The sequence below is a fragment of the Adiantum capillus-veneris genome, chromosome 28 (assembly GCF_014529385.1).
Source record: "Adiantum capillus-veneris isolate H3 chromosome 28, ASM1452938v2, whole genome shotgun sequence".
Lineage (NCBI taxonomy): Eukaryota > Viridiplantae > Streptophyta > Polypodiopsida > Polypodiales > Pteridaceae > Adiantum > Adiantum capillus-veneris.
Window position 1 is genome coordinate 50756025 of NC_140958.1, and position 72089 is coordinate 50828113.

Here is a 72089-nt window from a genome sequence, read left to right on the forward strand (position 1 = left end):
CCCCAATCAATACTCCCGATGCGAGGTTTATTTGCATGGGCAAAATCTAACATTACACTATAGAGATGCAAATTGCAATACATTATGCCACTAGAGTGAGCGGGCGCAATGCCATCAATTAGAGCGTGTAAAATGGTTGTCATTTGTTCAGTCACTGCTGTGAGACGTGCGGTCTCTATCTCTAATAGTTTTTTACTTATAGGCAGCAAATTCTTTTAGTCGTACTGAAGCCGATGCATGCAACTCCAAAACACGCCTTGCAAGAAGGGCACTCGGCACATCAGGCCTCCCAATGAGCCCCCATTATAGTATGAAAAGAGTGTGATCCAGGGGGCCTTTGTAGTAAATCGATGCATCTAACAATAGAGGTGTGCAATTTTTACTTGTACTTCTCTGTTTGGAAGCTATCAAACTTTGCTTTTGTCCCTCCCTTGTAGCATTTTCCTATGTAAGTGAAAGGATATGCTTTTAATAGTATATAATTTGCAGACACCAAATGAGCTTGCTCCAATCCTGGCACCTTCTACCAAGGCTTCGTGGAGGAATTCCAATTAAATATATACACTTGGCATTAAATGATGTGCGCATGAATGTGTCAGTGCTGCTAGCATCTGTTCAACCATCGATGGCCCCCTGCACATCTTGTGCCATCTTGATCCTCTTTGGCAAAGTGGATTGATCTTGGACTTTTTTCTGCTTCATCTTCGCCTTCTGCTCCTCTCACTTTTTGTCCCATTGCTCTACTTTGGCCAGATTGCAAGTGGGGGGGGAGGTCGTCTTTCAAGTATCTGCAACACACCTTCATACTGTCAAGCACTGTTCTGATTTTATAGTGCGGGTCAAATTCTCTGATCCATGTTGTCACTAGTAACTTGTATTGGCATTCTCCAGGCAGCGTGTGCTCTATGTTCTCCCAAATAGTGCTAGTGAAATCTTTAATAACCATCTCACTCTTATTCATTTGCTAGATTTGGACATCTACACACAAGGAAATTTCATGTATGACTCCTTTCGAATAGCCCGCATTTCCTTTATTCAAGTGTCATTTTTGTAATGGGCAATAAAAAACAATTTAAATACAAATTCATAGCACATTGACGGTCTCATACATGTTAGACTATCAAAATTTCAGGTTAAAGACATATAACACTTCAAAGAATCATCTCAAATTATAAGACATTGATCCACACTAGTTACATAAACCATGACACTAACAAAAATGAATAAATGGACTCAATGACTTAGTTATTTGGACAATACGGGTTAAAAACCCTAAACACTTCAAAAAATTGTGTTAGATCATAAGACATGATTTCACATTTTGTGCGTTTACACTCAAAAACAAGGTTACAATAGAAGATATTTGTATCATATCTCAGTTATGAGCTGAAGAACACAACCAAAATGATATTTTGCCTGAACTAATACCAAATTATTATTATTATGAAGTTTTAAGATAGAAAAATCATAAAAAATTTAGTGCAGTTTTAACAAAATTGAATATAGCTTCTCATCAAAAGAAGATTTTGCGTAGGTATCAAGACAAAACTTAAGTTTTGTAATGCTTCTACTGTCAACACCCATTAACTAAGCAATTTTCAAGGTTTCAAACTTACAAGCATCTTGTAATTTAAACTATGTTTTTGAAAAAAATAGTGTATAATTTCTTGAAAAAAAAAACATTACCATGAAAATTAATGAAAGTTTGAATATGAATTTCATAATTGTGTCCATATGAGTATTTGTATACAAATAGGTGAGATGAATGGAGAAATTTAGAAGTGGATTAAAACCAATCTTTGATACATAAAAATACAACCTGCGTAGTTTGTGAGATATGGCATAAATCAATAAATATGGCTTGCTATCAAATAGTATCACCTTATGTAATAGAGTTGTAGATGTTGTATATATGCAACATAAGACATTGCAAATTTAGATGAATTAAATGTTTCATGTGGATGTTGATTGAGAGAATGACAAAAAATAATATAAGTAGTTATAATGAAATATTGCATGCACCTTCCTTGTTCTATTCTTAGACTAAAGTACAAATTGTAGTGAGACATCAACTACTATTTTGCGAAGGTGCTTTTCATAAGTGTAGTTACTATTGAGATTGTACAAAAGTGACATGTTTCAATTTTTAAGATTATGTGGATAATGTTTTATAAGTTGGCAAAAGTATTTCTTGATATGTTTTTTAGATTGCATGTACCATTTTATTTAAATTTGTGAAAAGATAGAACTAAAATTTTCTTTTTGGTACCAAACTAGTATTAATATAGCAAAGATGGTTGACAAAGAATTCAACAAATAGTTGTTACATAATTAAAATTTTCTTTTATTTTCTATAAATGTGTTATGATTTGATATAATATACCTTGACAAGAACACTCAACATTAACATTTATCAAAAAATTGTATACAAAATACTCTTTACAGCCACCTTACCAACCAAGTATTTTGTATACCTAATACTCAAACAAACACTATATATACATGCATACACAATTTATACATCACTCATAAAGCCGGCTCAACAACTTGAACACCGCATTTATGCAAAAACACATGCTTCTAATAAATGATACACATTAGCCACATTACCGAGAAAGTGCCGCTCGAATCTAAAGAGTAAAAACAGTTTAAATATAAACATCATATGGTCGTGTTAGCGACCGATGTCCATATGTTTCTTTTGCACGGGGAAGGGAATTTGACTCACCATAATGATATTAATATCATCACGTTGTCAACGTAGTACCCATACAATGAGCCAATACTTACCACAATGACATCATGTCCATGTGGTAAGCATTGTTCCATAGAATAGCTAACACACATACCCATATTGTGTGATGAAGTACCTTATTATTGTTGTGCAGTATGACACAAGGTACGCTACCACACAATGCACACACAACACAAACACGCAAGTCGTGTAGTAAGGTACTCTGCTACTGTCCTGCACTACAACGCAGAGCACGCTCCCACACGACCTGCTCATTCCCACTCACTCTCGCTCTCCTCTTGACGTACCTACAGATGTTGTTCTCTCTCTCTCTCTCTCTCTCTCTCTCTCTCTCTCTCTCTCTCTCTCTCTCTCTCTCTCTCTCTCTCTCTCTCTCTCTCTCTCTCTCTCTCTCTCTCTCTCTCTCCAAGGCTCAAAAAATGCTACCCCGAGCGGGTCCGCCCATTTATTAAGTTGCAGGCCCATCGAGCTTTTTGTGATTCCCAATGGGCCCGCTGATATTGTTCTATTTCCTAGTTGACCTACTAGGAATAACAAAAAGCCCAGCAAGCTTTTTGTGGGCTACCAACTCGCCCTTAACTGGCTTCATTGTGATCATGTTAACTATCATTATGTTAATATGATAATAACACTTAGTAACCACAAGCAATTTTACATGATTACGTAAACATTAAATCCATTACTGGTGAGGATCTTCCACTCTCATTTACATTGACAGCCAGTGCATATTTGTAGTTGCAAAGAACCCACATTTTCATGCTTGTAGAAAGCACATTGAGATGCATTATCACCATGTTAGGGAGAGAATCTCGGCAAGAGAGATCAAATTGGCTTATGTGCTAATACATGACAACCTTTTAGATTTGTTCACAAAGGCATTGCTTCATGAGAAGTTCAAAGCTTTCCACAAAACCTTGGGCTTGCTTCCCTTTGTGAATTGATCATGTACATAGGGCATGAAACTTCCCTATACATCTATGCTATCTATCTTTCATCGCATCACTCTCATGGAAGATTTGTTACCATGTATTTGGTAGTGATGTGCGTGAACACACTTAGGACCACTCAGGCACTTTTTTCCTCACTAGGAGGTTTTTTCCCCAATGCATTGTAAATATGCCCATCATTCTAGGGCAAGCTTACTTGCACATTAAGTAATACACTCTCTATTGTGTTCCTTGACCTACTTCTTCTTCTCCAAGTTATGTGTTGAGTAGCGTTAAATGGTAACCTTGCATTTGCACTACATTTCTACTCAAATGTATATATTTTTTATCAAAGTTTTAACCTAGTGTTCATTCTCTCTTTCCGTAATATCCTTTTTCCATACAAACACCTTACCCTTTTTAGATCTTTATGCATTTACATCATATTTCTCTCTTCATGCTAAATGTAAATAGTAAACTTAATTCTACTCTCCTAGTTTTTTTACTGTATATTCTTTTAACTAATTACCTTTACTAATTTAAATAGCTATCTACATCCCATAATTTGTAAATAAATAATTTATGGGCACTTATCTTACCCATCTTCTCTCAAGGGTAGGGTTAACCTTGTAGGCCTTCCCTTCCCCACCACTATGTGACCCAAGTCTTGGATCATTTACTTGTGTTGGTCAACAAATCTTAAATATAATGTATATCCCCAATAAATCAAACTTTATTGGAGCCTACCTCATTTGTTTAAGGTGGATTCCCTTTTGAAAAAAGCATGCTACACCTTGGATGCATGCTAAAGGGCCCCCTACAAGGAGACTTGGTTCAAAAGGTGTTTTGGATGCATCTTGAACGCCTTAGCTCGTGGGTATACTTGAGGAACACTCCAAAATCAGCTTAAACACTTTGAGAAGGTCAACTTTGCCTTTTACAGCACCCAATTCTGAGTTACAGGCTGAAAGTTATGGTGAAAACAAGGTGCTGCGGACACTGTTACTGCAGGTCAAAGTTACAATCAGGTAAACCACAAAGGTGAAAAGTTTTCTTGACTTCTCCAACATTCTAAAATACCAATGGGGAGTTAAAAACCACTTGCATGTGGAGGGGTCGACTCAAGATGCTTCCAGAGACACAACAAACAGGATGGGGACACTCTGCAGGAGCCACTGGAGGGACATCATGGTGGGGCCCACATACATTATCAACCCTTATAGAGCCTCCACGACCTAAAAGGCTATTTTTAATGAAAAAAAAAATTCCCTTATTTGCATAATTGAAGGAATGGTCAAAAGGGAGCCTAACTATGGTTAATTACCTACCCTAGTCAAGTTTAACCTAACCCAAGGTCTTGTACAGCTATAAAAAGGCCCTTTGGCAAGCACAAAAACACACACACCTACTCCATTGCTGCAAATAAGCTCCTCTAAGGTTAGGGAAGCCCTAATCTCTCTCTCCTCGTCTCCCTATCCATTTCCTAAGCTCGCTATCATAAGCGGCACCATAGAGAGAGCATCAATATGCTATTGCTACCATTCTCTTGCAAACATTTCTCTTATCATACTCATCCCTAAATAAGGATTGTAGATTCTATATGAGAGCAAGGATATCAAGTTCAATGATCTATCTCATGGTTTGATCAACACATTGTTGCAATTGGGGTGTCGTCGTCACACTTTTGCTCTAAACGCATGTAAAATTGGTAAGCCTATCTTGACAGCTTCTCATATTTTGTGCTCATTGGGTTGCTTGTTTGTTGAGAAAGTTTTTTGTGCACCATGGTGTCTATTTGCTTGGCTTCTCTCCTTATGTTGTGTGTAAGTAAGTCTTGGGGCTGCATAGATGGAGAAGAGCTCTCTATGCATGCCGCCTTATGTGTGTAAGTAGTCTCTTCTTTTGGGAAAGGAAAGGAGTTGTCAAGTATTTGTGCATTATGGTGTTTTGAGTTTTGAGGTTTTGTGCTTGCTTTTCTTAGAAGTATATGAGCACTAATATGGTGAAGGTCAATCTTTGCATGTGAGTTTGTGCAGTGTTCAAAGGGATTGCTTAAGGAGTGTGTGTTGAATGGTTGAAGGGCATTTTGTGTTGAAGCATATAAGAAAGGTGTGTGTGTGTGTGTGTGTGTGTGTGTGTGTGTGTGTGTGTGTGTGTGTGTGTGTGTGTATGGTTTGTTTTGGTTTCCTTCTTTCTCCATAAAAGAGGGTGGTGCCCCTAAGAAATATGCGTGTGTAGGGTCTTACGGAGTGGTTGTCTGGTGGGAGCCTTGAGTTGAGCCCCATCTCAAAAAATCCGCTCTCGGTGTGCATTCTTGCAACCCTAATTTCAACACAATTTGAATTTGTTTCATTTATCTTTTTTCTAAAATGGTCCATCTAGGCGCTAACTTGACCTTAGGATACTTCTCTATATTCTTGAGTCTTATTTTTTCAACCCTTATCTATTGCTTGTCTTAGCCTGATCATTATTCTTAGGGTGAAAGGCTCACTTGAAGTTCCCATGTAGATCCTAAGTACTTTTCTAGAGCAACCCAAAAGTGATTGCAAAAAAGTGGCTTGGTTGGAGACTATGACTTTAGAAAAGCCATGATAGGGAAATACATTTATAATAAAGAGTTTGGTTGCTTGAGGGGTGGATAGAATCTTCAAGCAAGGTACAAAGTATGCTTCTTTGCTAAATTGGTAAACTATGGTCCAAATCATATCATTTTGAGATAAAGTCGTGGGTAAGCCAATGATTAAAGTGCCTAGAAATATGTTCCCAAGGACCACTAGGAATAGGGAGAGGCATAAAAATACCATGAGTCTTACCATGATGACGCTTAACGCTTTGACAAGTGAGGCATTTAGAGACAAAACACATAATGTCATAGAAATTGTTGATTGAATATCTCTATATCTCATCTATGTAGGAGCATGCATTTAACTAATTGCAAGTTCCCTAAATGAATTAGTCATGCATAGATTTTACTTACAGAATAGGAAACCACTTTTAGATCACCAAAAGGTAAATAATATTTTCATAAATATTATGCCATGCATGTGAGAAATTCATATTACCACCATAAAACTCAATCATAGCATCAAGAGATTGAAGTTGAGCAACTGAAATATGATTTAGATAGACATCTTTTGTTATCAAATGTATATGATCTAAGGTCAGGAGGCTGCTCATCAGCAAGCCTAAAATTCAAAGCATCAGCTATCACATTAGCATTCCCAGGTTGGTTTTTTATAATAAGTGAAAGTTGTGGATGAAACTTGCTCATTTAATATGGCCATCTGATATAGTGGATTGAGACAACAATTAGCGGATCACTTGCTAATCAACCTTGATGAGCCCTTTAATCCCATAAAGTAGTGCTTCCAAATATCTAAGCCAAGTACTATATCCAAAAGTTCTTTGTCGTATGTGCTATAGTTATCCTTACATGGTTTCACTTTTCTACTCAAAAATGTTGGTCTTTTTGCATTAGTACTCCTATCCATGATCCACTAGCATCAAACCCAACTCTAGAGAAGAATTCAGAGAAGTTAGAAAGTTGTCAAGCAAAAGCATGTTTGAGCAAGTATTTCAATGTCTCAAAGGCTTCAGTTTTGCCTTTTTCCCTAGCAAAAGGTAGTTCTCTTATGAAGTAGGATGTTCTCTTATAAAGAAGGAGTGCAATCCTAGAGACATTATGTGTCATAAAATCTAATATCTACCTTTCCCAAATGATTTTCTCATATTGAACTGATCATTTAATGTGGGAAAATGAATGGGAACAAGAGTTAGAATATAGATATGTGTTTTTAGTCCTATCTCATATTGAACTGGTCATTTAATGTAGGAAAATGAATGGGAACAAGAGTTAGAATATAGATATGTGCTTTTAGTCCTATCTCAGCACGGAATAAAAGGAAGAGAAGGCTACATCTCATTGAGGGTCCAAAAAGGAGATGGTCTACCAAAGAGCAATGAGCAGTTAATGGAGCTTAAAATACCATAGGGTTAGCTTCATCAAATACCTCCAAAGGTTAGTGCTAAAAGTCCTTAGACCTAGGAACTTTAGGTACTTTAGACCTTAGGCAAGCTAGGCATGTGCTTGAGGTGCTTGAGCTGACTAAAGTGCTTGAGTTGACTAAGGTGCTTCAGGTGCTTGTGTTGACTAAGATGCTTGAGGTGCTTAATGAATAAGGTTCTTGAGGTGCTTTATGACCAAGGTGCTTGAGGTGTTCAAGTCAAACATGATTCCTACATAAGAGGGAGCAAGCCCTAAACGTAGGGGATGAGAGAACACACACACATACTCACTCAAGGCAAGCCCAAGACTCAAGAGGCATAAAGGACACATCTCAATCCCCTAGCCATGTTTCCCTTATAGTGTGCCTAAATCCTATTGGATGGCCTTTATGGAGGTTCAATGAGAATTTAGATGCATTTAAATAAATAATTAAGCTCTCTCTCTCAAAGGGGAAAGAAGGACACTTGTCCAAATGCTACCTCTATTGCTAGTTATAACCAAAGCCTTTGATTGGCTAGGCCCTGGTATGGACCAATGGGTTGCAAGCTAGGGTAAGGAGAGAGGGACACATTCTCTCATGTGTTGAGCAAGAACTCCATCTCCTTCTCCAAGCTTGAGAAAAGAGCCTACACCAACACCTCTTGGCTATGGAATGCAAATCCAACCAAGATTCAAGCTTCAATGGCATGCTCATCTTCTATATCATCTATATTACTATGCTAATCTAAGCTCTAAGAGTAATCTATGTTGAGGAAAATACTTCTTTCTCGTATGCTACATCTTCTTCCTCTTCCCTTCCCTCACTCCCTGCTAGCTCTCTCCACCTTTGAAGGTGTTTGAGGTCTTGGGATTGAGGTCTGGGGACAAGTTTATGTTATTTGCAAGATAATTAGGGGGATAATATTGATGCATGAAGCTTACCATATTCATAGCATCAACAAGGTCTCAAGGAGCACAAAGAATGTATTGTACCAAGTCTCTCTTTATGGGAGAACCTATAATACAAAATCCTTTTGGAGGGGGGACCGACTCCAAGTAAATCCGGTCCTCAATTGTTGTCAATTTCTCTAATTCTCTCGCTCTTTTGCAAGTATTGTTCATGCCAAGATAACTAGATTTAATGTTTATTTTGCTACCTTCAATCAAATACTCTCCTTATGTTCATTGAATTCTCTTAAGGAAATGCTCACTATTGTTACTTTAATTATGCTACAATCAATGTTATTAGCCATATTCCTTTACATTGGTATCAGGGCTATTGGTTTCTCTTTTCTTGCGTAAGCAGAGAGGTCCATAAGGTGTCCATGAAAGGTTGGAGTTGTTCATTGCAAGAGGGTAAGTGGGATAGGGATTTATTATCCCGATTGGAATGAACTAAGTTCGAGGTACACCGTTGGGAACTATAGACTTAATAATGAAGTCTTTTGGGGCTTGCCTTTGGCTTAACCATTATTGAGATATTGGCAAGCTCAACAGGTACCATAATCAATTGAGCACTCTTAGACCCTCTCCACTACTCTTTGCAATTAACAGTCTCTAAACCATGGGTGTGACTGCTTAAGTGCTAATTTTCAAAAGTTAAGAGGAGTAGGAACTAAAGTTTTGAGGTTGCCAAAGAACAAAGTAGCATATATATAAATTTAGTTAGCATGGCTGGCAATAATAAAGAGAGTAGAATGAATATTGACGACTTTGATTTTTCACATGAAGGTGCTACTAATGATGCCCCCATGTTTGTGAATTATCTTGTGACTAGGTTGAAACAATCCATGGGCAACCCCGCTTTACAAGCCGAAGTTGCCCAACAATTTCGTACCCATGGGATTCTCTAAACTCCCCAAGAAGAGAGAGATCTTAGGAGGCCTCTTGTTGAGACTCCCAAAAGAAGACTCTCTTCGGTGAGAGAGTCTTGTCCAAACTCCCCAAGAAGAGAGATATGTTAGGAGGCCTCTTGTTGAAACTCCAAAAAGAAGACTCTCTCTGGTGAGAGAAGAGGAGGAATCATATGGACGATAAAGAAGTGAATCTCCAAACCCTTTTGAAGATATGGCTCCGCAAAGACGAGGGTTCCGACAATCTCCAATTCCTCCCAAGAGGAAAAGGTCATCATATAGTCCTTACCCTCGCAATTTCGAGAAGGAAGAGAAGAATCAAAAGAAGAAAAGGGAGAGAAAGAGGTCACCCTCTTCTCCATCTTCATCATCTTCCTCCTCTTCCAATGAAAGTAGCAGCTTATCTCCTAAAGAGTACAAGAGGAAAAGGTCATCATATAGTCCTTACCCTCGCAATTTCGAGAAGGAAGAGAAGAATCAAAAGAAGAAAAGGGAGAGAAAGAGGTCACCCTCTTCTCCATCTTCATCATCTTCCTCCTCTTCCAATGAAAGTAGCAGCTTATCTCCTAAAGAGTACAAGAGGAGAGGAAATCGAACATCCCATGCTGCTTGTAAAAGGTCCTACAAGCTCAAGAAGTTCAAACAAGGAGGAAAGAGTATCTCTTTTCTCACCTATGATGGCACTTTTGATGCCATGGACAAAGTCTTGGCCTTTGTCCTATGATGCTTGAAAAAGGTCCTACATGCTCAAGAAGTTCAAAGAGGGAGGAAAGAGCATCTATTTTCTCACCTATGATGGCACTTTTGGCGCCACGAAAAAAGTCTTGGCCTTTATCCAGCAATTCGATGTGGCCTTTGGCAATGAGGTCTTCATAGAGTCCTCTAAGATACGCTATGTAGCTATGTATTTCCAAAGTCTGCCAGACACTGGTGGGCTAGTCTATGAGGTGATGGTGAAGCTCCAAAGACATGGAAAACTCTAAGAGTTTCCATAATGAAGTAGTTTCTTGCAAGCGATGCCAAAGACAAAGTTCTTACCAAATAGTGAAGCTTGAAGTTATCTCTCAATGAGTCTATCCACAAGTATGTGGACAAGTTTTGGGATTTACATCTCAAATCTACGGTCTACAAAAAGATAGACTTTGGAGAGTAAAAACAACAGTTTTGTGTTGGGATACCTAAAGACATGGCTGAGTATGTCAACTCTCAAAGGCCTAGGACCATAATTGAAGTCATCCACCATACTATGGTTACTTCATGAATTAATTTCCAACAAGGGGCTAGGAGGAATTCTAAGCCCATGGAAACTAGAGATTGAAATGAGCCTATAGGGAAGAACAATGCTTAAAACTCTTCCCAAGGCAACTCTAGCAAGAACAACAAAAAACCAAGGATAAAGGAGTCTACAAAGGTAAGAATAAACTCTCTCTTGAAGAGTTAGTGCATTTTCACAAAGACAACAAATGTTTCAAGTGCGGGGAGTAGGGACACGGCCATCGCACCTGCCCCAAAAGAAATGCAGGCAATGAGCCACCTAGGGCTTCTACGGTTGAAGCTCCAAAAGAGGATAATCATTGCAAAGGATCAATCGTTGCCTATGCTTTGGGAAAGGTAAGAAAAAATGATGCCTTTATCCTTTTTGACCCTAACTCTACTCACAACTTCATATCAACGAAGTTTGCCACTAAGCGACGCATACAAGCTTTTGAGATGGGAGACACTGTGGCCGATGGGGCTTTCAAGGGACAACACGCCTTTGTTTCTCCTTTGATTGGGAAATTGAGGCTTCGTGTCCAAATCTACGTCGACAAAGAGGACTTTTTCATCTTCCCTCTCCAACATGAAGATGTTATCTTAGGGGCACCATGGTTCAACCGCATGGCTGCCAACATAAAGTTCCATGAAAGGAGAATTTAATTCAATTAGGGGGGGGGGGGGGGGGGGGGGGGGGGGGGGGGATATGTACATATATGCTAATGAGTCGGGTCTTACTATACCACTTATAAATACGTCAACTTTGATAAGTCAATGAAAAGCTAAATTTTCGCGTACATGATTTTTGTTAGAGTCCAGAATGATCCTAATGTTTTAACAAATCAAAGTGGTCGGAATTCAGAGGAATTAGAGTTGTCTAATTTTCTAAATAGATTCCAAGATGTTTTTATCGATGACATCCCTAGAGAGTTACCTCCAAAATGAGGGAATGATGACCATAAAATAGAGCTTCTACTTGGGAGCTCACCGCCCAATAAGCCTCCCTATTGAGTTTCACGAGCTCAAAAAAAGGAGATCATGAGAGGCGAGTACATGAATCGGTTGAAAAGGGGATGGTGAAGCCTAGCTCCTTTCCTTTCTGTTCACCAATCCTTCTAGTCCAAAAGAAAGATGACACATAGCACGTGTGTGCTCATTATAGGGCACTAAACAAGATCACTATCAAGAAAACAATTCTAATATCTAGCTGTGCAAATGATTTTCTCATATTGAACTAATCATTAAATGTGGAAAAATGAATAGGAACAAGAGTTAGAATATAGATATGTGCTTTTAGTCCAATCTCAACACAGGACCAAAGGGAGAGAAGGCTACATCTCATTGAGGGTCCAAAAAGGAGATGGTCTACCAAAGAGCAATGAGCAGTTAATGGAGCTGAAAAGACCTTAGGGTTAGCTTCATTAAAGACCTCCAAACGTTAGTGCTAAAAGTCCTTAGACCTAGGACCTTTAGGTACTTTAGACCTTAAGCAAGCTAGGCATGTGCTTGAGGTGCTTGAGATTAGTGCTAAAAGTCCTTAGACATAGGACCTTTAGGTACTTTAGACCTTAGGCAAGCTAGGCTTGTTCTTGAGGTGTTTGAGCTGACTAAAGTGCTTGATCTGACTAAGATGCTTGAAGTGCTTGAGCTGACTAAGGTGCTTGAGGTGTTTAATGAATAAGGTGCTTGATGACCAAGTTGCTTGAGGTGTTCAATTCAAACATGATCCGTACATAAGAGGGGGCAAGCCCGAAAGGTAGGTAAAGAGAGAGAACACACACACTCACTCAAGGCAAGACCAAGACTCAAGAGGCATAAAGGACACATGTCAAGCCCCTAGCCATCTTTCCCTCATAGTGTGCATGAATCATTTTGAATGCCTTTAGGGAGGTCCAATGAGACTTTAGATGCATTTAAATAATTAATTAAGCTCTCTCTCTCAAAGGAGGAAAGAATGACACTTGTCCAAATGCTGCCTCTATTGCTAGTTATAACCAAAGCCTTTGATTAGTCAGGCCATGTGGCATGGACCAATGGAGTGCAAGCTAGAGTAAGGAGAGAGAGGGGTCAACCAAGCTCTCCTTTTTTGCACACACACACACACATCCTCTCATGTGTTGAGCAAGAACTCCATCTCCTTCTCCAAGCTTGAGAAGTAGAGAGCCTACACCAACACCTCTTGGCTATGGAATGCAAATCCAACCAAGAGTCAAGCTTCAATGGCATGCTCATCTTCTCTACCATCTATATTACTATGCTAAGCTAAGCTCTAAGAGTAATCTATGGTGAGGAAAATACTTCTTTCTTGTATGCTACATCTTCTTCCTCTTCCCTTCCCTCTCTTTGAAGGTGTTTGAGGTCTTGGGATTGAGGCGGCAATTGGGAACAAGTTCATACTATTTGCAAGATAATTAGGGGGATAATATTGGTGCATGAAGCTTGTTATTCAATTTCTTGTGCTGATGATTTGCTTGAAAAGTTAAGGCGTGCATCGTAAAATTGATCTCGAAATATGATTATCACCAGATATGAATGGATCTTAATGACATTTTAATAATTAATTTCCACACACATTATGAGTTTATTGTGTTTCCTTTTGGTCTCGCAAATGCTCCTACCACTTTTTCACGGTTTTTGAATGAATCTTATCCTCATTTTGTCACTGTTTTGTTTGATGAAATTCTAGTTTTTACCACCCTGAGGAAGAGCATAAAGAGAATTTGAACACAATGTGTGCACTACTACATGATAACGATTTTTGTGTAAATCTAAAAAAGAGTTTATTCTTTTGAAAGGAGATTGAATATCTAAAGGACACATTATCTTTGCTGAGAAAATCTGTGTAGATCCTAAGGAAGTGGAGACCATAAAAAAATTGGTCCAAACCTAAAAGATAAGCAAGAAGCTAGATTATTTAAGGGTCTCTTAGGATTTTGTAGAAATAGGTCCATAATATAATGGAATATGGCTAATAACATTGATTGTAGTGGAATTAAAGTAGCAGTAGTGAGCATTTCCTTGAGAGGATTCTTAATGAACATAAGGAGATTACTTGATTGAAGGTAGCAAAATAAACATTATACCTACCTAGCTTGGCATGAAAAATACTTGCAAAAGCAAGAGACAATTAGAGAAATTGACAACAATTGAGGATCGGACTTACTTGGAGCCAATCCCCCCTCCAAAAGGCTTTTGTATTATAAGTTCTCCCATAAAGAGAGACTTTGTACAATACATTATTTGTATTTCTTGAGACCTTGTTGATGCATGACCTTCTTATGTCAACGACATGGCATTATGATCTTGAAAGTCATGAAAGTGGTACGTTGAAAGCATGGCATTATGGCTTTGAATGTTGTTAAAATCGGTCTCTTCATATGTTGGCAGAATGCCGCTATTTCTGTGAAGGTTGGTACAATCGGCATCTTTTCTGTCGATGCCTTTGAATCATGATCCTCATATGTGGGTGGCCCACTGCCTGCAAGTTATGGTATCTTTAATTTGTTGTAATTGGTGAATAATGAGAGCCATGCGTGGGCGCAGGCGCCTTGGGCACACGCACACAGACCCTTTTGCTTCACAAACACCGGGGAAGGGTGCGGGGACATGCCATGTCAGGATCAATGTTATGGGATGGGGTGTCAATCGTCGCCGGCCGTGCACCACCAGAAAGCTTATTCGCACACACGTGAGAGATGTGAGCCGACGCAGTATGGCATTTCCTTTGGGAAAACCGTCGGCTTTTAAGGGCGGTAAGCAATAAACTATGTAGCAGAGGAAACTCCATAGGGAAGGCTTAAGGCAAGTCCCGCAGATACTGAATGTCTCACCTAAGGTACTTGGTCGTTGTCACGCCCATAACTTTCAGCAATGTGGGTCTCTCAAGGTCTTTGCTCTAAGAGATTAGATAAGCCTGGCCTCTTGGGGAGATGAGTCTTCACACAGTCCAGGTATTTGTCCTAGAAGTATGGATGCAATTGAAGTCTTTGTCATCTCTTTCTCTTTCGTTTGAATTTGTCTAAATCTTCGTCTGCTTTGTTTTGCATAGACAACAAAGGGTACCCATGCCCGACTCCTAAAACAAAACAAAACAAAAGATGATAGAGAAAGAGAGAGAGGGACAAGCTCTTAATGTCGAAAAACAATCCACTAGTCCCCATTGCACGCTACAAAATAACGAGTAATAGCTGCAAGGGATTAGCTCGTTATCTAATTATATGGTGGTCAGGTGCCACAATAGGGAACTAGTCGATGCTTGGTTGCCATTGTCATAATACTAGTTTTAAGTAGCATTTATATTTCTTGAAAAAAGAGAAAGGGCAATAACATGCTTTAATGTTGGCATATTACCATTCACCCAAAAGTAAGGAGACAAGTTTGAGGCCTTGTTACTTGGGAGATGTGTCAAAGACTAGAGCTTCCTCTCCAACTCATGAGACAAACGCCCTGCCACTCTCAGTCATGCCATGCTTCTTCAGGTCAATGCCAAGTGAGACCAAGGCTTAAGTACAACACCCCATCGCTAGAGCAACCAATGGTCTAACCAAGAGCAACCTGGCCATTGACATAAGATTTGTAGCATCTTGAGCTATGCTAATCTTTACCTTGTGTAAATGGGAGGGAATTGGAAATGGTGTCAAAAGTAGTATTGGCTCTCTACAAAACCCTTAGTTTTGACATTGGGATTATCAATTGTTTTTAAGTGCTGATATATAATTTAACTCATTTGATATGTTTTCTAAAACAAAACATATATCAAGATCGTAAATAACAATTTAGGTATACTGTACATTTGAGAACAATGAACTAATGATGAGGAAAGTGCTTGCTTTCAAGAATGTGTTATTCACTTGGAAAAACCCCAAGTGCATGAACTAATTGAACGCTTTACAAAAGGTCTCTCAGTCAAGGGTGTAACTCATCCTCCTAAAAGGTATGACTATATCATTCACTTTATTGTTGATACTCCTCTCCCTAAAGTTTTGGCATATTAATCTATAACCCAACAATGACGTGCCTAAGAGCTTACCCAAAATAGCATACCCTTGATTGAAAACAGCAATTAATATATTTTCGATCATAAAGAATACATTGGAAGCACTCGAAAGATTTGTAATGTACATACTAAAAAAGTGGCAGAGATATTATAAGAATGGAGTTATGCTGTGCCGCATATTTAAATGCACGAACCATCTTAGTACATAGCCATGGAGATCAAGAACGAGGTGACAGGCATGAATATTGAATTGGTATGACGATGAATTCGTATGACAATGTCATACAATTCAGCTTACTCGGTTTGTCGTTGACACTTTGTTTCGTCTCTAGTTTGCGAGGCATACATGGTCCAAGCTCATCGTGGACGATAATTACAGATAGAGCATGAATGGTTTAATATGACTTTTAAGAGGGCTAGCTATAAGGTGGTAGTAGTGGTCTTACATTGGTCTAGCCACCATTTTGAATATCAATTCGCAAAACTTCCTACAATCTGCCTATATCAAAGTTGCATGAACCTGCATTTAGTCTTGCTCAGTTTCTTTAGCCCTTACAACCACAGGGCTTATAATGAGCTCTCCAATCTTCAGCTCATAATATGTGACTTACTACTTTTAACACATTAAGAACCCATGCTTAATGCTATTACAAGAACACATCAGATATTGATTATAAGAATCAGACCATACAAAGTCCCCTATCTAGGTTACATCAAAGAATTAATAGGTCCACATCATAAGTTTCGATTGTTTGAATGAGGCCTTGAAAGGACAACCATGCTCACAAACCACACAAAAAGTAACATAAGCTATGTACATGGTGCATAGATGTCCTCCGTGATTTCCACAATCCATCAACTAAAGACCATAGAGGCGCATAACTATGCCTTCAAGGTATTTTGATAAGAAGCAAACATCCTTCTTGCTTAGTGATTTGATCACTGTATCTCCATCAAAAGGTTTCCTTATCTTGAAGGTTCTTCAAGCTTGCTGATAGGAACAACCATTTTATTCATCCTATTTGATGGGTATAACTCTCAAAAGCATTATTCTCTAGTTAGAACTCGTATAAACCTTCAAAAAATAGGAATGAATGGCATGTCCTTGTAGACGCCTACTTGACCATTCAACTTGGCTCTCTAGGCACAGGCCATGTCATCATCAACCATAATAATAATGGAACATGCTCTAAATTAGATGCAGTCACATCTAGCTTACTGTAATTAAGATGGACAATTCATGTGACGTTTGTTCCAAACTGCCATCACTCCAAATTTCAACATTTTAAAACATGACGGCAAACATTGGCAACCGTCAGCTTTGCAACCAGTGAGAATGGTAAACAAATTTATGGCTCAAGGCACGTCCTTAATACCAGTCATTACACGGTATAAAGTCTATCATTGTGAAAAATGAGAGAATTACAAAACTCACCCTCAGATTAGGAATAATGCTACAATTCACATTGAAAATCTCTTTATCCTCCCAACTTTTCGATTGGAAAGAAAGAAGCTCGCAGTTCGTGGAAGTTCCCCTAAAGTCCTCTCATAAGATACCACCGTCCCCAATGTAATCTGCAATTGCAGCCTCCAAAACAGAATTTCCCCCCCCTCATAGAAATAAAATGTCAATTGCGCACATGGCAAGTCAATTACGCATCCTTAGCAGATACAAACAGAGAGAGTATATTTTTCTTCAACGTCAACTCATCTGCTTTCAAAGGGCTGACATGCTGCAAAATTATATGAGAAGAAAAATGTTCATTTTTAGAAAGATGCGCATGTGTGTGTGTGTGTGTGTGTGTGTGTGTGTGTGTGTGTTATCAGATTGTTGTGAGTTGGTCTTACCCCTGAAAGTAGACGCTCCAGTCGTTCGACCTCCTTTTTGGCGTAGGTTTCTCCTTTCTCCAAAGCTTTTTGAGCGGCCTTAACATATAACTTTCCATAGCTGATGACAATTAAGTACTTTAGAAAGCTATGATGATATTGTAGGAAATCCAGAGACATTAGAGAATATATAATATAATAGTTGTTTTTGGGTTCATTACAAAAACATTCAATGGTCATCATATGCATTGCATTGAAGCCAACCACCCACAAAGCATTGGGGCTAAAAATTAAGTGGTCGGTTGCTCAGTGTGGACATACACACATACCCATCACATATACGCACACAGTGTATTCATTCTTTGAGTAGTCTAAAGAAAAAAACTGGAGGAGCTCACCATTGGAGCTCCGGCTAAACAGCTCTCTCTCTCTCTCTCTCTCTCTCTCTCTCACCCCCCCTGTCCTGCGCACACTGCACACACACACACACACACCCCTCTGCCCTGCTCGCCCTGCCCTGCATCCCGCGCTGCTCGCTGCCTTGACCTGAATCGCGCTCGCGTTTTACCCTGCGCATAACCTGCATTTTCCACGCCCGTCCCAAAGCCTAGCAATTTCCAACGTCGCCCCCCCCCCCCCCCCCCCCCCCGGGGCAAGTGCAGGTTCCCACGCCACGCAACTTTTTTCCAAACAGCCCTCTAAGCCCTGCAGGAAAACAGTGACGGCACGCAAATACAGAAATTTACAGAGTTTTCAAAATCTCAAGAATTTACAGAGCTTACAGAAATTGCAGAATCGGCAATGGCAGAAAGCGGGAATTTGTAGAAAATTTGTAAAAAATTGCAGGAAAGACAAAAATGTATGCCATGTATGCTTAAAGTGGGGAGAACATGTATGCATAGTGCAGGGCATGTAGGGCCGTCTCCTACTACCATCGCAAATTTCCCTCTCGTTTTTTGCGGCGTCCAAGCATGCGGAAACAAAATGACAAGCTTGACCCTTTAGAGGATGCAGTCAAAGAAGAAATGACCGAAACAATTAACAAGATCAACCGCAACTTACTACGCACAATAAAAATGCTCGACGAACGAGTGTTGGCCCAAGAAAGCAAGATAGCTACACTGGGAGATCGGTTGATGGCCCAAGACGAAGAGATTGCATCACTCAGGAGGGAGCTCGCAGAGGCACGATCACGAAATACACTAGAAGAGGGAGAATTGCAACCTTCAGTAATAGAAGAGCTAAACACGATCAAAGAGCAATTGCGAGCCATCAAAGAGGGGGAAGAGCAACACAAAGAAATGACGACCTCTTGGGTGGACGTTATTACAAAGACCCGGCAAAAGGCAGATGAGGCCGAGAAGTGGATTGAGGTTGCCAAGAAAGGGAAAAGCAAGGAAACAACCACGTCCACACCCACCATCATTAACTTGACACTTGAAGAGGAGCAAAGAAGGCGTGTGCGCTCTCTACATGTGAGGATTTGCGGTCTTAAAGACAAAGATAATGTGGACGAAGAGGTAAAAGAACTCATGGCTTTGATGGGGATTCATGAGCCGATGCACTCAAGAGCTTGGAGAGTGGGCACAAGAAAAATGGGAGCAAGGGGGAAACCTCGAAACAAAGAGCACTCATCCTTCGTTTCCCTCCATGGAAGCGAAGAAGGACTACTTTTTGAAGAAGAGACCAACTATTAAGAAAACGGGCATCTTCCTCGAGGATGACCTTACCCTCTCACAGATAGCTCATATGCAAGAGGTAATGCCAGAGATTAGAGCGGCAAGGGAAAAAGGTAAGATTGCTTTTTACCGAGATGGAAGAGTGGTGATATTGGAGCCACGCTCCACATGACGGTGTGAGACCTATGGGACCACACTCAAAGTTGCTACTTGGAATTGTAATGGATCTATGCGTCTAGATGTGGGTGCTTTTGAGGAAAGTTTTAGTGGGAGAGATATCATCTTCTACTCTGAGACACATCAAGCCCCTGGGCAGTCTATGCCTCACATTAGTGGGTACAGATGGGAGACCGCATGTAGACAAGAGACACGATCAGAGCACAGAGGGCGGGGCTCAGGTGGAGTGGCAGTGTTATTCAGGGAGGAGTTGCATCCATTGATACACATAGCTCGCAAGGATGAGCAAGCTAGGTACATGTGGGTGAGATTGAGAGCAGAGACAGGCAGATGCCTTTACATTGCTATTTGCTACTTTCCCCCGAGTACGTCAGTATATGCACCACCCAGAGGACAGTCCCCCTTTTCTATTTTGGATGATAACATCTGGGAGTTCTCTAGAGATGGTGACATCATCATTCTAGGGGATTTCAATGCTAGGACTGCTCATCATCAGACAATTTTTTATGATACTTCAGAAGAGATGCTGAGAGAGCTGGATGTTGCAGAGACAGGCCTATCCAGATTATCACATGATGGGGAGCATACCGAGTATGAACGACACTTGATAGACATGGGGACTGCACATGGATTGGTCATCTTGAATGGCCTACAGAGATTTCCCGTTGCAAGGGGTTTTACATGCTTTCCACACAGACATGGAGCTAGCACAGTGGATTATGTCATGGCACAGCCGAGTCTCATCTCTAGTATCCAGGACCTCACAGTTGGACCCGGACCTATTATGGACCATGCTCTTGTGTCGATGACCATATATTTCGAGTTTAGTGTAGCACACAGGCCACAAGTGGCAGCTCCTACTCGCTACACCTTCACGCAAGAGACGGACTCTGTATACATAGATGGGATCTACAGATCCTTGTGTACAGAAGAGCCAGGGCGACCTTTGGAGGAGCTTACTACTATACTGACGCAGACGTTACATGATGCAGCAGCAGAGGCATACCCACACACACAGCCTGAGCAAAGACGTCATTTTGAGAGCGTGCCCCAGAACAGTTGGTATGACGAGGAATACCGAGAGACCAGAGCTAGACTTCAGAGGGAGGTGCTTTTGGGGACATCACTCACAGACAGTCACAGATTGACTTCCGACGACTAGTGCGGCGGAAGAAGAGGGCATTTTTGGCTCGCCTAGAGCAGGATCTATACCAATTCTTGAGTCAGGACTCACGTGAGGCATGGCGGCTCTTTCATGAACACCCCCCCCCCCCCTTCTACCATTACCTCCACAGAGGCTTGGGGCCAGTACGCGTCATCTCTATACACAGTTCCTGGGCAGCCGCCCCTTCCCGACCCCCCCGATCCATGCCCCCACACATGTGCTTTTTTCACCGCTGAGATGGTGAGGAAGGCCATTGACAGGATGAGGACTGGAAGAGCATATGATCATGACAGTTTAGTGGTTGAGCACTTCATGCATGCCAGAGATCTACTAGCAAAGCTCCTAGCAGTTATGTTTAACCGTGCCATGTGTGAGGGCTTGCCTAATACTTGGAGCCTACCTATTATTGTACCTATCTTCAAGTCAGGAGACCCTATGGAGCCTGAGAATTATCGCACTATCATGATCGGACACACATTGGCACGGTTGTACGCATCCATTCTTGAGCAGCAGCAGCTGAGTAGATGGGCAGAGAGGAAAGGGATACGCGCAACCGGGCAGGCAAGATTCAAGAGAGGTTTTTCTACTCTTGACCATATCTTGACACTCAGAGCCATCATTGAGGAGGGCAGATCACATGGGAGACGGATCTATTGCAGCTTTGTGAACTTCCGCACAGCATTTGACACCGTACCCAGAGCTAGATTGATGCGCAGATTACAAGAGATGGGAGTACCCACAGAGCTCATTTGGGGAGTCATGGCACTGCACAGGTCAGTAGTGGGGCATGTACGCACCTCAGAGGGCCTATCTACAGCGGTTCACTTCACTATTGGGGTGAAGCAGGATTGCCCGCTCTCTCCTACTCTGTTTGGTATGTATGTGGATGAGGTTTCTGACTACATTGAGAGTGATGGTGATAAAGGTGCACAACTGGCAGGAACATGGATCCCACTATTGTTATATGCTGATGATATTGTGTCAATCTCCAACTCTCCAGAGGGGATGCAACGTCACTTGGATGATTTGCATAGCTTTGCCCATGAGAGTGGTTTGTCTGTCAACCTTGGTAAAACCAAGATCATGGTATTTAATACGACCCCGCAGTGGATTAGGAGGTCAGCACCCGCATTCACGTACAACCAGGAGACGGTGGAGTATACAGATGCTTACACCTACCTTGGAGTGGTTTTTAGTGGACCAGCATTTTCATTGAGAAGAGCAGCAGAGACTAGATTAACCAGAGCCCATGCAGCATTGGGTAGATTGGAGAGGATGTGTTCACATGTTCAGTTTCAGGAGCCTCGGACGAAGCTCTAGCTCTTTGACACCCTGGTGGCTTCTGCATTGCTCTATGGAGCTGAGATTTGGGGACCTTCATTGGACCATCATGGGAGGACAGGTCGCACTGATGGATGGGGGGACATGGAGAAGCCACTAGTCTCTATGATCTCACGGCTCATTAGAGCCAAGGCTTCAGTACCACGTGCCATTATACGAGCAGAGCTAGCTGCCCCCCCACTAGTGGTTGAGGCGCTCACCAGATCCATCTCCTTCATACACCGCATCTGGGAACTTCCCAGAAACAGATATGCCCGCCCTGCACTTGAGTCCTCTCGACAGTTAGTCATGCAGGGAGATACAGCATGCTGGTATGGGGAGATGACATCATGGTTACAAGTGCATGGGTTCAGCATAGACAGATTGCCACCCTTCCAGTACTCACTGGATGCACCCTCTCTGACTCTCACACAGTCCGAGATTACCATGCTCATCCGCCAGGACCTGACTCAGCTAGACATCAGGAGGACATGGATATAGCCAGCACAGGAGCTGGGCACGAAGATGGCTTTCTACAGAGAGCATCTTCTCCAGCTTACGGAGGACGGTTTTGTGACGAGACCTAGATACATGGACACCCACTTGTCTCATGGGATACGATGTGCTATTGGCCAGATACGCACATCTTCACACCAGCTGCGGATCGAGACTGGGAGATACAGCAGAGTACCAACAGAGGCCAGGACATGTCTCCTATGTGACCTGGAGCCTGAGACAGAGTTGCACTACACATGCCGCTGCCCCGTCTACTACGAGATACGCGGCCGCTTCCACTGCTTGTTCAGAGAGGGCTTCGGACCATTCTCCAGAGTCATGCGGTACGAGGATCAGAGATGCTTGGGTTTGTTTTTGCTCGAGCTGCACAGACATTGAGAAAGCCTGATGAGAGGAGAGATCAACCAATCTCAGAGACGGATCACAGACTTCTTTAGAGCAGATACTGGACACCCGGAGGAGCTGCTACCACAGGAGAGCTCGCCGCCTCACACTGGAGGCACACTGATCGACCGAGCGACTGAGCTAGGAAGATCTGGACGCCCACGACTACGGAGGACCACACAGCATCGACGGAGGTTGCATCAGAGGATTCGGATCACTTTGGCCTAGCATGCACAACGCCCGGTCAAACCATGGAGGAGATTGATGAGATCCGCCAGCGACCGATGCTGGATCTTTTGTGATCTGTGATTTAGCTATCCCACCTAGCTGGATCTTTTGTGATCTGTGATTTAGCTATCCCACCTATCTGCTTAGATCACACATAGCTGTTTCAGATTCCATAGCATTTTATTCTGACATTTTATTTTGTCATTTTTGTTACTCTGACTTTGTATCAGATCCACCACATTGTAACTTTCTGGTCTGGTCTCATAGGTCATTCTGGCCTTCTGAAGACGTTAATATAACATTTCATTTCATTTCACACATCCAGTGCAGTGAGGAGCGCTGCCACCTTCACAGCAGCAGGAGGACAGGTTGATGTAGTCACCTCCTATGTCTACCTTGGCATCACATTCACCAACCTACCAGGACCCTTCACTATGAGGCAGGCTGCTGCTAACAGGCTCACCCGAGGATATGCAGCTCTGGCCATGCTAGAGCGGAGATGCCACCGGGCACACTTTCAGGAGCCCCGCACGAAGGGGTGGCTTTTCGACACCTTAGTCACCCCGGCCTTGATGTACTCGGCGGCAGTATGGGCACCAGGATTGACAACTGACCAGTGGACACAGCTTGAGAGGCCACAGGTATGTATGATCTCACGCTTGCTCCGCAACAAGAAGACAGTGCCACATGACATTATTAGAGTCGAGCTCGCCACACCACCTATGGTTGTAGAGGCACTATTCCAAACAGTTTGCTTCATCCAGAGGATGAGAGAGCTACCTCCTGACAGACTTACTCGTAGAGCATTTGAGACAGCTATACAGCTATCAGAGAGTGGGCATGAGAGAGCATGGTACTCACAGGTCAGAGCATGGTTTGAGGGACACGGTCTTGACATGGAGAGCCTACCACCATTCCAGTACGACCCCCACTCACCATATGTTCACCTCTCTCGCAGTGAGAGGAACTTGGTACTGAGACAGGATCTGTGGCAGCTATACACTAGGAGAGTCTGGGAGTCACCTGGCTTGGGGACGAGGATGTCAGATTACAGAGACCAGTTTCTCACCATATTGTCTGGGGGGTTCATACAGAGACTACGCTACATGGACACATATATGCCACATAGCTCACGGGTGGCGATTGGTCAGCTGAGAGTGGCTTCACACAGGTTAGAGATTGAGATCGGGAGACATACTGGTGTTCCCAGGGAGGAGCGAGTCTGCAGAGCCTGCACAGAGGAGGTGGAGAGTGAGGAGCACTTTGTATGTAGATGCAGAGCATACACTGAGATCAGAGGCAGGTATGAGGCCAGATTCAGAGGACAGCCCACTCTCCGAGAGATCATGGACTTTCGAGATCAGAGACAGCTCGGACGTTTCTTACTAGAGATACAGAGCCATCGAGACACACTACTACAGCCACACACAGCTACACAGACAGAGGGGAGACAGTTGCAGCTCACAGACTTCTTTCAGAGGATTGCCGCCCCTCCCTCACCAGACACTCAGAGGGGAGTGACACTCCCACAGGCGGAGGTGAGCCGAGCTAGACGACGACCACGAGTCACAGGCTACAGGGACGCGAGCTCCCACCACCGACAGATCGAGGAGATCCGAGCCCGGGAGCGCCGTGCCACTGAGGAGCGAGTGGCTCAGATGAGGGCCGACCCGACAGCTTTCATCCGGGTAGCCTTGGCACCAGACCCGCCCATGTACCACATCTTACATCCCCCCATTAGTACAAGATGGAGCTAGATAGCTTGATGCATTCTCATGATTGTACTGCCTTGAGGATATAGACATGCATATACCCCTAGAGATAGAGCTCCATCCCTCCTCAGATACTCCACTACCTACATTCAGTTCAGTTTTGTATCAGTTTTGTTTCATTTGTCTTTCCGATAGACGGATGACATACACGCCATGTACATTTGATTTGTCTCATAGGCCGATTTCGGCCTGACATAGACGTTAAAAATCTTTCTTTCTTTCTTTCTCTCTCTCTCTCTCTCTCTCTCTCTCTCTCTCTCTCTCTCTCTCTCTCTCTCTCTCTCTCTCTCTCTCTCTCTCTCTCTCTCTCTCTCTCCTTCTGGAGACGTTAATATAACATTTCATTTCATTTCATCTCTCTCTCTCTCTCTCTCTCTCTCTCTCTCTCTCTCTCTCTCTCTCTCTCTCTCTCTCTCTCTCTCTCTCTCTCGCCTTCTGAAGACGTTAATATAACATTTCATTTCATTTCATCTCTCTCTCTCTCTCTCTCTCTCTCTCTCTCTCTCTCTCTCTCTCTCTCTCTCTCTCTAAAAACGCAGTCGTTTTTTGACCTAATAGACAGCAGTCCACTCTTTTGATCATAACTTCTTCATCCGAACTCCGATTTGGGTGATCTATAGCCTCAATCGAAGAGCACGAAGTCCTCTACGTATTGATGTAAAGACAGAAATTTTCAGAGTTATGGAAGGCGTTTCTGTAGCAGCATTTCCGAAGTGAACAGGTTCAACAAAATTGATTCTGATCTCCTATTTTACATACAATGTCTTCCGGCACTCGCAAGGGTTCTTCTTCTTCAACAAGGTCCACAACCACCCAACCAACGACATCGGAAACCATGATCATGGCGTACTTGGTATCATTGCAAGAGACCGTAAACAAACAAGGCGAAGACTTACGAGCACTTGCAATGGAGAATGGCACACTAAGGGTACTTGTGGTTGAGAATGAGAATCTCAAGAGAACACTTGAGATGCAAACAACACGTTTGATGCAACTTAAAGAGGAAGTCAAGGAATGTAAACGCTCTCTTGTGGACTTGAATGCTTTGAAGGAGCGGATGAGCAAAGTCGAGCATAACCATGTATTGAAAGAGGAGAAATTTGACACTATGAGCCGGGATGTATGCGACATGAAAAATGTATGCACAAACAAGTCTCGGGCTCATGTATGTGGTAGCAATGTGGTCTCTAATTCCTCACTCATGCAAGCTATGGTTCAAACAAAGAATGTTGAGAATGTGGATGTGGAGGAGTTGAAGGAACGGAAGCGACGTTTCAAGAACATTGTTATTCGTGGAATTCCCAAACAGAAGTTAGAGACACCTCCTTCTCTTGCCATTGTTATTGAAGATTTCTTCAAAACCCACTTTGGCATGTCCGGAGTTATGGTCTATGGAGCACATAGAGTGGGGAAGCAAGGAGCTCCTCGCTCGGGAGAACGGCCAATTGTATACACCATGCCGGATGAGACCAAGCGAAAGATTATCCTTGATAATAGTTGGATCTATTTGAGGAATACAAAATGTTTTGTATGTGAAGATCGCACTATTAAGCAACAAAATATGCGTCGCAAGGCATATGAGGAAAAGAATAATAAAAACAAGGAGATCTCTCATGAAGAAAATATGCCCAAGGAGGAGGCAAGTCTCTCAAGCAAATAGGGATGTGTGACCTATGAGACCAAGTTACAATTGAAAATATGCTTTTGGAATTGTAATGGATACCCATGGAATGCGGGGGTTGGCATTGATGAACTAACAAGCAAAGCCGATGTTGTACTTCTTGTTGAAACTTGGGAGCATGATACACAAAGGATTAACGGCTTGGAGGATTACAATGTACATTCATTGATGTGGTCAAAGAATCTCAAGCACCGAAGAGGACAAGGAGGGTTAGCATGTATGGTTAAGAAAGGATTGGAAGATTTTGTATCAATTGTGAAAGATGACAAATACAAACATTATGTATGGCTGAAAATTATGACACCAAAAAGAGCACCCATTTTTGTAGCCGGTTGCTACATTCCTCATCATGATTCTCCTTTTTATGCTTGCATGGATAGAGATCAACCATTTTCTGATTTGGAAGAGGACATTGCTTATTTCAAAGGTGAAGGTGATGTTATTGTATTTGGGGATATGAATGCTCGCACAAAAACATTGCAACATGATACTCAACAATTTGATATGCCATACATTTCAAGGGAGTTGGAGAAAGTTCACTTGTATGATCGTACTTCAATGGATGAGAAAGAGCCGGATCACTATGGAAAGTTACTTTTACACATGTGTAATAGCACGGGTATGCTCATTGCCAATGGTGTATCTTTGTGGAGTGGAACCAATGGATTTACATGTAGGAGACATAATGGGGATAGTGTGATTGACTATATGCTACTCTCTGAAGCCATCATGTATCGCATAAAGAGTTTTATGTTTGGTCAATGGACCCCGGAATCCGACCATCGCACCTTATGTATTGACCTTTCATGTGGAGAAGCAACTAAGCATAATAATCTCAGCCAAAAGAAAGAGAAGTTATCACTATGTATGGATTTCAAACGGACACCAATGTACATTGAAATGGTTGAGCAAAAATTATGGATGACAAAGCTTCAATGTGATGCACCATTGGAAACTAAATGGGAAGCTTTCAAGAAAGCTATTTGTTCTTGTGCGGAAGAATGCTTTGCCATAAAGCATCTCCATGGTATCAACAAAGATAGATCACGCAAAAGGTGGTTTGATAAAGAATATCAAGATGCTCGAAAGTCCTTGATAAAGCTTGATGCAACTATGGACAAAGACAACTATCAAAGTCATTTGCATACATACAAGGCATTGATTCAAAAGAAGAGAAGAAGATGGGAAGTAAAGGAACAAGAATTTCAAGTCCAAGAAAAGGCACATGCATGTGGAAGATTTTGGAGAAACTTGAGAGGCAAGCGGGTTGAGAATTTTGGTAACTTGAGTCTAGTGGATATGTACACACATTGTAGGCAATTATATGAGCAAGCAAATACTGAAAAAATGCCATTTTATGGTTCACTCCCATGTATGCCGTCTTTTTTTACTATTGAGGATGTATGCGGTGGGCTTGAAAAGTTGGCCACTCGCAAAGCGGGAGATCTTCAAGGTATCAAGCCGGAGATGATCAAATGGACGGGAGATTTTACCCATGAGTGGATGTGTGATATGTTCAACCTTGCACTTCAACATAGTATGCCTTATGATTGGAGTACTAATTGGGTTAAGCCTTTGCATAAAGGAGGGGATGTAAAGAATGTAAGCAACTACCGGACTATAATGATTGGGTCTCTTATGGCAAAGTTGTTTGGGTGTATAATGGAGATGAAATTGAGTGATTGGGCTGAAAAGAATGACAAGCGTGCAAAGGGACAAGCGGGTTTTCGTCGATGCCATAGCACCATTGATCATCTTGTCACTCTTCGTGTTCTCATGGAGGAAAGTCGGTTGAAAGGCAAGCGATTGTATTGTTGTTTTGTGAACTTTTAAGAAAGCCTTTGATATGATTCCACGTAACAATTTGTGGAGAAGGATGGAAGAACTCCAAGTACCAAGTGAGTTTATGCTTGCGGTTTCTCGAATCTATGAGAAGGTGATTTGTCAATTGCGCATGGGAAGAGAAATTTCAGAAATTTTTGTAAGCACTATTGGGGTTAAACAAGGATGTCCATTGTCACCAACACTCTTTGGTCTATGCATCGATCAATTGGAACAAATGGTACTTGACTTTATGCAAGAAGAAGGCATTGAAGAGGTCACTATTTGCAATGCTGTAATCATGCTTTTGTTATATGCGGATGATGCAGTGCTTCTAGCACACACTTTAGAAGATGCACAAAAGCTTATGATTGTCCTTGAGAACTTTTGCTTGCATAGTGGGTTGATTGTAAATGAATCCAAAACAAAGGTTATGCTTGTGAAAACCAACCATAAGGAGAAGCCATGCATTGTGTACAACAACGAGACACTTGAAGTTATTGAGAGCTTTAAGTACCTTGGCCTTGAGGTTCCATCCAATCACAAGTGGCATGAATGTGCTATGCGTCGTTTGGAAGTGGGAAAGAGAGCATATTATGCATTTGAGAACATGTGTAATGCGGGAAACATCAAGTGTTGGGTTCTCAAGAAGTATCTTTTTGATGCATTGGTGACACCGGTTCTTCTTTATGGAGTTGAAGTGTGGGGCGGGAGCATCTCAAAGTCTACTTGGAAAGAGTTTGAGAATGTCCAAAAGCGTTTTCTTACAAACTTTCTTCAAGTTAAGACACAAACACCATATATGCTCCTACTTCTTGAGTTGGAGTACATGATAAAGATGCATCAAAACCCCTCACATCGACTTCCTACAATTGCATGGGAAGCAAGCAAAAAAGTTCAAAAGACGCATAAAAGCAAGATCTTGAGCACGGGATGGATGCAAGACATAAAGAAGTGGTTTGGGAGATGGGATGCATTACACTTGCTACATGATTCTTCAATTGACTCTCAAGTGAATGAAGCTTTTCTACAACGCCAATGTTTTACGGCTTGGGAGAAATCCGGTGGGTCACGCTTCATAAATTACACCACCTATATTGCCCCCAACTACAAAACCATGTTCTTCGCTGAGAGAGGAAACCGTACTCACACTTACATGCTTGAGCCTATTCCCTTGTCCGCGATACGCACTATCGCAGCAATTCGGCTTAGCTCCCATTTCCTTCGATGCGAGATAGGGCGTTGGGGCAATGGAGAAGAGTCAAATCGATTGTGCACATTATGCTCACTGCAAGTTCGAGAGTCTGAGTACCACACACTACTAGAGTGCTCAGCTTTTGATCACATCCGAACTTGCTTCTCTCACATTTTCAGCCATAACTTAGACCTACACACTTTCCTCTCCCAGCCAAAGTGTGGGCTCTCCATTGCGACTCTCATCACTACAATTTTGGAGCATCGAGAGTCACTCATCAGCCATCACATACTACATCACATGTAACTTTGGTCCCATAGGTCATATTTGACCTCCGAGGACGATAATAAAATCTCTCTCTCTCTCTCTCTCTCTCTCTCTCTCTCTCTCTCTCTCTCTCTCTCTCTCATATTCTGTTACTCTCCGTGCACGCGCCATGAGTGCAACAAATGCACGGAGAGTGACACAAAGCCATCCAATTTTGAGTGAAAAGATAAGGAATGCAGGCGCATTTCATCCATCAGTACAAATAGTGCAAGATTGTTTAAGAGGAGAGCTAGGAAAATCTGATGCACATCAACTGCTGTAGAAACACCTTCAATTAAAAGCTTGTAAATCAAGAGGCATACGAAAGAAAAGCTAAGCAAGACGAAAGACAGCAAACCTGGCTGCTGCACCCTTCAATTTCTGTGCTTCTTCCTCTATTTTTGCAGCAACCTTCTGTTGAGCTTCAGCTTCAGCAGCTAAGAATTCTTCGACTAAGGTTGTCAAAGAATGCACTTTGCCTGCCTGTACATACCAGCAAACATGTATATAATTAGTTCAGAAGCACATACTGATTTAAATGTCACTTTTTTACAAGCATCACATTCGAAACCGACCTCTGGCGTGAGTAACCCTTTGCTGTCACGACTAGTACCAGCCTTCTCATTGATAAAAGCAACAAAATCATCTAAGTCTCTACCCCCATCATAATCTTCACCAGCTTTGTTATCTTTGGGGAAGAACTTAAGGGTAGGGTAGCCACTGACTCCGTACCTGCAGTGAGTACAGAAATTCACATTACCTACCTGAAGTAATCAAAATGCCAAAAGAAGGTTCTGAATTTTTAAAACCCAACACTAGTTCATTCTCACGGAACAATTGCAGCATTATAACGCAAGAGACGTCACACTCACTTTTCCCCGAGGCTTTTGTGACCATCAGCATCCACTTTAGCAACCACTACGTCTTTCTCACCCTTAAATGCTGTGGCAACTTGATCATAAATCTGCTCGCCAAATGCAATAAAGCAAACATTATATACGTGACGATGAATTGTGGAAAAGCACAGACTCAACTCCAAAGAAAACTGCAATTTGTAGATTCATGGTAGTCATCCTTAGACATCATGATTAGTGCCAATTCAATACAATGTAGTCATGCTTAGACATCATGTTTAGTACCGACTAACAAGATGAACATCTATACATACTGAGTTTCTCTTATGGCTCCTGAGATGAAGGGCAGACTCAATGATGCGTAGCACAAGACATGGTATAACATACAACTCTATATAAAGGATAGTCACTGAAGGTTCAAGGAATTAAAACAATCTGTACTGGTCACAACTCAGGTGAAAATTCATTACATACAATTTTTGTGCCTGGTAATGCCTCTCTCTTTGACAAACAAGTGGATGAATCAGGAAAAGAACAAGGTTAAACATAGATCAGCTCTATCATGCATAATATTGACTACATACCACCACATCCCCACACAAATGCCATCAATGTCCAGCAGTAATATATGGAAATAGGTATAATATATGTCCATTAACAAGAGTCAAGAGTGCCTTAAGAATCTTTACTTTTTTTAAATTGCCTAAAAAATTCTTGACTTTTGTCAACCTTAACTTCAATAACCAGTGATAAGCATTAACTTACTGGAGCCAGACTCTTGCAGTGACCACACCTGCATCAAACACTCAATTAATTAGCATTCACAATAGTGAAAGGGGGAGACTGAACTTGTATTACTTGACAACAAGGAGAGTAACTTATTCGTACCAAGGTGCATAAAACTCAACAAGAACATCCTTTCCATCATCCAAAACAACCGAGTCAAAGTTTTCAGGGGTTAGCACCACCACATCAGAAACGGGTGCACTCACTTTCACATGTGTGCCTGCACAAGCCCTCGAAATTAACATTCTGAAGTTTTCAAACAAAGACAGCCCATTTCAATGGTAAATTCGAACACTTATGCAAATAAGTTTCACGCAGTTCATACTCTAGGATATCTCTAATTCAAGCTACACATTCTATCCATACTTTCAGAAATCTTTAATCCAAATTGTAAATAACCCATAAGCCATATTGAGTAGTGAGGGACCCAACAAGATTCATGAGGTCCAAAAAGCCTGGACTCACTAACTATAAGCGAAGCAGTTATAATTTCTGCTATCTATTTTATCTAATTACAAAAATTAAAACCAAGAAAAACAGCTACCGTAAAATGGCTTAAAGAAAACAGATAGAAAACTACACGAGGAGAAGCTTACTTCATCAACACTCAACTTCAAACTTTCAAGTCGTCCACATCTAGGACAAGACAAAGACTCCAGACTTAAATTCTAGAATTCAAACATGTAAAATAATATATGAGGAAATTCTTGATTCCTCATCCAAGCTATAGAATAAAATAAGATTCAACATGCAATCGCTTTTACAATGTGTAGCTCGGACAGCAGGTGCAAGTTTGTATGAAGTCGGTTTCTCTTTAGAACTTACTTTCTTAGACCAGCCAACTGAATTCTACCACAACCAGAATTCTGGAGATGATGGTCAAACTCAACCATGATAAAGGTTGTCACATGCCAAGTCAAAGTAAAATATACTGAAAGTAAAAACAACAAAGAGAGCTGAATAATAACAAAAGAAAATTGTCACCAAGCAGGCTTTTGGGCTCCCCTCTGCTGTGTAAATTTACTAGTAGCTACTCTAAACCAAAATTCCTAAAATGAACTTGTTAAATGTTCTGTGAGGTGTAGCGGAAGGGTTTAATGGATTTTCGCTTGGATCTAGTACATCCCACAAACACAAGGTTACTTCACTTCACTTGAGAGAACTAAGTAAAACACAATGAAAGAGAGAGGCAGAGAGAGAAAACAGAGATGACACCACATGTCGGGTCCGAACCACCCTCAAGGGTCCCCTTGCTTTGTTGCCATAGCAAGTACTTGCTTTAGATTACTTGCACAATGCTGATACATAGGCTAAATGCTGAATGCTGATGCTGAATACCTCATCATGATGCTTCATGCAAAAAGTGCCAAAAACGCTAGGCTGAACTGATGTTGTAGAACTGCAAAACGCTGGGTTGAACTGATGCAAAACGCTAATGATGGCGATGGAAACGGTAGGTGTTGAGGTGTTGTGGGGGCGCTAGATGTCCTTGCGGGTATTGGGTTCTGATATGATAAAAATTAAAGGTCAAGTGACTCTTTTATAGGTTTTTTTGCCATTTTCGCTACCTACTTTTATAGATGTCATGTCAAAGTCACTTGTTAATAAATGACTGTTCATATGCCTATATGCTTAAGCAATTGTGCAAGTAAGGGTATGTGAGGTGCAACAGAATTGAAATGTTGAAGTTTTACACTTCCACAAATCTTTACTTCTTTCCTTGTGTTAATGATTGCCAACTTAGCATGAGAGATGGATCCTTTTTCCCCCCGAAGAGGGAATGAGAGAAAAGAGATAGAGATGTAGAGAGAGAGAGAGAGGATGAGGACAATGACACCCGAGCAACCCTCTCTAAGGCCCCCCACATCGTTGCCAATGTGGTATTTACTTTGATTGCGTAAATGGAATGTCGACACATGCAATACCTCAAGTGCAGACTCTACTCACTCGAATGCGAATGTCGCTGCAGTAACTCTTCAAGATCAAGCAGCTGCAGGGCTGATTTGATGCACCTTCGGATTCTTCTCGATGTGGGATTGTTGATGGTCACCAAGGGGGAGATTTGGGGCTGATTTGCGCACCCGATGTGAGAGGAATGAAGGGCTGAAAACATAGTGCACATTGCACAGGCATATCGATTGCCAAAATAGTGGTTTCTTTTTTGCGCCCGGGGGTGGGGGTGCTTGTTTGGGGGGAGGGCGGTAGTTATACTTTGGAGGAAAATGTATAATTATCAAGAAAAGCGAAAGGAGAGTGGTTATGGTAAGACTAACTACATAAGCTTCTCGATGGATTATTTGCTACCAAAACTCATAAAACCCACATCTTGAAATGCAAGGAGATTATAGGAACACTAATGATGTAGCTATGTCTATAACCGGAATGTACATCGTATAGGGCGGTACTATTTCAATTACCTGTTAATTTTACACAGAGCATTGAGAAGGAAAAGACAGCACAGTTGCGTCCAGCGACTAGAATGTCGTTGCGCACACGAGACCGACACCCTGTAGGCCCCAAAGACTGGCGCCCCTTTCAGTATTTCTTTATTCAATTTAAGGAAGAAGATCCGACCACTTAGTACAAGCCTTCACAAAGCTGTCCAAACCTAGCAGGGTTGAAAACATAGGTTTCCGACCTGATTTTGGCAACATAACGGCACAAAAGCCCCAGGTCAAAAGAACCTGTCTAGGGCATATTCCCTCGCTATCTGGAAGCTTTTCTAGTGAGCTGTCACAGAAATTCAGCGGGCTGTAATTCTCTGTTTTTCATTGCCGGGTTCCCAAAAGCCTGTACACGTATCCGAAGGCTCTCACGAGGCTCCCCTGGTGTTCCCTTGCAGTTTAAGTACGAAACCCTAAACCTGCTGAAAAACACAGCAGGCTGTAATGCCCTGTTTCGGATCGTTTTTAGCGGAGCGAACACGCCTATGCATGTCCCAAGGGCTTCCGCACGCAATGGGACAGTTCCCCTGTGAATTGGACGAGTTTTCACACGAGAAAACTCTCCAAACTCGTAACCTTTCGCGATAGAACTGTGCATACTTGTGGGGGATTAGCAATTAGTTAATCCGGTTCCTATTCAAAAGGCTCTTGCCTTGGCAAACGCGCATAAACCCCCAGAACTGAACATATTCATCTGAGTAGCCCAACTAGTGGGGCATTACCATATGTGCCAAAAGAGAGAAAGAGATGTACGAGAGCAAGTCATCGCGCTACATGAGACAGAGGAGAAGGCAAGCTTTCTATTAAAGTTGTAGACCTGCACCCACTACTCACACACACACACACTCTCTAGGTCACTTATCACTTGTATGAGCAAAATTCAGCCCCAACCTCAAACGGGCGCCTCCTCTTGCTAAGGTGTCCTGCAGGCTGCTCTCCTCCTGCCAAGTGTCCAGTTTGCCCCTTTGAGTTAATTCCCTAGTTCCCACTGACTTATAAAGTTATAAGTGACTTTCCGAGTGGCCCAGCTTCATTTGGCGCGCACAGGCTTCCATACTCATCAGAATTCAACGCTAATTGGCCCGACCAATCCCAGACTGACTGACCCAGACTCCCGATGTGAGAAACCTATTCGGCCACAGCCGTTTCACACTGGCCATGCAATGTCCACTTGCACCTTTTCAAGGGTTCCGAGGAAAACAAGTAGAAATAAAAATAAATAAAAACATCTAGTACTTATTTACGAAAGGCAACAGGAAAATTACACCTCCTGGTGATACACCCCACCCTTGAAATACTGCAAGCGACCTCACTTGCATGCCAATAATACATGCGAATATCTCCTGATATCACAAATATTCTATGATGGGAATCCAAGATATACATGCTTCCGGAAATGCAGCGTTAGATTAAACAATCCCACCAACCTGGCTACGACTCATATATCAAGCATAGAAGTCTTCTAGTGTACGCGAGCACAAACCTCTCTAGGTAAATTTTGTATGGAAAGAGTAGATATTGTACTCTGTTGAGCATCATGAACCATGCTCTTGCCTTGCTCCAAAAAGGCTACATCAAGTCATTGTGGGTTCCATCTGAAAGGCTTCAAGATACAATTGCAATAGCTGAGGTGAATCAACCAATTCAGACTCTTCCATCCATATGGCATCCAACGATGGAAAGTTCTTGAACTTTACCAAATAGCGTCTTGCAACCTTTCTTTCTTTATGTGCCAATATCTCTTCAGGAACAAGGATCTCATCCAATTCTTCCACTTGGGGTTGTTCCTCACCAAGCATATTCTCTGGCACATCACCAACAAAGGGTCTTTAGAAGGCTGACATGAAAGCATTATGTATTTTCCAGCCTTTTGGTAGCTTCAACCTGTAAGCTACATCGCTGATCTTTTTCGAAATCTGAAAAGGGCCATAATATCGCATACTGAGCTTAGGAAACAAGTGTTCCTTGCCTTTCCTTTTCTTTAACTTGGCCTTTTCAAGGCGCAAAAGCACCCAATCACCAAGTGAAAATACAAGTTCACGACGGTGACGATCAGCAACTTTCTTTTGCTTAGCTTGAGTCTTCTCAAGAGCAATCTTTATCTTCCTGTATGTTTCATCCATACCTTGCACATACTTGTCCGCCTGAAATATCTTGTCCTTAGTTTGCAAAATGGACGGGACTTTCTTTTCTCCTTCCACTATCTCAAATGGTACCTTACCTGTTGACGTATGAACAGTGTTATTGTAAGCATATTCAACCAATGGTAGATGGTATTCCCAAGTTGCCTTCTGCACTGACACATAACATTTGAGCAGATCCAAGACAGTAGAATTTGTCTCTTCTGACTGTCCATCAGTTTGCGGATGAAACGAAGAGGAGAACTTTAGCGTAGTGCCCATATTCTCAAACAATGCCTTCCAGAAAAGACTCGTCATACGTGGATCCCTGTCACTGACAATTGACTGAGGCATCCCGTGATATTTAAAGATATTGCTCATGAATATCTTGACCATGTGTTCTGGCTTTATCTTCTTCCTCACAGGAATGAAATGGGCTTGCTTACTGAACCTACAAATGATAGTCCAAATCCCATCATTGCCTGTTTGTGTTCTTGGAAGATCAAAGATAAAGTCCATTGCTATGCTTTCTCATGGCCTATCAGGGATCGGCAATGGCTGCAACAATCCCGGTTGCTTTTGCCTGTCAAATTTGACTTTTTGGCAAACTAAGCATGATCTTACAAATGTGTCAACATCTTGACGCAAAGCTGGCCAGTAGAAGAATGTCTCAACCCCTTTCACTGTCGCATCAATTCCACGATGCCCCGCATAAGGTGGAGCATGACTTTTCATCAAAATCTTTGGCCGTAACTGTTTAGTAATGCATAACTTTCCATGCATCATGAGAAAGTCATTCTTAAGCATAGAGTGCTCATGATGTTGCCCATCAACAAGCTGGTCATAGATCCTTACAAAATCTGAATCTCCAGCATGTTGTGTCTTCATTTCGTCTAGCTCAAAATGGTACGGAATTGACACTGCTGAAATTTGGGGCTTTCGTGACAACGCATCAGCCACCACGTTCTTTTTCCCTTGCACATGCACAATCTAAAAATGGAACATTGACAAGATGTTTGCCCATCGCATGTGCTTCTCAGACAACTTCGTCTGTGTGACGAAATATCGCAAGGTTTGATGATCCGTTTGGACAACAAAATCAGCCCCCAGCAGATAGTGTTTCCAACTAGTGAGAACATGAATTACTGCCAACAATTCTTTCTCATAGACTTGCAATTCCTTTCAGTCTTCAAAAGAATCTGCTCTCATATGCGACTACTCGGCCATTCTGCATTAGAACTACGCCCAGCCTATGGCCACACGCATCACACTGAACCACAAAAGGTTTCGAAAGATTTGGTAAAATGATTACCAGATCTGAAGTCAACTTCTCTTTAAGTGTTTGAAGGTTAAAATTTCCTTGGCTGTCCACTTGAAAGTAACTCCTTGTCCTTGCAGTGCATGGAGTGGAGAAGCAATCTGAGCAAAATTTCGGATGAACCTCCTGTAGTAGGAACATAAGCCTAGAAAGCTTCGAATGTCATGTACAGACTCCAAGTCTGGCCATGACCTAATTGCTTCCACTTTAGCGGGATCCATGCGTACCCCATCCTTTGGAACAATGTGCCCAAGGAAGTGAATCTCTTGCAATTCGCATTAATGAGTAGCCTATTCTTACGTAACTCATTGAAAACTGCAATCAAGTGATCCCTATGCTCCTCTTCAGACTTCAAGTAGACAATCATGTTATCAAAGAAGGTACCCACGAAGTTTCTATGTGGTCCAAAAATTATGTCCATCATTCTATTAAATGTGGCAGGAGCATTTGTGAGACCAAATGGCATGACAAGAAACTCATAGAGACCAAATGTTGTCCTGAACGCAATCTTATGGACATCTTCTGGCCTAATGCGTATCTGATGGTAGCTACTCTCGAGGTCTATCCTTGTAAACAATGACGCTCCCTCAAGCCGATCAAGAATGTCGGTATGGGGAACCTGTTCTTGATGGTATTTTTATTCAAGGCGCGATAGTCAATGCACATGCGCCATGAACCATCCTTCTTCTGCACTAGGAGTACAGGCGAACAAAAAGGGGATGAACTGCACTGAATCAACCCCTTCTCTAAAAGCTCGTTGACCTAACTCATAATCTCTTTCTGCTGGGCTGCACTAACCCTGTATGGTGGTCTATTCGGTGGACTAGAACCTGACACAAGATCTATGGTATGATCCTCAAGTCTCTCAGGAGGTAACTCCTCTGGCAAAGAGTCCGGAAAACAATCACTGAAACCACTCAAAAAAGTTGACATGCCTTTATCTAAGGTAGACAAATTAGATACAACTTCAGGTACTTCTTTTGCAAAGATCAAGTACGCAGAAAGATGATTCTTTATTACAGATGAAATAGCAGAAGCAGAAACAACTGGAACAGACTCGCCTTTAAGCTTTACATCAAGGACGTGAGTCTTTCCTCTATGTACAAGGGTAATCTTTTTGTTGTAAGTATCCACCATAGCATGCAACCTGTAACACCATGGGATACCAAGTAACACATCACAGCCCTCAAGTGGCATAATATGAAATTCTTCCGTATCCACATAGCTCTGAACGTGCAGACGAAGCTTCCCCAAAATGGGAGTAACAAGCTTTGAATGACCTGGGCATGCCAAATCTACTTCCCCTGTCATACCCATCTCCTCTGCACGAATGCCCAACTTTGATGCCAATTCTAGTGATATGAAATTTGCACGGGCTCCTGGATCAAAGAAAACCAGCACTATCTGGTCTCTAATTTTGCCCCAAGCTCTGCACAGCTCCGTGGCATCTGTGTTTGGCTGGTCTCCAACCAAATCTGGAAAAAGTCCTGCACTCCGCTTTGGCTTCTTCTCTTTATGGTCAGACATGTCATCCTTATCCTGTGATTTCTTCGGTGGGCATTCATTTGCAAAATGTCCTTCCTGTTCACAAATGTAGCATTTCTTGGCCTCCCTAAGAGCTTTCCTTTCTTCAAAGGTTTTGCCAGAAAAAATGCCTTTTTTGTCCTTGTCCTCGTCCCGAAGAAGATTTAGACTGCTTCTTGGACGTATTAGCTTCTTCAGTGGAGGGCTTCTATGTGGGAGGCTCAAAAGACTTTCCTGCAACATTGTCCTTGGCTAAAAACTGTTTGCCCTGGGACCCTTTCTTGTGGCTATTAAATCCATCGGAATCTCCCTTCGATAGATTGCTAGCCACTCTTGCATTCTCAATCAGCTGAACCATATTCATGACAATAGTCTTGGCCCTGATTTTCTTGGGTAATCCGCAACAGTACTTCTCAATCTGTTCTGACAATGGCACAAACCTGTAAGAGGTGACTGGCAACAGTGCGGCCCAAAACTATTTATTGTACTCTTCCAAATTCGCACACTATTTAGCATTCAACTCGTGCCATTCTGTCATCACATCCACTTCAAAAGTGTTTGTCAACCATGCAGGCGCAAAAGGCTGTTTGAATTGGATCCACGTAGTTGGGGCTTGACCCTGGTTCAACAATGCGGTCCACCATTGAAGCGCATTCCCTTTCAAGAAAGTGGCAGCCTTGCGTATCTTTGAAGATTCCATGAAGTTTCCTCCAGCATAAGCTGCATCGAACTGCTGTATGAAGGTCAAAGCCTTCAATTGATCCTCAGTTCCTCTGAAAGTTTCAAACTTCACTCCCTGCCCACCTTCCTTGTAATCCTTAGGCTGACTCAAAGGAGCCACGTTGTCATAAACATGTGCCTGTAACAGTGGTGCTCCATGATTGTTCATTCCAACACTTGCATCAACTGTTTTACCTGTCGTATTTTTGTACGTATGGCTGCGAAAAACCAGCCATACCAAATTGTGTTCCAGGCACCCGAAACTGGCCATAGGCACTCTGAAAACCTAGTTGGACACCCATGTTCGCGTACATAGGGTTACCCATGCCTGTTTGCATTGTCCCGAGCACATTTCCTGGCATGTAACCTGTGGAAGGTCCAGCCATAGCTTGAAACACTGAACCACCTCCAAAATAACCAAGATAAGTATTAGGTAATGGAAGGGTCTGACGCATAGCCTGTTCATTACTCCCTTGACCATTCACAAACGGTTCCTGTTCAGCTAAAGCAAGTTGCTTTGGATCATTGGACACCGCTAGTTGCTCAACCACATGGGCTTTCCCTCGAGCATCATGAGTCCTCTGTCCATTAATAATCTCCTTTCCTTGCAATGGCTCAGTCATGCCCTGTGTAGGAGGCTAAAAACCCTGTGTCAGAGCCTGTAAGAACTCCTGCATCCTTGGGTTGTTAGCCAACTGCCGAAACATGTCCATGCAGCAATGCAGTTGAGTTCTAAACAACCTGTCCTCTTCTTGAAGAGTTGAGGGAACTTTCTCTATGCCATGTGAGGAAGATCCCTCTTCAGGTACTTGGTCTCTCTTCTCTGCCATGATGACAAGCTCTGTGTTGCTTTCACCCACAACAACCCAGGCTGAACTTTTTGAAGAAAAAGTGACTATTCCGTCGATGGAACCATATAACCGGCCTGTACAACGTATAGGGCGGTACTATTTCACTTACCTGTTAATTTTACACAGAGCACTGAGAAGGAAAAGACAGCACAGTTGCATCCAGCGCCTAAAATGTCACTGCGTACACAAGACCGACACCTTGTAGGCCCCAAAAATTGGCACCCCTTTCGGTATTTCTTTATTCAATTTAAGGAAGACGATCCGACCACTTAGAACAAGCCTTCACAAAGCTGTCCAAACCTAGCGAGGGCTGAAAACGCAAGTTCCCGACCTGATTTTGGCAACATAACGACGCAAAAACCCCTGTAGGTCAAAAGAACCTGTCTAGGGCGGATTCCCTCGCTATCTGGAAGCTTTCTAGTGAGCTGTCACAGAAATTCAGCGGACTGTAATTCTCTATTTTTCACTGCTGGGTGCCCAAAAGCCTACACACACATCTCAAGGCTCTCACGAGGCTCCCCTGGTGTTCCCTTGCAGTTTATGTATGAAACCCTAAACCTGCAAAAAAACACAGCAGGCTGTAATTCCCTGTTTCGGATTGTTTTTATCAGAGCGAACACGCCTACGCGTGTCCCAAGGGCTCCCGCACGCAATGGGACAGTTCCCCTGTGAATTGGACGAGTTTTCATGCGAGAAAACTCTCCAAACTCGCAATCTTTCGCGATGGAACTGTGCATACCTATGGGGGATTAGCTAATTCAAAAGGCTCTTGGCTTGGCAAACGCGCATAAACCCCCAAAACTATACATATTCATCTGAGTAGCCCAACTAGTGGGGCATTACCATATGTGCCAAAAGAGAGAGAGAGATGCACGAGAGCAAGTCATCGCGCTACATGAGACAGAGGAGAAGACAAGCTTTCCATTAAAGTTGTAGACCTGCACCCACTACTCACACACACTGAAACCGGCCTCTACTTTCAAAAAGGGCAGTAGACTTTAGACTTAAACCTTATTTGCTTTCACCCATTTAATTTGTCGCCCACTTTACCTGTACTTTCAAGACACAACAAAGGGGAAAGGGATACAGGCTGCTAGATTGCACCTGTATGAGTAGACCGACACAAGATTGGCCCCTAACTTAGGCGGCCCTTTCGGTATTTCTTTATTGTTTAAAAGAGGGAATAAACGTTGTGGTTCCTTACAAGCTGCCCCGCACAAGCTTGGCTGAATTTCAACTATTCCGGCCCGATTTCGGCAACATAACTGTACTAGGACCCTTCACAGCCAGTATTCCCACGCATTGAATGACTTTCCCGACGCATACGGGCACTTTGCAAAACCTGGCGAGAATCTGCAGCACGCTGAATTCTCTGTTTTCAGCCCCGAAAATGCGCCAGATCACCTGTACAGCGGTCCCCTCGCATCCCCGAACCTCCTGGGGGTATTAGGGACTGTTTAGGGCCAAAACGCTAAACCTGCAAAAATACACAGCAGGCTGTAATTTACTGTTTCGGGCTCCGTTTCGCGTGCCGGTCGCATCCGTAGCAAGTCCTCGAGCTCCCGCACTTGTAGGGCTACTTGCCCTTTGAATCGGACGAGATTTCTGGCGTGAAACCTCTCCGAATTCACCTGTACCTACGGGGGATTAGCCGCTAGCTAATCCAGTACCTGTGCAAGAGGCTCTTGCCTCGGCAATCGCGCATGAACCCACACAACTGTACATTGGTCAATTGAAAAGCCCACTAGAGGGGCATAACATACTGCCATAGAGGAGAGAGAGAGAGGGCAGTGCGTAGCATGCAGGGCATCACTCCTAGCACCGCACTGTACATAAGAGGGAAAGGAAGCACTCCATAGCTCTTAACCTGTGACAGGAACTTGCAGAATGAGCCTCCCAGCTATAAATTCAGCGCCACTTCTTGTTGCATGAGGAAAGTGCACAGAAATGTGCCACTTGGCGCATTACAAGCTATTTCCCGTTTCGGGGTTGCCGCCTAAAAATCTCCCGACCGGTTGCCCGGTTGACTTCACTGCAAAGCAATAAAATGTTCCCCTTGTCATTCCGGAGGTAATGACGCGAACACATTTTCAGGTCCCAAAATAGCAATTCCCTAAATTTTAGGAGATGTTGCCATTGTATCTTTCTAGGTCATCTGACCCCCTTTGTACACTGCAGCCAAACCCAGAATTGAAATGTAGCCTCTGTAGCAAAGGATTCCACTTTGGCTAGTCAATGACCCCACTTTGGCTAACCATGGTCCTTGTCCAACCTTAGTGCTCTCTTGCCCTCAGGCCTGGACTCCCTCTGGACAGTTCCACACTAGCTATGCAATGCAGGGCAGTTAGATTTCCCGAGGGGTGTTTCCAAAAAGGATAGATAGTAGTCACACGCTGGTGACATACCCCCCTCTTGAAATCTCAAACGTCCTCGTTTGCATCTATGTCGTACATGCTCACAGTCAACACTGATGTATTCAACACCTGTCGACATATGTACGACACATACATGCTCATTGTCAACCCTGGTGTATTCAACACCTCGTCGACACATGTATTGCCTGCGTGTGAACCCTGTCCCAATGACATAGTGGTAGCTTCGCACTCTGCCATTACTTTGAGTCACTAACTTTCCAATGACAAAATGGTAGGCACACATTTTGCCATTGTCTTATAGTACACGTTGGGCCCAGTAACACTTTCGAGGATACCCAAACCGACAGTTTAAGAATGCAGTTACACATGTACCCTATAATAGAAGCAATTACTGCATCCTTGACAAACTGACAAGAAATACTCACTTCTATAGCACTAACCAAACTTTTGGACATTCTATAAGAGAAATTGCCAAACTGACAATCTGTACAACTCTAACATTCATGTAACATGTACTTGATTTGAGCTCACTTTAAATACCATGTACATCATTTCTTTCAGAAGCCATTGTCACACTGACAATCCATGTAGCTTTGAAACTCAAGGGGTCAAGGTAGGTTGCAAATCGAAGGCTTCAAGGTAAAGTGATAACACAGTTGGTGACTCTGCAAGTTCACCTTCTTCCATCCACTTAGCATCCATTGGTGGATAGTTTCTGAACTATACCAAGTAACACCTAGCAGCCTTGCCTTTCACTTTTCTTTCTTTATGTGCCAAAATCTGTTCCGGGACCAAGAAGTTCTGGCACATCACCCACATAGGGTCTGAGAAGACTCACATGAAACGCATTGTGAATCTTCCAACTGTCAGGCAATTTCAGCCTATATGCAACATCACTGATTATGTCGCACACTTGAAAAGGCCCATACTAACGCATGCTGAGCTTTGGAAACAGTCTTTCCTTGCCCTTCATCTTCTTTAACCTTGCCTTTTCAAAGCGTAGAAGCACCCAATCACCAAGTGAAAATACCACTTCACGACGGTGACGATCAGCTGCTTTCTTTTGCTTTGCCTGGGTCTTTTCTAAGGCCACTTTGACCTTCTTGTACATTTCATCCATGTCCTAAACATACTTATCTGCTTCATACAGTATGGGAGGAACTTTCTTGCCACCTTCAACTATCTCAAAAGGTGCCTTGCCAGTTGATGAATCCACTGTATTATTGTATGCATACTCCACCAATGGCAAATACTGCTCCCACTTTCCTTTATGCTTTGACACATAGCACTTCATCAGATCTAGGATAGTAGAATTTGCCTCCTCTGACTGCCCATCTGTTTGAGGATGAAATGACGAAGAGAATTTGAGCGTGGTGCCCATATTCTCAAACAAGCCTCTCCAGAATAAACTTGTCATGCGTGGATCATGGTCGCTAACAATCGACTGTGGCATGCCATGATACTTGAAAATATTGCTCATTAACAAGCGTGCCATCTGATCTGGCTTTATCTTCTTCCTGACGGGAATAAAATGAGACTGCTTGTTGAATCTACAAATGATGGTCCAAATACCATCGTTTCCTGTCTACGTTCTCGGAAGATCAAAGATAAAATCCATAGCAATACTTTCCCATGGTTTATCTGGAATAGGTAGTGGTTGCAATAACCCTGGTGCCTTTTGCCTGTCAAACTTGACCTTCTGGCAAATTAGGCATTCTCGCACAAAGGCATCCACATCTCTTCTCAATGTAGGCCAGTAGAAGAATGTCTCAACCGCTTTAACTGTAGCATCGATACCACGATGCCCTACATACGGTGGGACATGACTCTCTTCCATAACTTTGCGTCGCAATGGCTTTGTGACACACAATCTGCCATGCATCATCATGAACCCATCTTTGAGAAGATAGTGTTCATGACGTTGTCCATCCATTAGCTTCTCGAAGACCCTTGCAAAATCTTCATCATTTGCATATTGTTCCCTCATATCATCAAGTTCATGATGATAAGGAATTGACACAGCTGAAATTTATGGCTTCCTTGACAAGGCATCAGCCACAACGTTCTTCTTGCATTTCACATGCACAATCTGAAAGTGGAACATGGACAAGATATTTGCCCATCGCATATGCTTCTCAGATAACTTTGCCTGTGTCAAGAAGTATCGCAAGGTCTGATGGTCCGTTTGGACAACAAAGTCTGCACCTAATATTGGGTTTCCAACTTAAGAGCGCATGAATCACGGCCTACAGTTCTTTTTCATAGACTTGCATAGTCTTTTCTGGCCCTTGCAAGATTCTACTCTGATAGGCTACTACCCTGCCATCTTGCATTAGCATTGTACCAATGCTACTACCACAGGCGTCACACTGGACCACAAATGACTTCCTAAGCTCTGGCAACACAATGACTGGATTTGAAGTCATCTTTTCCTTTAAGAGATTAGAAGTTGAAATCTCTTTTTGTGTCTATCTAAAGGTGACTGCCTTCTTTTGAAGAGCATGTAAAGGTGAAGCAATCTCAGCGAAATTTCGGATAAACCTTCTGTAATAGGAGCATAGCCCAAAGAAACTTCGGACATCGTGCACCGTCTTCAAATCTGGCCATGACTTGCTCGCTTCAACTTTTGCAGGATCCATTCTAACACCATCCTTTGAGACAATGTGTCCCAGAAAATGAATCTCTTCCAGAAAAAATTCACTTTTCTTTGCATTGATGAGCAACCTATGACTGCGTAGCTCTTTGAACACAATGGCCAAGTGATGCCTATGCTCCTCTTCATTCTTTGAGTAGACTATCATGTCATCAAAGAATGTACCAACAAACTGCTAGTGTGGACGGAAAATTTTGTCCATCATCCTATTGAACGTAGCAGGAGCATTTGTGAGACCAAAGGGCATCACTAAAAATTCGTAAAGGCCAAACGTTGTTCTAAAAGCAGTCTTGTGCACATCCTCTGATCTAATGCGGATCTGATGGTACCCACTCTTTAGATCTATCCTACTAAACATAGCTGCTCCTTCTAATTTGTCCAAAATATCATCAATTCTAGGTATAGGGAACCTATTCTTGATGGTATTCTTGCTCAGTGCACGGTAGTCGATGCACATACGCCATGAGCCATCCTTTTTCTACACCAACAACACTGGAGAAGAGAATGGAGATGAACTGGGCTGAATCAACCCCTTTTCTAACAGCTCCTGTACTTGGCTCATTATCTCTTTCTGCTGAGCCGCACTAACCCTGTACGAAGGCTTATTTGGTGGGCTACTGCCTGGCACCAAATCTATCGCATGGTCCTCTGGTCTCTCTGGCGGTAATTGAGACGGTAATGAATCGGAAAAACAGTCACTATACTGTGGTAAAAACATTGACCTTTCTTTATGTTGCTAATTGGCCTATTTTCTTATTTTTAATGATTAATTTCTTTTTTTAGGATATTTTATTATGTGCACTAAGAACTGTTAAAAGATTGTAGCTACAGGAACTGCCATCAGGAACGGACAACTCTGATGTGTCATTTGATGGGTGACGGTAAACATCGCGAAGGAGTTTTCGTAAGTTCGGTGGAAAGGGCCGAGTTACGAGGGCCCCGATGCGTCACATGATGGGTGACGGGTGCATCAGTAAGGGGGCATCCCGTAGGCTAAGGAGGAAATCCGAACTGAGTAAGAAAATACGCGTAAGAAAGCAAGCACAAGAATAAAGATGGGTTCAATGAAGCTTTTTACGAAAAGCAGGAACAATCGCGGGAAGGCAGACGCTTTCCCGCGAGGAATCTATGTTTGCATTGCATTCGTGCATGTGGTTGCATCCAGGGACGCCTGGGAAGTGTTGTTACATGCATTGGTTTTAACTTATAAGGTTTTATTGAGTTTTTGGGCAGGTTCAGACCAATTTTAAAATATGCCGGCCGCCCACTTAATAAGTGGGCAGCCACTTAGAAGATAAAGCAACAAAACCAACCAGCGAATTCTCTCTCCCTATTTCGGGTAGAATAGCGCAAAAAAAAAAAAAAAACGGCCGCGATCTCTACGCGAGCAGTTATTTGTGCCGTGGCCAAGGAGCTATAAAAGCACCACATGCCCTCACTCACGGGAGGTACCAGCATCAGCAAGAGACGACTCTGCCGCAAGAGATCACGAGACTACGAAGCACGGAAGTCGCTTTTCCCGCGCAAGAGCGACAGATTTTCAAGTGCTCGTGTACGCTCCCGTTTTGTGACAGTGGTATCAAAGCTCGGACTCCTCTCTTTCTCTACAAAGAAGAACGATTCCGAGAAGAACGGGAAGAACCATGTCGAGCCAAGGGAGAAGCGTTGAAGAGGAGCTTCAACAAGTGCAAGCTCAGCTTGCGGAGTTGCAACAAATTTTACTGTTGCCAGACGTCCAAAAGCTTTTGGACGGAATGAAGAAAATGAATGAAACTGATGCAGCCAAGCATCCAGACAACACTGTTGGCGTGAGACCATAGGAGGCAAGAGAAGAACGTGCCGAGGTGCACAAAGGATCTTCGGATCGGAATGAACGGCCTACTCCAAGGAAAGGCCAGGAAAAAGCGCTCTCTTTGCTAGACGAGAGCAAGGACATCTCTATCTCATCTCCATCTTACTCTCCTGATTATACTTCTACTTCTCGATCATCTCGTCAGAAGAAGGAAGCGCTAGTACTACTACTCTTCATCAACCTAAAGATAAGCCTCGATTCAAGAAGCATGGTCGCAAGTCTCAACATCGCATGAGAGTCTTCAAATCGGGCGACAAGGACATCAAGTTTGAAACCTACAACGGACGGAGAGACATCTCCAAAGCACTGTCCTTCATCAGACAGTTTGAAGTCGCCTTTACCAATGGGCACTTCACAGAAAGATCCAAATTACGCCATGTGGCGATGCACCTCAAGGAAACGGCAAGTAATTGGTGGCTAGCCAAGATTCTGAAAGGTTCTCAGGCCAGAACTTGGGAGAGCTTCAAATCTGAATTTTATGAACAATTTCTTTCACCTGACTTCAAGCAGGACATACGGAAGGAATGAGACTGGCTTGCCCAGAAGGAACATGAAAAAGTAACGACCTATGTGGACAAGTATTGATCGGTTCTTCTGAAGGTCACTCCCTTCATGAAGATTGCCAACGAGGAAAAGAAAAGAAAGTTCGAAGCGGGTCTCCAACCGCAGCTTTGAAAGAGTATGAAAGTGTATCCGCATGACACTCTTCAGAGGATGATGGAGTCAGCAATCATTGCTAAGGATTTGCACTCAACTGGGACGCCCAGAAAAATGGAGCATAGCACTTACCGTGCAAGACAAAGAGGGGTCTACGATCACCAAGGGAGCCAAGGAAGAAAACGTCCTCCATCTAGGGACGATGATCATTCTAAGAAGTCACAGGGCAATGGCAAGCGAACTAAGTATCTTTCTCCTACTCAACTTCAAACTTACATAGAGGAAGGAAGATGCTTCTACTGTGGCGAGAAAGGACATATGAAACCGGATTGCCCTCTAAAGCAACAACGGCAAGAACAAGCTTCTGCGAGGCAAGAAAAAGCAAGGAAGGAACCCGCACCGCCAAGCTCGAACTCAATTCGAGATGTTCAAGGAAACACAGAAACGGAGAAAGGAAAGCGTCAACTTCTGAAGGGCTGGGGGTCTTTGAACAACCAGCGAGTACTGCTTCTTTATGATCCAGGATCCACGGATAACTTCATCTCCCTGGATACTGCGGAACGTTTGTGCCTCACACCGTCTCAGCTTGGCACACCGGTTACATCCGGATCGGCATTCGAGGGGTTGACAACCAATGCAACTCCCGTGCAAGGACAGCTCAATCTTCGGATTGGTGAGTACAAGGACCGCGAATCATTTTTGATGGCACCCATCGAGGGATGTGATATCATCTTGGGTATGCCATGGCACTTTCACATGACACCTATTCCCGATTATGTGGAAAAGACCCTCACTTTTGATCATGGGGGTAAGAAAATAAAGATTCAAGCTGATGCAAGAGATTGGCAGTTCCCAATTGTAAGCCATATCTCCATTAAGAAAGAAATGAAGAAGTGTGTTTCTGCTTACTTGATTTTTGCAAAGGATAAAACTAGTAGGGACTCTCTCTCTAGTCTGGAAATTAAGCGTCTTCAATTTATTGAAAAGTACAAAGATTGTTTCACAGAAACATTTCCTGATGAACTCCCTCCGGTACGCCCGGAAGATCACCGCATAGATCTCATACCGGATAGCTTGCCTCCCAATCAACCCCCTTATCGGGTAAGTCTTGCTCAGCAAGAGGAAATTCTGAAGCAAGTCAACGAGCTTCTAGAGAAAGGGTTAGTACGGCCCAGTGCTTCACCCTACTCCTCTCAAGTTCTATTGGTGCAGAAGAAAGATGGCACGTTTCGAATGTGCATAGACTATCGGTCTTTAAACAAGATCACGATCAAGAATCGCTTTCCGATTCCCCGGATTGATGATATACTTGATAAGTTGCAGGGTGCAAGTGTCTTTAGTCGCATAGACTTAAAGAGTGGGTATCATCAGATACGGATCGCCCCTGAGGATGTCCATAAGACTGCTTTCCGCACAACCTTTGGACTATATGAATTTTTGGTAATGCCTTTTGGCTTGACCAATGCTCTTGCAACGTTCAATCGCATGATGGACCGCATTTTCAGCCCGTATCGAGCTTTTACGGGAGTATTCTTTGACGACATACTCATCTTCTCTAAATCAAAAGAGGAACATCGGAAGCACTTGGACTTAGTGTTTCAAGAATTGCGAAAGCATGAGTTGCATGTGAATGCAAAGAAGAGCGAGTTCTTTCTCTCAGAGATACACTATCTCGGCCATATAGTCTCTCACAATCAAGTGAGTATGGATCCAGCCAAGATCCGAGTGGTAGAAGATTGGCCTATTCCCACTACGGTACATGATGTGCGTAGTTTCCTGGGATTATGTTCGTATTATCGAAGGTTTGTCCGAGGATTTGCCCATGTAGCAGGACCACTTCATGATTTGACAAAGAAAAAGATTCCTTTCAGAAGGGGATCGAGACAACAAGGAGCTTTTGATCGGCTCAAGTACTTGCTAAGCCATGGACCTATTTTGATAGTGCCTGACTTAAGGAAACCATTTGAGGTTCACTGCGATGCTTCAGGCGATTGCATCGGAGCAGTGTTAAACCAAGAAGGCCATGCAGTGGCTTATGAAAGCAGACAGCTTAAGGATGCAGAGTTGCATGCATCAATCTACGAAAAGGAACTCTCGGCTGTGATTCACGCCTTATCCAACTAGAAGCACTATCTTCTAGGAGCAGATTTTGTGATCAAGACTGATCACCAGAGTTTGCGGTATTTTCTTACGCAACGGAAACTATCTGAGAAGCAGATGAGGTGGGCAAACTTTTTGTCTATGTTTCACTTCCAGATCCTTCACACGGCTGGGAGTAAGAATGTGGTCGCAAACGCATTGTCTAGGCGGCCAAGGGTGAACGCTATCACTTCGGTGTATCACCAAGAATTAGAAGCACTACCGGATTTGTATCCGAATGATCCAGACTTCTCCACCATTTGGGAAAAGCTACATCGTGGAGAGAATGAGTTTCCCTATTCCATTCGGGACGGTTATCTCTACCACCATCAGGCCATATGTGTGGTGGAACCATTAAGAAAGAAGATCATGGATGAAGCACACGCTTCGCCTTATGCGGGTCATCGAGGTATTCTCCCTACGACCTTAGCAATGGAAAGATATTTCTTTTGGCCTAGCCTTAAAGCAGACATTGATAAGTATGTCAGGAAATGCTTGGTTTGCCAAAAAGTGAAGTATGATCGGCATAAGACGCCTGGGTTGCTACAACCATTTCCTGTGCCTAATGAACCTTGGGAAAGTATTGCCATGGACTTCATCATGGACCTCCCTAGAACTCAGACTGGAAATGACGCGATCTGGACCATTGTGGACCGGTTTAGCAAGCAAGCACACTTTATACCAGTCAAGAAAACAATCAAAGCAGATCATATGGCTAGGGTCTTTCTAGCATAGATCTTTAAGCATCATGGAATGCCTAAGTCTATTGTGAGCGATCGAGATCCTCGCATGACAGGAAATTTTTGGCGTGCCTTGATGGATAATCTTGATACAAAGCTGAATTTTTCATCTGCCTACCATCCTCAAACGGACGGGCAAAGTGAGATAGCCCATTCCACAGTATTGGACATGTTAAAAGCTTATGTGTCAAACCAGCAATCTCACTAGGAGAAATATTTGCCTCTTGTCGAGTATGCGTATAACAATACCATACACTCATCGACGGGGAAAGCACCTTTTGAGATTCTCTATGGTAAGCCTTTGCTTCCACCCATCCTTTTAACTAAGGATAAGATCTTTGCAGCAGATGAGTTTGTCCGGGATTTGGACACCGCCTACGGGCAAGTTAGGAAAAGCATAAGAAAGCTGCAGACAAGCACAGAAGGAATCTAGACTTAACAGTCGAACAGTTAGTCTTACTCAAGTTTGAGAAGGCAAGACTTAAGAAACAAGCGTCTCATAAGGGGAAGGTGGTAAAACTTTCTACCCATTACTATGGGCCGTTTAAGATCACTGAGCGAGTGAATGATGTCACCTTCCGATTAGAGCTATCACTTAATTGGAAGATCCATAATGCTTTCCATGTCAGTTTACTCCGGCCGTATGTGGGACCGCCTCCAAGCCAGCCTAGTGCTGAGGAACCTCCCGAGGTTGAGATAACAGAAGAAATACTCCAACCGGAGCAGATAGTAAGTCATCAAGAGCGGCCTCTCAAATCCGGAAAGATAACACGGAAGTATTTGGTTAAGTTTAAGAACTACTCGAATCTAGATGCTCAGTGGATGACGCAGGAGGAATTAGCAGCTTATCCCGAGATACTAGGGGTATATGTCCAAGCACTACGGTTGAGGTCAACTGTTTAGAAGCCAGAGGGATGTTGCTAATTGGACTATTTTCTTATTTTTAATGATTAATTTCTTTTTTAGGATATTTTATTGTGCACTAAGAACTGTTAAAAGATTGTAGCTATAGGAACTGCCATCAGGAACGGACAACTCTGATGTGTCATTTGATGGGTGACGGTAAACATCGCGAAGGAGTTTCCGTAAGTTCGGTGGAAAGGGCCGGGTTACGAGTGCCCCTGATGCGTCACATGATGGGTGACGGGTGCATCAGTAAGGGGGCATCCCGTAGGCTAAGGAGGAAATCCGAACTGAGTAAGAAAATACGCGTAAGAACGCAAGCACAAGAATAAAGATGGGTTCAATGAAGCTTTTTACGAAAAGCAAGAACAATCGCGGGAAGGCAGACGCTTTCCCGCGAGGAATCTATGTTTGCATTGCATTCGTGCATGTGGTTGCATCCAGGGACGCCTGGGAAGTGTTGTTAAATGCATTGGTTTTAACTTATAAGGTTTTATTGAGTTTTTGGGCAGGTTCAGACCAATTTTAAAATATGCCGGCCGCCCACTTAATAAGTGGGCAGCCACTTAGAAGATAAAGCAACAAAACCAACCAGCGAATTCTCTCTCCCTATTTCGGGTAGAATAGCGCAAAAAAAAAAAAAAACGGCCGCGATCTCTACGCGAGCAGTTATTTGTGCCGTGGCCAAGGAGCTATAAAAGCACCACATGCCCTCACTCACGGGAGGTACCAGCATCAGCAAGAGACAACTCTGCCGCAAGAGATCACAAGACTACGAAGCACGGAAGTCGCTTTTCCCGCGCAAGAGCGACAGATTTTCAAGTGCTCGTGTACGCTCTCGTTTTGTGACACTTTATCTAGCACAGATAAATTTGATTCATCACAATCTGACATTTCACGTGCAAAAACCAAGTACGCAGAAAGATGCTTTTTCATTACAGAAGTAATAGCAGAAGCTGATACAATGGGAATAGACTCCCCTTTAAGCTTTACATCCAGAATGTGAGTCTTTCCCCTGCTCTGTACAGTGATCTTTTTGTTGTACGCATCCATGATTCCCTGTACACGAAACAACCAAGGAATACCTCAGAACACATCACATCCGTCCAGTGGCATGATGTAAAATTCTTCAGCATCTACATAGGACTGGATATGTAGGCGCAACTTTCCAATGATGGGTGTCACAGCCTCTGTATGGCCAGGACATGCCAAACCTGCCTCTGCTGTATACCCTATCTCTTCAGGTCTGATTCCCAACTTTGAAGCCAATTCTGGGGAAATGAAGTTGGCTTTGGCACCTGGATCAAAGAAGATAAGCATTGTTTGATCCCTGACCTTTCCCCATGCTCTGCAAAGCTCACTTGCATCTGAATTTGGCTTGTCGCCCACCATATCTGGAACTAGACCAGCCATGGGCTTCTTTCCTTTCTTGTCCTCCTTGTCTTCACAATCAGCTGGCCTTTTCTTTGTGGGACAATTGTAAGCAATGTGGCCAGGCTGCTCGCAGATGAAGCATTTGTTTTCTGACCTCATGACCTTCTTTTGCTCTTCCGACTTGCGAGGAAAACATCTTTTCCATTTCTTTGCTGGTCCCTTTTCTGATTCAACCGTAGCTTTGCCTTTCCCTGCGTTGGCTGGCTCCTGAGTCCCTTTAGGAACCTCATTGGGAACGTGCTTCTTCGCTGAATTTTTCTTGGCTGATCCTTTCTTGACACCAGTATTGAATTCACAATCTTCTCCCTTGAGCAAACCATTGCCAGTGTAGTGTTTGCTACCTCGATGAGCTGCCTCAAAGTAGTGACTTTGGTCTTCGTGCAGTACTTTCTCAATCCTTTGAATAGGCCACAACAGTATTTTTCAATCTGTTCTGTCAATGGCACAAACCTATCGGAAGTTACTGGAAGTAGAGCTTTCCAAAACTTCTGATTGTAGTCATCGAGATTCTTGCAAGTGGCAGCATTAAGCTGGTGCCATTCTGTCATGACATCTGCTTCAAAGTCATCAGATAACCATGCTGCTGCAAAAATCTGCTTGAAGTAAATCCATGTGGACGGAGCTTGCCCTTGCAACAATAAAGTTGTCCAACATTGTCCCGCATTCCCTGTCAAGAAAGTGGCTGCCTTGAGGACCTTTGAAGCCTCTGTAAAGTTTCCCCCCACATAGGCCTTGTCAAACTGCTGGAGGAATGAGAGAGCCTTCTTCCTATCATCAAACCCTGTAAAGGTCGTGAATGTCACACCTTTGCCACCTTCTTTGCACGGAGTTGGCCTCTCCAGCGGTGTTAAATTGTCATATGGAAGTGACTGAAACATGGGAACACTGTTAGGGTTCATTTGTGTTCCCTGACCGTAGTTAAGTTGACCTGGAAATGCCATATTTGGCTGCTGATTTGTAATTCCAGCCATACCAAAATTTGTATGTGGCATCCCAAATTGGCCCCGAGTGCTTTGAAACCCTGGTAGCATGCCCGTGACACCATACATGGGGTTAGGCATCATTGTTTGAGCACCCCCGAACACTGTTCCTGGCGTGTAAAACTGATTTCCAGGTGCATGACCAGCCATGCTCTGGAATACCGATCCACCTCCAAAATAGCCAGGGTGTACTGAAGGTGGTGGGAAGACTTGTTGCATAGCCTATAGGTTGCTTCCCTGCCCATTAGAACAAGCTATAGGCTGTTGAAAAGTGGCTGGCTGAACTGGCACAGCTTGAAAGACTGGCATCTCAGCCACCTGTTCTTGCACCTTAGGCACAGGTTGTGGAGACTGCATGTTCTCCGTCAAGTGTACAGGTGTTTCCATTAACTTTGCAGTATGAATCACCTGTGCTCGAGCCTTAACAGGCTTTTGAATATGATCCAGTGACCCAACTTGCTGAGACGGAAGAGGAGGTTGCAAAAAGGCTAAAAACCTCGGGTTCTGCATTACTTGTGTGAACATACCCACTGCAGTAGCCAACTGGGTCCTGAATATATCATCATCCGTCTGTGGTCGTCTTGAAGACTCACCCACTTCATGTGTCTGTTGACCCTGTGAAGAGGAACCTCTTCAGTCACATCATCTGGTCTGTCAGCCATAATTGCAATTCCCTGTGTCTGGTCTATGATCCCCTGTGTCTTCAAGCCCAACCTGACCAAGGCTCACTTCTATGGGAAAAAGTGATATAATCCCGAGGATGGAACCATGAAACCGGCCTGTACTTTCAAAAAGGGCAGTAGACTTTAGACTTAAACCTTATTTGCTTTCACCCATTTAATTTGTCGCCCACTTTACCTGTACTTTCAGGACACAACAAAGGGAAAAGGAATACAGGCTGCTAGATTGCACCTATATGAGTAGACCGACACCAGATTGGCCCCTAACTTAGGCGCCCCTTTCGATATTTCTTTATTGTTTAAAAGAGGGAATAAACGCTGTGGTTCCCTACAAGCTTGGCTGAATTTCAACTGTTCCGGCCCGATTTCGACAGCATAACTATACTAGGACCCTTCACAGCCAGTATTCCCACGCATTGAATGACTTTCCCGACGCATACGGGCACTTTGCAAAACCTGGCGAGAATCTGCAGCACGCTGAATTCTCTGTTTTCAGCCCCAAAAATGCGCCAGATCACCTGTACAGCGGTCCCCTCGCATCCCCAAACCTCCTGGGGGTATTAGGGATTGTTTAGGGCCAAAACCCTAAACCTGCAAAAATACACAGCAAGCTGTAATTTACTGTTTCGGGCTCCGTTTCGCGTGCCGGTCGCATCCGTAGCAAGTCCTCGAGCTCCCGCACCTGTAGGGCTACTTGCCCTTTGAATCGGACGAGATTTCTGGCGTGAAACCTCTCCGAATTCACCTGTACCTGCGGGGGATTAGCCGCTAGCTAATCCAGTACCTGTGCAAGAGGCTCTTGCCTCGACAATCGCGCATGAACCCACACAACTGTACATTGGTCAATTGAAAAGCCCACTAGAGGGGCATAACATACTGCCATAAAGGAGAGAGAGGGCAATGTGTAGCGTGCAGGGCATCACTCCTAGCACCGCACTGTACATAAGGGGGAAAGGAAGCACTCCATCTTAGCCTGCAGAATGAGCCTCCCAGCTATAAATTCAGCGCCACTTCTTGTTGCATGAGGAAAGTGCACAGAAATGTGCCACTTGGCGCATTTACAAGCTATTTCCCGTTTCGGGGTTGCCGCCTAAAAATCTCCCGACCGGTTGCCCGGTTGACTTCACTGCAGAGTAATAAAATGTTCCCCTTGTCATTCCGGAGGTAATGACGCGAACACATTTTCAGGTCTCAAAATAGCAGTTCCCTAAATTTTAGGAGATGCTGCCATTGTATCTTTCTAGGTCATCTGACCCCCTTTGTACACTACAGCCAAACCCAGAATTGAAATGTAGCCTCTGTAGCAAAGGATTCCACTTTGGCTAGTCAATGACCCCACTTAGGCTAACCATGGTCCTTGTCCAACCTTAGTGCTCTCTTGCCCTCAAGCCTGGACTCCCTCTGGACAGTTCCACACTAGCTATGCAATGCAGGGCAATTAGATTTTCCGAGGGTGTTTCCAAAAAGTGAAAGTAAATAAATAATAAGAAAGGACTCAACAAAAAGGATAGATAGTAGTCACACGCTGGTGACACACACACTGTAGGTCACTTATCACTTGTATGAGCGAAATTCAGCCCCAGCCTCAAATGGGCGCCTCCTCTTGCTGAGTTGTTCTGCATGCTGCTCTCCTCCTGCCAAGTGTCCAATTTGTCCCTTTGAGTTAATTCCCTAGTTCCCACTGACTTATAAGGTTATAAGTGACTTTCCGAGTGGCCCAAACTTCATTTGGCGTACACAGGCTTCCATACTCATCAGAATTCAGTACTAACTAGCCCGACCAGTCCCAGACTGACTAACCCAGACTCACGATGTGAGAAATCTATTTGGCCACAGTCGTTTCTCACTGGCCATGCAATGTCCACTTGCACCTTTTCAAGGGTTCCGAGGAAAACAAGTAGAAATAAAAATATCTAGTACTTATTTACGAAAGGCAACAAGAAAATTACACCTCCTGGTGACAATGTCACACCTCCTCAGTCCTTGGACAAAAAAAAAACACCTTACTCAAAGCACAACTGCTCTTCATACCAGGCAACCACCGAATCTGCAATCTGCCGTGACGAATCTATCAACAAGATGGAAATGAACTATGGTCAAAATCCTATGTGCCAAGGCACCCTCAAGACACCTTGTGTCACAGAAAGATACACAACTACAAGCAACACATACTCATTCACTGATTTAGTGCACATCAATAAATTTCCCCTTTTCAAAAAGTATGAAACATTTATGATACTGGGAGAAGAATCTCCTCTAGGTTGGCAGTAACTTCATATACCTTGATTGCTACACATTCTTGTAGCCCTTGAACCTAAGATGAACTCAATATCTAGGAGAAAAATGTAACTCTTTTCAAAAGAAAAGCGAATGAAAACTGACTGCCTACCTGCTTCCTGATTCACAAAATCGACAAGGGACTCTACTGTACGACCCCCAGAGTAGCTGTCAAAAGAAAAGCAACAATAAATCTGTTCAGTGCATGAAATTAAGCATTTTCCAGAAGCAAACTCTTTACCAAATATCTTAATGCGAAAAACAAACACATGACAAAGGTGAGACTAAGAAACCATAACAGCTTCAATAAAATCCACTACCTCATAATTTAGCCTTTACTTATTGTATACTTTCCTTCTAGTCACTACAAGTACCCAATAAAGGCTATTGAAGCTCGCATGGATAACATCCCATAATATATAATTAATTCTATAAATTATTCATATAGATAGCTCATTGAACACACTTTAATTATGCCTATGCACAAGAACATACATGCTAACTTTAAACCCAATATCACCTTCTCTTATTTCTTAGTGAAAAGGCTAAAGAGGTGCTTACTCTTTTGGCTCCAAGGAGCCTTTAGGGAACCACTTAATGGTAGGAAAGCCAGAAACTCCATAATTTGAGCAAACGCTTTTATGTTCATCACAATCAACCTAAAAGGAAACAATTAGCTGCAACTGCAGAAAATGATAAAAGGAGCTTCAGATGAGAGACTGTGGCGCACCTTTGCTATCAACACTGACTTCGACTTTTTGAACGAAGAACCTAATTTCTCATATTCCGGTGCCAACTTTTTACAATGCCCACACCTATATTTTAAAACAGTAATTTGCATCATTATGCACTCATAAATGCAAGTATTTAACTGCAAAAAACAAAATCCAAAGCTAAGAATAGAATGATTTACAATTAATTATCTGTTCAGAACTTCATTCAAAACTCTCTATGGAGATTTAATGATTTAAGGTCTCAGCCTGGTCACCAAAGTCAATTCTCATTCTTCATCATGCTTTTACACCAAGCGAAAAGTATTACTGAACTGGCTAGTTGAGACAGATCAACCTTGTCTTTCTCTCTCTAGTTGAAAATGCGGTAGTGTGCATTAAGAGAGAGATAGAGATTGTGTGTGTGTGTGTGTGTGTGTGTGTGTGTGTGTGTGTGTGTGTGTGTGTGTGAGAGAGAGAGAGAGAGGCGGCACCAGGGTGCATAAAACTCGACCAGGGCATGCCTCTCCTTTCCAACTTCATGCTCGAAAGTTTCGGCATTAAGAGCGACCACGTCTTCGGCAACAACAGCAGTGAGGGAGGCACACGCGAGAATGAGAGCGCAGAGCAAAGTGGGAGCAGTCATGGCATCACGGATCTGTCCAGCCATGGCGCATTCAGCTACACGAGATCTCTGAAGCAAATCCTGTTTCCTCAGATCTCCCGCAGACGCGTCGACGAGTTCGAGGCCGGTGAGGCGGCGTCCCTTGCACAGTCTTAACACAAGCAGAAATTGCAAAAGAGAAGAAACAAACAGCTTGTTTTAATGAGTTGAAGGAAATGGTCCTTTATGACACGTGGCAGAGAAAGGTCGGAAGTTAAAGGAAGATTTTATTTTTTTTGGAGAAACACGTAAAATTGAATAGAACAAGGTAAATATTTACAGCTGCCTAGAGGAGAGAGAGTTACCTCAACTCCAACTAAGTGAGAGAGTGGGAGGGCACTCCCATATGTACACATTAAAATCCAAAAACATTCAAATGCCACATGGAGAACATCCAACAATTCAATTCAATGGTAAAAGAATTGCAGCAAAAATCTTCGCTTTTTCTTATACCCTTATGTATGAGTGTTATATTTAACTAGTAAAACGGCGTCGCCTTCAACGACGGCATGGCCCTCTTACCCTCAAACCCTTAGCTCTTAACACCCATTGTATCAGTGATGACACACACCCCACATAGTTTTTGTTAGTAGAAACCCTAGATTCATTTGAGCATCTCTTTTTTTTTATACCCAGACATGGTATCAGATTTACCAATTTGCTGCCGGTTTGGTCTCATAGGTGACTTCGACTTCTTGAAGATGTTAATAAACCATTTTATTTCTTTCTCTCACTAATTTTCAAATAAATTTTTGTATCTTTCTATTTTTAATTCTCTATCTCTCTTATATTGCAATGGGCACCCATTGTATTAGTGATCACACATCCCCCACCCCAACCCCCTTCGCTCTTACCACCAATATATGTGCATCCCTCCATCACACACACACACACACACACACACACACACACACACACACACACACAGAGACAATGGACACTATCACCATTAACCTACTGATACTTGTTTACATATGTTCAAATGCCGGTTTATTCCACTCTATGGTCGGCGAGAGAGAGAGAGAGAGAGAGAGAGAGAGAGAGAGAGAAGCTTAATGTGTGCAGTTTTCCTTTTTATTTTTCACTTATGCTTGTAAACATTACATGCGATTTTTTTTTGTTGCCCTTTTGCTACATTAAACCTTTTTTGTTGATGTGCTTTTGTGTACTCTCTCTCTCTCTCTCTCTCATATTGCATTGGACACCCATTGTATCAATAATCACACATACCCCACACAGTTCTAAACATAGTATCAGATTCACCAAGTTGTAACGGTTTGGCCTCTCTTTGTTTCTCTCTCTCTCTCTCTCTCTCTCTCTCTCTCTCTCTCTCTCTCATATTATACAGGACACCCATTGTATCAGTGATGACACACACCCCACATAGTTTTTGTTGGTAGAAACCTTAGATTCATTTTAGCATCTCTTGTTTTTTTAAAACCCAAATATGGTATCAGATTTACCAATTTGCTGCCGGTTTGGTCTCATAGGTGACTCCAACCTCTTGAAGATGTTAATATACCATTTTTATTTCTTTCTCTCACTATTTTTCAAATAAATTTTTTTATCGTTATATTTTTAATTCTCTCTCTCTCTCTCTCTCTCTCTCTCTCTCTCTCTCATTGCATTGGGCACCCATTATATTAGTGATCACACATACCCAGCACAGTTCTAGACATAGTATCAAATTCACCAATCTTTGGGTTTTTATATTCTCTCTCTTGTTTACATTATACAGGACACCCATTGTATCAGTGATGACACACACCCCACATAGTTCTAGTAAGTAGCAACCCTAGATTCATTTTAACATCTCTTTTTTTTGGCCCAGACATGGTCCAGATTTACCAGTTTGTAACGGTTTGGTCTCATAGGTGACATTGACCTCTTCAAGATGTTAATATATCCTGCACAAGAAGCTCATCAAGCACTTCTTGTGCTTTATGAAGTGCACCATATTTGGCATACATGTCGACCAACGCAGTGTTAAGCTTGATGTATATATAGTTCTAGTACAAAAAATAACTTTTTCGAGCTTCCGGTATGGGAACCTCATCCTACCCCAAAATACAATTTTTCACAATTAAATTTTTTCGCAGAGAGAGAGAGAGAGAGAGAGAGAGAGAGAGAGAGACCTTGGAGCTGGAAGCCCCTGGTAGAGGCCCTATTCAGTGAGTGTCTTTAATATCAAGTTGTTTTCGACTTCAAAACTGCCACTTGAAAGCATGGGGAAAAGGAGAAACTCCATTTCAAAACAAAGGACAGGTAGCGGACGGGTATTTCAAGAGACGGACAGGGACAAAGACGCGCAGGGACAGGTAGCGTGCAAAGAGCCGACTCGTATCCTCGCAGTGCATGTCATAAAATCTAATATCTAACCAACCTAAATTATTTTCTCATATTAAACTGATCATTTAATGTGGGAGAATAAACGAGAACAAGGGTTAGAATATAGACATGTGCTTATGGATATGTCTCAACACGGGGCCAAGGTTAAAAGGGGTCAAAATGAGAGATGGTATGTTAAAGAGCAATGCTACCTAATGGAGCTTAAAGACCGTAGGGTTAGCTTCATTAAAGACCTCCAAAAGTTAGTGTTGAAAAGTCATTTGACCTTAGGCAAGCTAGGACTGACCTTGAGGTGGGAATCCTACCCAAGCATGAGGTGTTTGTTGGCTTGCTAAGTGTTAGAGGGAACCTTACCCAAAAGCTTGAGGTGTTTCTCACATGCTTAAATGACTAAAGTTCTTGAAGTATTCAATTCAAAGATAACTCTCAAGAGTCATCAACTTTTCCATGCTTGATTGACTAAGTCCTTGAAGTATTCAATTCAACCAAATGACTTAATAAGCATAAAAGGCACATGTTCAAATGATCCTCCACATGTGGCTCTCATGATGTGTTTGAATGCTATTGGATAGGTTTTAAAGGGGTCCAATGAAAATTTAGATACATAAAAATAAAATAATTAAGTTCTTTCTTTCAAAGAGGAAAAAGAAGACACATGACCAAATGAAATAATAAAATAATACGAGCGAGAGAGAGAGAGAGAGGGGGGGGGGGGGGGGGGTGGACCAAGCTTGAGAGGGGGGTATACTCTCCCACACACACACACACATTCCCTCATTGTGTGGAGTGCAAAGTACAAGAGCTCCATCTCCTTCTCCAAGCTTGTTAAGAAGTGGAGAGCCTACACCAACACTCTTGGCTATGGAATGCAAATCCAACCAAGAGCCATGCTTCAATGCTTAAACTTGCCATCTTCTTCATCTTCATTACTATGCTATTATGCTATGCTAAGCAAGAAGAGTGATGATAAGTGAGGAACTGTTTCTTTCTCCTATGGATGGTTCTTCTTCCTCTTCCCTACCCTCATTCCCCGCTAGCTCTCTCCACCTTCGAAGGTGTTTGAGGCTTTAGGACCGAGGCTTGGGATAGTTAATACTTTTGCAAAGTTTATGTTAAGCTCGTGATGCATGAAGCTTTCCATCTTCTTAGCATCACCAAGGTCACAAGGAACACAAAGATTGTATTGTAACAAGTCTCTCTTGATGGGAGAATCTATAATACAAACGCCTTTTAGAGGGGGGACCGGCTCCAAGTAAATATGGTCCTCAACTATTGTCATGTTCTCTAATACTCTATCTCTCTTGTAAAAGTATTATTCATGCCAAGTTAATTAAGTAATATGTTCATGTTGCTACCATCAATTAAGTTCACGCTCTATGTTCTCAAAGTAATCTCACAAAAATGCTCACTCTAATTCTCTTAATTTCGTTATTCTCAAAGTTCATAGGCCATTTCCATTACATTGGTATTAGAGCATTTGGTTTCTCTTTTCTTGCTTAAGAAGAGAGGTCCTTAAGTAGCCTATTAATCATTGATTTTGTTAATTATATTAGGGTAAGTGGGACTGAGATCTATTATCGGTTTTTTTGAGCCCACTATGTGGGATATGGTGCACACCTCGAGAGCTTTGGTCTTAATAATGGGGTCTTTTTAGACTTGCCTACGGCTTTACCATTATTGAGCCATAAGAAGTCCGAAAGGAGCTATCTCTTGGCAATTCTGCTATGTTAGAACCACCCCACTACTCTCTATAATTAGCCAATTCGAGCCGTGGGTGTAGATACTTAAGTGCTTATTTTCAAAGACTAAGAAGAGTAGCAACTAAGGTTTTGAGTTGCTAAAGAATACACTAAGTAAACACATAAGTATAATTAGCATGGCTGACAATAACCAAGAGAGTAGAATGAACATTGATAACTTTGATTTTGCACATGAAGGTGCTAATGATGATGCCCCCATGTTTATCAATTATCTTGTTACTAGGTTGCATCAAGCTATGGGCAACCCTACTTTGCAAGCCGAAGTTACTCAACAACTTCGTGCTTATGGGATTTCCCTTTCTCTCCAAGAGGAAAGAGAGCTTAGAGGCCTCTTGATGAGACCCCCAAAAGAAGACTCTCTCCCATACGAGAGGAGGAATCCAAAGAACAAGAAGGTAATGAATCCCTAAGCTCCTCTGAAGATGTAGCTCCACGAAAACGGCGGTCTAGACGATCACCAACTCCTCCCATGAGGAAACGGTCAACACACAGTCCTTCACCTCGTCACTCCGAAAGGGAAGAGAGGACACAAAGGAAGAAAAGGTCAAGAAAGAGGTCACCCTCTTCTCCTTCTTCTTCACCTTCCTCCTCTCCCGATGAAATCTATGGCTATTCTCCTAGAGAATACAAAAGGGGAGGACATCGCAAATCATACCCTACATGGCGAAGATCGCAAAAGCTCAAGAAGTTCAAAGAGGGAGGAAAGAGTATCTCTTTTGTCACCTATGATGGCACCTTTGGTGTCACCGACAAAGTATTGGCCTTCATCTAACAATTTGATGCAGCCTTTGGAGACGAGGGCTTCACGGAGTCCTCCAAGCTACGCCATGTAGCTATGCACTTCCAGAAATCGGCTCGTCAATGATGGGCTAGCCTTCGTGGCAATGTTGAAGTCCCAAAGACATGGAAAACTCTACGATTTTCCATCATGAAGCAATTCCTTGCAAGCGATACAAAGGACAAAGTACTTACCGAATGGCGTAGTTTGAAGCTTCTCTCACATGAGTCTATTTACAAATATGTGGACAAGTTTTGGGATTTACATCTCAAGTCTACTGTCTTCCAAAATATAGACTTTGCCGAGCAAAAGCAACAATTTTACGCGGGATTACCTGAAAAAATGGCCGAGTATGTCAACTCCCAACGGCCTGTTTCTATCATTAAAGTAATCCACCACACCATGGTTGCTTCTCGCATCAATTTCCAACAAGGGGCTAGACAGAATGTCAAACCCATGGAAAACAAAGACAAAAATGATGCAAATGGGAAAGCTTATCACCTACTCCAAGCTTGTGAGAAGGGAGGCCTACACCAACAACTCTTGGCTTTGTGATGCAAATCCAACCAAGAGCCAAGATTCAATGCATGTTCATCACCTCTACCATGCTAATTACTAAGCTATGCTATGCTAATACGAGTGATTATGTGAGGAGATGTACATCTTTCTCGTAAGACTACTCCTTCTTCCTCTCATACCCCGCTAGTTCTCACCATCTTTGAAGGTGTGTGAGATCTTGGGTCTGAGACTGTGAGGGAATTGATGTTGTGTTTTATAAGTGTTTTGCTTAGTGCTTGAAGCTTCCATCTTCATTGCACTAGCTAGTATTGAAGGAACACAAAGAATTGTATTATAAAATGTCTCTCTTGATTGGGAGAAACCATAATACAAAGCCTTTTGGAGGGGGGACCGGCTGTTATTCTCATTAGGAATCTATTATAATGAATCCTCACTATGTTCATGCTATTTTTCGCTACGCACAAGTTACTAGGTCATTAAATGTTACATTGGTATCAGAGCACAAGGTTTCTCTTTCCTTGCTCAAGAAGGGAGGTCCTCAAGCTAGCTACAAATGGTTGTTATTATTAATTGCGAATGAGTAAGTAGAATAGGGAATTTTCAGCCTTGCAGTGCGCCTGCCTTCGTGCAGATAACGGGGCATCACCGTCGAGAGCTATGGTCTTAATAGAGGAGTCCTACGGGGCTTGCCTACAGCTTAACCACTATTGAGCCATTAGAAGCTTGACAGGAGCCGATGCTATTTTGGTGTTGAACAACCCTCTCTTCTATTCCTTGCAATTAATGGTATTCGAGCCACGGGTACAAAAGCTTGAGTGCTTTTTCTAAAGGGGTAAAGAGGGGTAGCAACTAGGGCTTGAAGTGCCAAAGTACACCTAAAAGTTGTTAGAAAGGTTGACAATAGTAAAGAGAGTGAAATTAATGTTGATAACTTCGATTTTGCTAATGAGCAGGCTACTAATGATGTCCCTATGCTTGTTAGCTACCTTGTTTCTAGGCTTCAACAAGCCATGGGCAATCCATCCCTCCAAAGTGAAGTGCAACGGCAGCTTCGTGCTCATGGGATTCTCCAAGTTCTCCACCATGACGAGAGAGTACCTAGGAAGCCTCCTTGTGAGACTCCCAAAAGAGGCCTCTCTCCGTTTCGGGAAGAAGAAGAGGATCCATACGAAGGGCTCAAAAATTTGCTTCTTGATGATGCATCTCCTTCCCAAAGGAGAATTATAGAGCCCCCACCGAAGGCACGAGAAATAAGTGAGTCTCCTGCCACCTCGGCGGAGATGGCCTCACGAAGACGGCGGGCTAAACGCTCTCCATCACCTCCAAAACGGAGAAGACCATCGCACACTTCTTCACACCATAATTCAAAGAGGGATGACAAAAAGCAAGAGAAGAAAAAGGCGAGAAAGAGGACACCCTCTTCTCCATCTTCTTCATCCTCTTCCTCTTATGAAAGTGATGGTGCAGACAAAGAAGATCAAGGCAAGAAAAAGGCGAGAAAGAGGTCACCCTCTTCTCCATCTTCCTCAAATTCTTCATCCTCTGAAGAAAGCGATGGTGACTTTTGAACCATAAAAAAGAAGAGTCCATAGGAAATCCTATGCCACGTGGAAGAGGTCGTCCAAGCTCAAGAAGTTCAAAGAGGGAGGCAAGAGCATCTCTATCCTTACCTACGATGGCACCTTTGGTGCTACCGAAAAGGTCTTAGCCTTGATCCAACAATTCGATGTGGCATTTGGAGATGAGGGCTTCACGAAGTCCTCTAAGCTACACCATGTAGCTATGCACTTTCAAAAGTCCGCCAGGCAATGCTGGTCTAGCCTATGGGCCAACGGTGAAGCTCCACGAACATGGAAAGCTTTAAGAGCTTCCATCATGAAGCAGTTTTTGGTCACTGATGCCAAAGACAAAGTACTCACCGAATGGAGAATCTTGAAGCTCTCTCCCTACGAATCCATTCACAAATATGTAGACAAGTTTTGGGATTTACATCTCAAAGCCACTGTCTTCCAAAGATGGATTTTGGAGAGCAAAAGCAGCAATTTTGTGCGGGCTTAACTGAAGAAATGGTGGAGTATGTCAACTCCCAAAGGCCACGCACGATATCGGCGGTTATACACCATACTATGGTGGTGGCTTCTTAAATCAATTTCCAACTAGAGGCTAAGAGAAATTCTAAGCCCACGGAAAACAAGGGTTCCAATGAGCCTAAGGGGAATGACCATGTCCAAAAGTCTCCTAAGGGCAATTCAACCAAAGCTAAGGATAAGGGAGTTTACAAAGGCAAAAACAAACTCTCTCCTGAAGAGCTTGAGCGTTATCTCAAGGATAACCGATGTTTCAAGTGCGGCGAGCAAGGGCATGCATATTGCGCTTGTCCCCAAAGAACACCTGCCATGAGCCTCCTATAGCTACCTTGGTTGAAATTGAAGAAGAGGAAGCTCACCACAAAGGATCTCCTCTATGCCATGCTTGGGGAAAGGTAAGAGAACATGATGCTTTTATTCTCTCTGACCCTGGTTCTACTCACAATTTCATATCCACAGAGTTGGCCACCAAGCTAGGCATACAAGCTTACGAGATGGGAGATGTCCTACCCGCAGACGGTGCTTTCAAGGGGCAAGAAGCTTCAGTCACTCCCTTGATCGAGAAATTGAGGCTCCATGTCCAAAGCTATGTGGACATAGAGGACTTCTTTATCTCTCCTCTCAACCATGAGGATGTAATCCTAGGGGCACCATGGTTTGATCGCATGGCTTCCAATGTTAAATTGCCTAAAAGGAAAATTAGGTTTAGGGAAAAAGATATGTACATGATGCTAAGGAAATGGGTAACACCATACCCATTGTACATACGCAAGCTTTCAATAAGTCAATAAAGAGCTCTATTTCCGTTTACATGATTTTTGTCCTAATGCTTTAGCAAAAGAAAATATAAACAATTACAAGGAATTAGAGTTATCCAATTTTCTCAAGGGGTTTCAAGATGTCTTTATTGACGACATCCCTTGTGAACTACCTTCTAAACGAGGCAATAATGACCATGCAATTGAATTTCTTCCAGGAAGTTCACCGCCTAATAAAGTATGTTATTGATCCCAATTTTAGAGATGTGATTTCAGCCTTTGCATTAGTGAAGAAAGAGGAACCGTTTACCTTACAAGATGGTTATCTTCTCTATGGCAATAGACTTTGTGTTTCTAACTCACTACGTGAGAAAGTAATGTATGAATCTCATGCTCCTCCTTATGCGGGGCATAGAGGGATTCAGTCTACCATGAAGGGGATTGAAACATATTTCTATTGGCTTACCATGAAGGCAAACATACAAGAGTATGTTTCTAAATGTGTGGTATGCCAAAAGACGAAGTTTTGATAAAGGGAAACAACCTGGAATGCTTCAATCTTTGCCAATCCCTAATTCACCATGGGAGAGCATATCCATGGATTTTATCTTTGCATTGCCTAAATCTATCCATGGGAATACGGGAATATGAACAATAGTAGACAGGTTCAATAAACAAGCTCATTTTATACCAATCAAAAAGACTATCAAAGCCCATCAAATGGCAAACCTCTTCATTTCATAAATCTTCAAGTACCATGGCTTGCCAATGCCCATAGTGTCGGATAGAGATCCTAGAATGACTAGTAATTTCTGGAAGGGTCTCTTTGAGAATTTAGGAACAAGGCTCTTCGGCCTATCACCCGCAAACGGATGGCCAAAGTGAAATAGCTAACCTAACAATTCTTGATCTACTAAAAGCCTATGTAACGGAAGTAGAACAAAGATTCCAATGGGAGAAGTACTTACCCTTAGTGGAGTATGCCTACAATAACACTGTACATACTTCCACGGGAAAAGCACCTTTTGAGCTAATTGAGGGAAGTTCAAATAGTTCCTGCTACTTAAGGTACACGGGAAGATCTTCGCTGCAGATGAGTATAGCCAAGACCTACAAGAATCTTTCCAAAAGATTAAGGATGCTATCTCTATCTCACAGCAAAGGCAAAAGGTTGCTGCTGACAAGCACAGAAGAGCCCAAGCCTTTAAAGAAAATGATTGGTTCTTACTCAAATTTCCCAAGGCTCGATTAATGCACACGACGGGCAAGAATCCTACGGGACACCAAAAGTACTATGCTAAGTTTGCAAAAAGGTACTATGGTCCCTTCCAGATTCTTAGGCCAATCAATGAGATGGCCTATCAACTCAAGTTGCCCAACCATTGGCTCATACACAATGCTTTTTATGTGAGCCTACTAAAGCCTTACAAAGGAGAGCCACCTCAAGAACCAACTATTGAAGACCCACCGGAGATCGAGGACCAAGAAGAGGTTTTGCAGCCCGAGTCCATTCTCCGACATGAAGACAAGGTACTAAGAGGCGGTAAGACTATCCAATGATATCTTGTTAAGTTTAAGAATTATCCTTTTGAAGATGCTAGATGGATACAAGGCATACAACTAAAGGATAACCTAAACCTTGTCAATGCTTACAATGCTTCCCTAGAGTAAGCAAAAGTACAAATGTTTAAAATGAACAAAGTTTTTCTCTTATAAGACTCTCTTTTTCTTTATTGTGCACAAAAATGAAGTAGTATGCATGCTTAGATCAAGTTTGCGGAGACGACGTCTCCCAAACACCAAGTAGAGCTTGTCACTCTACTATGGAAGATTGATAGGACTAATGTGTAGACATGCTTGCTACATCTTAGGCTCTCAAGCTCCAAATGGATTAGTCATCCATTATGGAACGATGTCATAGGGTAACATAGGGATCCTCTACCCGCTAGAAAAAGGACTAATGAATAGGCTTTATCTTCTCTACCCCATAGTCGAGGACGACTATTATTTCAAGAGAGAGGTAATAATAATTAATATCCAATTCTCCTAAATGATTTATTCATGTTAAACTGATCATTTAATATGGGGAAGTTCTAGGGGAGAAAAAGCTAGAATATTGGTTAAGTTGACAGACCGACCGCCGTAGTAGGGATCCAGAGGAGGGAAAATAGAGATCCAAAGGGGGGGGGGGGCATATGCAAAAGAGCAATGTTCAACAATGGGCTTTAATGGCACTAAACTTCAGCCCATAAAGACTTCCAAAATGCTAAGGTTCCAAATTCAAAGGTTGTGTCCAAAGGTCAAAAGCTTAGGAATACTGGATGCTTTGTGTGTGTACCAAAAGTCTTCACAACTCCTACAAAGGAGGGGGCGAGCCTTGCAAGTAGGGGATGAGAGAGAAACACACACACACACTCTCTCACAAACCTCCTTTACACAAAGGGAATGAGGGACACATGTCAGCTCCCTAGGCCATATGCCCACAAGGTGTACTCAAATCCTATTGGATGACCATGGAGGTGGACCACTGAGAATTAGTCTAGAGTAAATCTAGTTTAATTAATTTAAAACACTTAATAAAAGAACCAATAAGAATTAAGCTCTCTAGAAGACTATTGGATAGTCTCCCAAGGGGTCCAATGAGCATCCAGCAGCCCAATGGCTTGCCTGATTCCTATTGGCCACGAGACAAAGGGGTCCAATGAGAGTTTAGTTGCATTAATTAATGACCTAAAGCTTTTACAAAAGGGGAAAGGGGGACACATGTCAGAAGGCTATCACTTATGCTCCTTAAATCCTATTGGCTAAGCCTAGAGAGGTCCAATGAGGTGCTAGCAAGAGCAAATAGCAAGAGGGGTCGACCAAGAGAGAGAGGGGGCTGAATTTTCAAAGGCATTATTGCATACACACTCGCACTAGTCTATATGTGAAGCAAGAAGACTCTCTCTCTCCTTCTCAAGCTTTAATGGAAAGCTTATCACCTACTCCAAGCTTGTGAGAAGGGAGGCCTACACCAACAACTCTTGGCTTTGTGATGCAAATCCAACCAAGAGCCAAGCTTCAATGCATGCTCATCACCTCTGCCATGCTAATTACTAAGCTATGCTATGCTAATACGAGTGATTATGTGAGGAGATGTACATCTTTCTCGTAAGACTACTCCTTCTTCCTCTCAATCTACTCTCATACCCCGCTAGCTCTCACCATGTTCGAAGGTGTGTGAGGTATTGGGTCTAAGACCGTGAGGGAATTGATGTTGTGTTTTATAAATGTTTTGCTTAGTGCTTGAAGCTTCCATCTTCATTGCACTAGCTAGTATTGAAGGAACACAAAGAATTGGATTGTAAAATGTCTCTCTTGATGAGAGAAACCATAATACAAAGCCTTTTGGAAGTGGGACTGGCTCCATGTAAATCCGGTCCTCAACTATTGTCAATAGCTTAATTTCTCTCTCTTTTGAAGTATTGTTGATGCTATCTAACTAGGTGTTATGCTTTTTGTTGCTCTCTCCATCCAAGCACTCTTGTTATTCTCATTAGGAATCTATTCTAATGAAAAGCTCACTATGTTCATGCTATTTTCCGCCCCTTTCCGCTACACACAAGTTACTAGGCCATTAAATGTTACATACATGGCTATTGTTCTTGCTCCAAGAAAAATACTCGCAATGAGACTCATAGGGCTTCCACCATCGAAACTTCAAAAGAGGATGCTCATTGCAAAGGATCATTTGTCTCCTATGCTTGGGGAAAGGTAAGGGAGCATGATGCCTTCATCTTGTTTGACCTTGGCTCTACTCACAAGTTCATATCAATGGAGTTGGCCACTAAGTTGGGCATTCAAGCTTTCGAGATGGGAGATATTGTAACGGCTGACACAACTTTCAAGGGACAACAAGCCTCCATTACTCCCTTGATTGGGAAGTTGAGGATTCATGTCCAAAGCTATGTTGACAAAGAAGACTTTTTCATCTCTCCTCTCCAACATGAGGATGCTATCCGAGGAGCGCCATGGTTTGATCGCATGGCTACCAACATGAAGTTCCCTGAAAGGAGAATCTACTTCACCTACGAGGGAAAGAACATGTATTTAGATGTTAATGAGTCTGGTCGTACAATACCACTTGTAAATTCACAAGCTTTTTATAAGTCAATGATAAGCTCCATTTCTGCATACATGATTTTTATCAAAGAATCCACTAATGACGCTAATGGTTTATCAAATGAAAATGGTAGGAATCAAGAAGAGTTAGAATTGTCTACTTTTCTAAATGGATTCCAAGATGTTTTCATCGATGATATCCCTATGGACTTACCTCCAAAACGAGGGGATGATGAGCTCCTACCAGGAAGCTCATCGCCTAACAAGCCTCCTTATCAAGTTTCCCAAGCTCAACAAGAGGAGATCATGAAGCAAGTACAAGAATTGGTAGACAAAGGGATGGTAGGGCTAGCTCCTCTCCCTTTTGTTGATCTCCAGTCCTTTTATTGCAAAAGAAAGATGGTACATACTGTTTGTGTGTGGACTATCGAGCACTAAACCATATCACTATCAAAAACAGATTTCTTGTGCCTCGGAAAGAAGATCTATTTGATAAGCTACAAGGCTCTACCTACTTCAGTAGGATTGACCTTAAAAGTGGCTACCATCAAATAAGGATATAGATGAAGATATCCTAAAGACCGCGTTTCGTACCACGTTTGGTCTTGATGAATATCTAGTCATGCCTTTTGGCTTGACCAATGCACCAGCCACATTCAATCCTTTGATGGAGAAATTTTTTGGACCCTATCGCAAGTTCATTGGAGTGTTCTTTGATAATTTCATCATCTTCTACAAGTCCTTGGAGGAACACAAGCAACATCTCCAAGTGATTTTTCAAGCATTGAGGAAGAATAAGCTTTTTCTCAACCAAAAGAAAAGCGAATTTTTCCTTCAAGAGATTCAATACTTAGGTCATATTATCTCTCAATATGGTATCCGTATGGATCCATCAAAGTTAGAGATTATAAAAACATGGCCTAATCCAAGGAATCTACATGAGCTAAGAAGCTTTATTGGTATGTGTGCATACTATAGACGCTTCATAGCAAAATTTTCTCAAATAGTAGGACCATTACATGACTTAACAAAGAAGAACGAGTAGAGACATACTTCTATTGGTCTACCATGAAAGTGGACATACAAGAGTATGTTTCAAAATGTGTGGTGCCAAAAGACTAAGTATTATAGAGGGAAGAAACCTGGATTACTCCAGCCATTGCCAATCCCTAATTCACCATGGGAGAGTATATCCATGGATTACCCAAAGTCTATC

At 42.6% G+C, this 72089-nt stretch overlaps 1 protein-coding gene across 1 annotated transcript; it reads right to left on the reverse strand.

Moving 5' to 3' along the window:
• Window positions 1-17102: 17102 nt before the first annotated feature.
• On the reverse strand, window positions 17103-58646 carry UNE5 (thioredoxin family protein). Its single transcript, XM_086504975.1, has 11 exons — window positions 58352-58646; window positions 57878-57962; window positions 57709-57806; window positions 57260-57315; window positions 31583-31700; window positions 31460-31487; window positions 30713-30804; window positions 30416-30572; window positions 30199-30323; window positions 17618-17717; window positions 17103-17502 (listed from the first exon to the last, which is right to left on the reverse strand). The coding sequence occupies exons 1-11, from the start codon at window positions 58525-58527 to the stop codon at window positions 17422-17424; spliced, it is 1116 nt and encodes a 371-aa protein (XP_086361101.1). The 5' UTR covers window positions 58528-58646; the 3' UTR covers window positions 17103-17421.
• Between the last annotated feature and the right edge of the window lie 13443 nt (window positions 58647-72089).

Bases quoted from the DNA above. Each gene is read 5' to 3' on its own strand.
- UNE5 (XM_086504975.1), bottom strand. From the start codon at position 58,527: ATGGCTGGACAGATCCGTGATGCCATGACTGCTCCCACTTTGCTCTGC. The intron at 57,963-58,351 runs GTGCCGCCTCTC...TTTAAAATATAG, and splicing joins GTCGAGTTTTATGCACCCTG to GTGTGGGCATTGTAAAAAGT. The intron at 17,718-30,198 runs GTTTGCTGTCTT...AATTGTCATCAG, and splicing joins TTGAAGGGTGCAGCAGCCAG to CTATGGAAAGTTATATGTTA.